The following is a 70754-nucleotide window of genomic DNA, read 5'->3' on the forward strand; positions in this document are numbered from 1 at the left end:
ACTGGACTCCTCTCTGAGACTAATGGACTAATCAGAGCTGCAACGCGACGCAGACCAGGACGAGGAGGAGGAGGAGGAGGACGAGGAAGAACAGACACAGAAGCAATTCAGTCAACCAGTTCAGGATGGAAAACTTAAACTGATAAATAAATAAGCAGCCGCTGACATCAACAGAACTGGAAATAGCCTATGAAAGATGAAAAGACCCCCAAAAAACAAAACAAAAAAAACATTAAAGGTCCAGTGAAGGGTTAAAATCAGCCGTCAGGACTTCCTGTCACTTTGTGATGTCACAACAAAGCCCCGCCCCCTCACCACCTGGACAACACCATCCAACGAATCGCAGGATTTGGTTTCTCCGAGTGTTTTATTTTGAAATCTGCTCCATTTTTATTGGATCGCTTTAGAAAACAGTCAGCCAATCAGAAGAGAGGCTCACACTGCAAAAACTCAAAATCTTTCCAAGAATATTTGTCTTATTTCTTGTCAAAATGTCTCATTTCTAGTCAAAACTAATCTCTTTCCACTTCAAATAAGACTCATCACCTAAAAATTAACTTGTTTTTAGATCATTTTCACTTGTTTCAAACAAATTTTCACTTGAAATAAGTAGAAAAATCTGCCAATGAAAGCAAGTTTTTTGTGCTTGTCATCAGAAAGAAAAACTTGCCCCACTTTCAGATTATTTCAAGTGAAAATCTGCTTGAAAGGCGTAAAAAGTGTCTAAAAACAAGCTGCTTTTTAATGTGATGAGTCTTATTTTAAGTAGAATGAGATTTGTTTTGACTAGAAATGACATTTTGACTAGAAATAAGACAGATATTCTTGGTAAGATTTTGAGTTTTTGCAGTGCAGAGTCCTCCTCCTCCTCTTCTCTGATTGGCTGACACCAACCTGTTGTTACTAGAGCTCCAGAGAGAAGCTGAGGAGAAAGAAGATGGAAAACTAAACAGGTTTACTATCAGCTCTGAATTAAATTAAATGAGTTTTATAGAAAAACAGATGAGGATCAAAGATGTAACTTCAGGAAAGATGCACCACTCAGAGAGAAAAAGATGTATTATATCAATACAAACTAATCACATGTGAAATTTTAATTTGTTTTCATGTGTTTTTATTTGGAGCCAGTTATTATTTTGTATTTCTGTGTTTGTGAAATTGAACCCTGTTAATAATGGAAGTTTCAAACAGCCCATAATGATGAAGCAGATCCAACTGAACTGTACAGGTTTGACAAGAACATTCTTGAACTAAAAAATATATGGATGGCATGTAATTGTTTTGTCTTTTGTCTTCTCCTATTTGTAGCTTCAATTTCTTTATTTGTGTATTTCTATGCTCATAATTGCCTGTTTCTATTTGTCCTTCTATTTTACCTTTGTTTTTTAACCAGGATTGAATTGTTGACATGTTTAGGTCTCACTGCAGCAATAAACAACAACATATAAACAGTAAATTATACAGCATGTGTTGTATTTCATGGTCAGTGAAGCTGCGGTTCGGCCCGCGGACTCTTCAGACCTGAACATCAGAACAAACACTGAACCCAACACTTCAATTAGCATTTTGTCTTTCAGGAGTTTTTCTATTTAAAGACAACGAGGCTTTAATGCAATTACACCAAACATCCCATAGACGCCTCATTGAACAGAAAACATGCAGCACAAGGTCTGCTTCACTGTCTGTGTGTGTGTGTGTGTGTGTGTATGCACCCAGTGATTTGTGAGTGGAGATGAAATGAAGCAGCTTCCTGCAGCGTATGAATTATTACAGAGTGTTTGTTTCAGTTTCAAGTCAAAGACGAAGGTTTAGAAAAAAATGACTGAAACAAACTTTGTTTAAAAAGACAAGAATGTTTGACAACCCTTTAATTTACAGGCCGCTAATTACATGATAATGTCTAGAAATAGCCTAGAAATAACATTTAATTGTGTCATGATGTCTAGAAATAGCCTAGAAATAACATTTAATTGTGTCATGATGTCTAGAAATAGCCTAGAAATAACATTTAATTGTGTCATAATATCTAGAAATAGCCTAGAAATAACATTTAATTGTGTCATGATGTCTAGAAATAGCCTAGAAATAACATTTAATTGTGTCATGATGTCTAGAAATAGCCGAGAAATAACATTTAATTGTGTCATGACGTCTAGAAATAGCCGAGAAATAACATTTAATTGTGTCATGATGTCTAGAAATAGCCGAGAAATAACATTTAATTGTGTCATAATGTCTAGAAATAGCCTAGAAATAACATTTAATTGTGTCATAACGTCTAGAAATAGCCTAGAAATAACATTTAATTGTGTCATAATGTCTAGAAATAGCCGAGAAATAACATTTAATTGTCATAATGTCTAGAAATAGCCGAGAAATAACATTTAATTGTGTCATAATGTCTAGAAATAGCCGAGAAATAACATTTAATTGTGTCATAATGTCTAGAAATAGCCTAGAAATAACGGTCAATTTCATATGTCGAGAAATATAGCCAAGAAATAACAATTGATTGAGTAGAAATATAATATCGGTCAATTCTAAAGGACTTGGTGGAGAAAAATTCAAATCATGAAAAGCTTTTATGAAAAACATGACATTAGTATAAAATTGGCCGTTATTTCTCGACATTATCACGTAATTAGCGTCCTGTAAATTAAAGGGTTACCTATTTTGTTTTGTTTTGTTTTAAGACCATGAGGAAATAAGAAGAAAACAATTGTTTTTCTGTTTTCTTTCTACAACTTTACTTTTCTAATAAACTCAACTTATTGGTTTTTAATTCAGCCAATCAATCAATCAAACTTTATATATCACAAAAGTCAAAAACAAAATCAAAACAAAGCAACATGAGCAACATTACTAATAACTACAGTGGCCCTGAAGGCTCAACTCTGTTCCTCTGCCTCGTTGTGTAGAAACCTCTCAGCTGATTATTGATTAGACCGATCTCCTCCTTCAGTCTAAGTTAATATTTTATTATCTCGTCACCGCGGAGACACTTTACGGCCACACTTCCTCACCAACGAGGCCGTCTCGTTATCGGCCATTAGCCGGCTGCGGTTCGTGTTCCCCGGAGGAACCGAACGATCCGACAGGACGAGATGCTGCTTTGGTTTATGACCAGATATGTGACTCATTTTCCCATGAGCCTTTGCTGCACTTTGTGTTTAGTGCTAATTAGCAATTATCATTATTCCAATGTTTTTTAGTTTTCCCTCCGTTTTTTGCTTTTTGTGTTAAAGGGATAGTTCAACATTTTGGCAGATTGACCCATTGCCATAATCCCTATAGTCATAGCAGTAGGTTCGTTACCTTTAATTGTCGGTGCAGGCTGTTTTTAGAACGGCGGAGCAGAGCCGTGAGCTGCTCAGAGCTACGCTACGGAGGCTCATTATGGGATTTCTTGGTTTCCCTCATCAAACTCATCAAATACACAATCCAACAACTCCACAACGCTCTGGTGGACAAGTTGTGACCTGCACATTCACCACGCTATGAGATAATAACACAACGTTACCACACAGAGTTGTTTTAGAAGGAAATGCAGAGACTGCTTGATGAAAAACTGTCCCTGAAGGCAACACACATCAGCAGTTTTGCATGAATTTCCCTCTAAAACAACTCTGTGTGGTAACGTTGTGTTATTATCTCATAGCGTGGTGAATGTGCAGGTCACAACTTGTCCACCAGAGCGTCGTGGAGTTGTTGGATTGTGTATTTGATGAGTTTGATGAGGGAACCAAGAAATCCCATGAGCCTCCGTAGCGTAGCTCTGAGCAACTCACGGCTCTGCTCCACCGTTCTAAAACTAGCTTGCACCGACAATTAAAGGTAACAAACCTACTGCTATGACAATGGGCCAATTTGCTAAAATGTTGAACTATCCCTTTAAGGACACAAAAATAGAAGCAGATGTGATGTTTCGTCACTGTAAAAAAACACTTTTCCTCGTGGTCATTAAATGCCTCGTTGGGGGTCTTATCTTACTGTAGCATGTTCCTTTAGCCCCGCCCACATGCAGCCTAGCCTGAACAACAAACATCTGTTTTTACAGCTGCATCTGGGACCACTGGGCTCTGATTGGTCAGCCTCAGAGCAGGGGGCGGGGCTTAACGAGCTCAAAACGGACAGGTGTATGGGACGAGGAACATGAGGTTTGTTTGTGGAACATTGAAGCACTGACATCTGAACAGCAGCCATCATTTTGTTCCTGTGTAAATAAAGCTTTAAAAAGAAAGAAAAAAAACAAAAAAACAAAATTGAATCTTCATTTAAATTTAAATTTAAACTTAAACGGTGTTTAAACCTTTACCTCTGTCTGTGGAAACTTTAACCCACCTGAGCAGAGCTGCTGTCGCTGTGTTTGCTGTTGCACATCTGACTCTGTCGTGTTGTTAGCGTGACGAGTGTGTGTGTGTGTGTGTGTGTGTGTGGGCAGCACCTGTCCTGTGTGTTTGGACAGTGTCTCTGTGTGTCTGTGTGTGTGTGTTTGCTCAGTGATAGATGAGGTTGGTAATGACACTTTAACAATGAGTGCATTAGCGTTACAGCAGCCGTCACATCAGCAGCCTGCAGCTATAGAGCGCTCCGAGAGACGACGGCACCTGAATGCACCAGCTGTGTTTTATCTACAGAGCTGCAGCTTCTGTTTCTCCACTTTCTCCATCAGAGTAAATGTTTCCTAAACATGGACGAGTTTAGTATGGAAGAGCATTAGGGTCACTCATGGGAAAAAAAAACATGAGAGGAGGAATATTTATTTTCATTATGCACTTTGAGAATAAAGTAGAAATGTAGAGAAAAAAGTCAAAATATTGTGGAAAAGGTTGAATTGTGAAAATTTTAACACATGTGATATGATATCAATTAAGTATCGCATACCTTCAGAAACCTAACTTCATTCTCGACCTTTATTCCCAAAAGAAAATCTCCCTTCTCTCTATTTTTTTCAGGAGAGAAACTGACTGTCTGCGTCCAAACTGCAAAAATAAAACTAGTTGTTGAACTACTACAACTACAAAGAACCTTTAAAAAGTCTCTTGTTTCTGCTGACGTCTCTGTTCGAGGCCGTCGGTGGGAAGTAGGGATGTCACAATTACTTGTTTTCACAATTAATCGCGGTATTAAACGCCACAATTAATTGATTGTAAAGATTCCTAAATACCGTCACTTTCCAAAAAAAGATTAAAAAGATAAAAGATTATGTCTATTCTGATCCATTTACTTAACGTAGCATTGAATTGGTAGGAATTTAAATGCAAGAGTGTCATTTGTAATTTAAAAAGATTTAAATTAACTTAAACATTTGGTATAGATGACAGTTAATGACTTGAATATTTCAAACACTTTTCCTGGCGGATTAATAATTGGTTATACATTAATAAATATTTAAAATATTTTATAATTAGTAATGTATATTTTAACTATATTTGATTTTACACATTAATAGTGTTGTGAAATTACTTAATGCATAATAATCATGATAATCGTAGTGCCGTGATTATTTCTCTGACAATAATCGTACCAAAGAAATCTATTATCGTGACATCCCATACTGGGAAGATAAGTTGTTTGTTAACAGCGTAACTCTTTAACCTTCAGGCGGCAGCGGTCGGGCCGGTCCACGACCACACGACGAATCGGATTACGACGTTCAGACCGGAGACAAATGCCGTCTTTATTCTGGTAAGACAATACCGCTTTTGTCCACAGGGGGCGCCAAAATCAACACAAAATTAAAGTTCTTTGCAAAATAAGTGCAAAATAAACAATGATGTCTCATAGATTTCGGAGCTGGGATCGATGTCGCTGCAGAGTCGACCGCAGTCAACGTCCCAGCGTCAAACATATGAAAGTGTCGTCTTTTTTTTTTACACTTCTGACGTGTCATCAGCCTCCAGATGTGTCGAAGCTACTGAGTCACAGGAAGTTCTGGTCCAGTGGGCGGAGCCAGCAGATGGTTTACTTGTTATGTGATGAATAAAATCTTTATCTTAAAGGTATAATGTGTAGGAATTCCCCCCATCTAGCGGTGCGGTTGCATATCGGAACGTATTCTTGATCTTGCATTCACGTGAAATTGGGCAGACGTCAGACAGACAACAGATGCGGGTGTGATTCGACTAAAGTGAAACACGTATTTGTGAAAGCAATATTTGAATTTTGCTAATAAAAAGCCAAATAAGTTACACACTGGGGCTGTAAGTAATTTTTTCCTTCTAAATTAATTCTCTGAAGATTACAGTTTTTTTAGACTGGAGGTGAAGCTGCTGAAGTTTGAGAATAAATTCAGTTCTTCATCTGAGCAGCTTCACAAACATTAATGTCTGATGTGTTTTACTGGATTTTCAATTTCTTTTACCTGCAAAGGATTTTGTTTTGTTTGTTATGTCTCCTGTTTATTTAAAGCCCCAGTATGTAACTTCTTTGGCTTTTTATTGGCAAAAATCAAATATGTCTTTCATAAATACATATTTCCCTGAAGTGGAATCACAGCCGCATACAAATAAAAGCTTTCTCGTACCTTAGAATGAGTTGTTCCAAGTCGTTACAAATTGTGGGCAATGCACCGAACCGAGGCGGCCATGTTGCATCTCCATTTTTTACGTTGAGTGGCAGCGTGACCGTAGGTAACCACGGAAACTGAGCGGAGCTGTGGGCTCGGCCTGTTAAAACTGTCACCACTGTGTAGTGTGAGGAAGGACGGAGGCACTGGTGTTGCATTCAGGTGCAGTCAGGCAGATGGCCGTCGGCAAACCAACCGGATGTCATTTTACTCCACCAGAGAAAGACGGTAAAACGTGGGTCAGGTAAACAATACAACATCACCATGACAACATATTGTCACGCCTGTATTGTTTTGTTTTGTGTTTGTCTGTCTGACGTCTGCCCGATTTCCCGTGAATGCAACATCAAGAATACGTTCAGATATGCAACCGCACCGCTAGATGGGGAGAATTCCTACATACTATACCTTTAAGTCATTTTTTCTTTCTAATTTAATTCTCTGTAGAGATTAGAGATTTTTTTTTTGGACTGGAAGTGAAGCTGTTAAAGTTTGAGAATAAATCCAGTTATTTCATCTGAGCAGCTTCAGAAACATTATAGTGTCTGATGTGTTTTACTGGATTTTCAGTTTCTTTTACCTGCAAAGGGTTTTTTTTGCTTCGTGTTGTCTCCTATTTATTTAAAAATTACCTTTATGTTTTCAAAAGTCACAAGTTCAGTGAGTGAAAACCCTGATTTTACACAAAATAGTAAATTAACGTCTCTGTTTCGCTGCTCTCTTGTTTCCTGTTGCTCCACCTGTTCCTCTCAGTTAAAGGTGATTTTTCTTTTTTGTTTGTTTTTTTGGCCCGTTCTCGTGACACCTCCACCTCACCTGCTGCTGCTGCAGGCTGCACGCGGACACATGCAGGCTGCGGCTGTTTGACTAACAGGTTTCATATTGAACCATCTCTCTCTCTCTCTCTCTCTCTCTCTCTTGTCGCCATATGCTCCATCCCTGCACGAGCGGAGGAGGCTGTGTTGAGTGAGGTAATAGTGCGCACGAGGAGGGGTGGCGGCGGTGGTGGTAGAGAGACAAAGAGAGAGAGAGAGAGAGGATATAGGACGGGCAGCGCGCGGAGCTCCGGCTGCAGACTGATCCGGATCCTTCGGCCGCTTCAGACGCATCAGCAGGTCAGTAGGAACCAGACTGACTGGGGTGTGTGTGTGTGTGTGTGTGTGTGTGTGAGGAAGGAGGAAGATGTGAGCTCGCTCGGTGTGAGGAAGAAGAGGAGGAAGAGGAGGATAGTGATGAAGGGCTTTTTAAGGCGTGAGCTGCTGGAGTGTGTGTGTGTGTGTGTTTGCATCCATCCATCCATCCATCCATCCATCCATCTGTCTGTTCGTCCGTCTGTTCCTCTGCAGACAGGTGTAGTCTGACTCTGGATCAGTCCGCTTCACCTGGCCGCGGTATTTAGAGCTGCACGCGGAAGCAGGAGCTCGTGCGTTCGTTCGTTCGCTCGCGCGCTGTGATGTGATGTGATGTGCAACAGAAATCTCTTGTTTTTTTGTTTTTTTTCTTTAATTTTACGTCTCAGTGTTTGGCGCCTGGAGCTCGTGCTGCTGCGGTGGTGATAGCCACACACACACACACACACACACACACACACACACACACACACACACTCCTCGGTGTTTGGACCAGGTGAAGGCGGGTCTGTCTGTTGGCGCCATGTCTCTGTAGGTGCGAGTAGAGTGGTGATGATGATGAAGAGGAGGTTTCATTGAAAAACAGTGTTGGGGATTTGTAGATTCTGAATGAGCCGAACCGAGCCGAGCCGAACCGAACCATCCCGAACCGAGCCGAACCGAACCGAGCCGAACCGAGCCCTGGTCCTCTGCAGTAGCTACTGACACCGGCACCGAGCAGCAGCAGCAGCAGCAGCTTCTCTGCTGGTGATGGATGGTGGAGACTGAATTATTTATAGCTGCCAGTGCATTGATTAGCTTTATGTAATGCACCAGTGTGTGTGTGTGTGTGTGTGTGTGTGTGTGTGTGTGGGAGGTGAGGGGGGTGTAATAGTGCAGGGTGGTGCTGCTGGTGTGTGTGTGTGTTTGTGTATCATGGAAATACAGTTTGAAATCAAAGGTGTGTGCACATACAGTAGCCTACATGTCAGATAGATGGTGTTTGAGAGCTGCTTGTGTGTGTGTTTGTGAATGGGTGTGATTGAGACGCATTCAGCCAATCACATGCACGGAGACGAGCCTGTGCAGCTTCACTCATTCATTTACAGCAGGAAACATGGAGGAGGTGGCTGACAGACAGACAGGTGGAGGTGGAGGTGAAGGGGGCGGAGCCACAGAGAGAGGAGGAAGAGGAGGAGGAGGAAGAGGAGGATGTTGTGAAGTGAGACTGAGGCCCAATCCCAAACCACCGCCCCTATCCCCTCACCCTATCCACTACCCCTCCGTTTGCGCGTTCACGCGGAGATCCGCCATATTAAGGGCCGTCCCAAACCAATTACCACTGAGTGGAAGTGGCTTGTCAAGCCCTTAAATAGCGAGTCTGCACAGGTGCAGGCTCGCTGGTGGTTGCAGCAGAAATTACGTCCGGACAATGGAGGAAACGTAATTCAAGTGTAGTTCCGTCTACTTCTTCCAAGTATTTTAGATCAAACACACCTTTATCCGTGGACGTCGGAACTCGGATATTTTCTGAGAGGGAGGGGGGATTTTTGTTGGGAGAGTTGGGGGAGAGACGCACGCTTATCAATGATTAAAGATCTGATTTTAAGTTATTTTATAATAACATACGGGATTCCCTCAAATAATAGCCAGTATTCAATTGTTTACACAGACAAATAAAGGCCGGCCCTAAATACAAGCTGGGTAAAAAAAAAAAATAATAATAACTCAGTCGCCTGGAACAAACTGACAACGATCAGAAACTCTTTCAACTTTCAACTTTGTGGACTGTCTGCATGTGAAGCTGGAGTGAAATTGCACGGACCTGGGTCTCTGCTCCGTCTCCGGTCCCGAACTGGCTCGCGCGCGGGGGGGGGGGGGGGGGGGGGGGGTGAAGCGCTACAGCGCAACAGTGACAGAGCTGCAGGTCCGACAGCGCAGTGAGGAGAACAGTAGCCTACGTGAGGATGAATATGAACTAATGAACGATGAGCTTGGTCACTAATGTGTAAAAATAAACTGAGGGATTTAGAAATTGAAGGCTGAGCTGTCACGCTGATGCAGGCTGCTGATGCAGGCTGCTGTATAGAGCCAGGCACCAGCAGGCTGCATATCACATCAAAAGCATAGATCTATGCATTAGATGAAATAAATGTTAGTCAGACAAATGTTTAAATTCAGATTCTTTTTCTTTTCTTTTTTTTTTAAGCGTAAGGCTGTGGGTATAGGGAGGCTGATTTTAGGTTTTATGTTATTATGTTATTCTTGAGTTAACCCATTCCAATTCCTATGTAAATATTTTGTCCTTCATATTGCACTGTTTTGCTTCTACCCTCTGTCCTCATGTCTGTTCTTAATTTATATAAAGCACTTTGAATTGTCTTGAGTTTAAACTGGTAAACGGCATGACAGCTGCAGCACAGGCAACGCGTCTCCATGATAACGGTTCTTTCCTGTTTCCGGTAAGGTAGCGAGGGCGTCTCACTTGTTTGGCTTTACGTTTATACCCTCCCCCTTAATCAGGAGTGCCCTCCGCAGCTGGGAGTGGAACTCCATTTGGAGTGACACTCGTAGTGAAGTGGTAGTGAGTAGGGACTAGTTTGGGATTGGGCCTGAAGCTCTGACAGTTTCATTCACAGTTCAGCAGCTGAATCTCACAGGTGTACGGTGGCTCTGCAGGGTCAAAACACAGCAGCTTCAAAACAGCTTCAACAGGAAGATGTCTGCATAACGTTTAAAGTCAAGAGGAAGAAGAAGGCTGTCTTGGAAACCGCACACTATACTGCTAATATGTACTGATTTGGTCAAAATGTAGTATGCAGTATCCAAAAAATTCCCTGATGTTGTACTGATTCGGAAAATATCTCCAGTATGCATCTGACCAGTCTATATTGCGTACTGTATCCCACAATGCAATGCGCCCCTGACGTCTAACCGTAACGAAAGATGGTAGTGAATTATCTTTGCCGTGGACCGTAACCGTGTTATATAGTTTAATAAAATAAAACTTAATGCAGACTGATCGGTTCATTGTAAAACATTTATTTATTTTTTTAAATGTGGTGATTCTGTCCGTAGGCTCCAGAGCCCCGAGGCAGCGCTGCTCTTCTGTCCAATACACACAAGAAGCTTCACTTTTCATTCAAACAAACTAATGCGACTGCCACAATTGTTAGATTTCATCAATGAGACCAATATTTGTCTACTAAAAATAATTTAACCGGCCAGCGGTAAACCTCTAAAAACCTGTGGGTAAGTTAATTAGTGATCGTTTTCTCCCCCGGGATGACGACGGAGGTTGGCCGGCCGAGCAGCTCTCCAGACCGGCTACTGTCTCTGTGATGTCGCAGTCGTTGCGGAGCTTCACTTCAACATCGGAGCAAACTTCTAAACAGCCGTCATTTGGATAAACTGGCCGTATATTTGGGATCTCAACAGTTACTTTCTCGCATGAAAAAATATTAAAACTTAATAAAGTTACATAATTACAGCACTAGAGTGGGAAATAAAACAGCTTTTAGCCTGTTTTACAGCTACCGCTACCGGTTGCTCCGAAATGCATTCTGGGAAACTTGTATACTGCATACTGCGGTGTGAACAGTGTTGGTCGGCTGAAATAGCAGACTGAATCCCACATTCAGTATGCAGTATACAGTACATACTAACGCAGTATGTAGTAGGCAGGACGGTAGTATGCGGTTTCGAAAACAGCCGAACTAAAGGCCCCGGACCGGTCCCTCGCTTTATCGTGTCCCCAGAAACACTTCCTGTTGTCTTGGGAGTGTGTTTGCATGTGTTTTCCTAAGATACAGAGAGTTGACCCTTCAGGGCCACCGTACTTCCCAGATAACTGAGATTTACAGCAGGACATGAACGAGTCATAGGTTTTAGTGACGGTTAAAAAATACAGGTGTGTAAATAAGACAAAAAAAAGAGACATTTTCAGAAGGTGGAGTGCCAACATATCGATCATTTCTGCTTCAAATGTGACAAAAATATTTCACAACAAATAATAAAATCAATTTTTAGAACAGCTGCTGGACCCATAAAAACTGCTAATAATTAAGCAATAATTAATAATCATTAGAATCATCAGAGGATCATAACATGAGAACGACAGGAGAAACCAGCTGAGTGCTTGTCACAGCTTCCTGTTTCTAACCTGGAGGGGGCGGGGCCTGATGCACTGCAAAAACTCAAACTCTTACCAAGAATATTTGTCTTATTTCTAGTCAAAACTAATCTCATTCTACTTAAAATAAGACTCATCACATAAAAAGTAGCTTGTTTTTAGACACTTTTTAGTTCTTTCAAGCTGATTTTCACTTAAAATAAGTAGAAAAATCTGATAGTGGAGCAAGTTTTTCTCTCTTATTACAAGCACAAAAACTTGCTTTCACTGGCAGATTTTTCTACTTATTTCAAGTGAAAATTTGTTTGAAACAAGTGAAAATTCTCTGAAAACAAGTACATTTTTAGGTGATGAGTCTTATTTAAGGTGGAAAGAGATTAGTTTTGACCAGAAATGAGACATTTTGACAGGAAATAAGAGAGATTTAGAGTTTTTGCAGTGTGAGGTTTGATTGACAGGAGCTCTGAAGGATTCACCTGCTGCTGTCTGATAAACAACACACCTGTATGTGTGTGTGTGTGTGTGTGTGTGTGTGTGTGCGTGTGTGCGTGTGTGATCTGATGTGTCCATCACTCACTCTGAGTCTCTGACACCTTCACTGTCATAGTATCATCTTCATCCTCCTCTTCCTCTTCCTCAGCTGCTGGAGACAGATGTGACTGGTTTGATTAAAAAAAGGGGGCGGGGTCAGTGAATGGCTGCCATCATGACTGACTGTAACAGGCTGAGACACCTGTCAATCAAACACAGTCAAACCCCAAAATATCCTCAGAGCCTCAGCGAGTGTCTGTGTTACTGCAGGACTGTTATAAATGGAGTTGACTTTAACGATGCTGCACTTGAACACAACACAGATAAGATCACATGACTGCGTTTTCTTTTTATGATTCAAGATTTGATTTATTGTCATTTCCTTCCGACTCTACTGCTCTGACAGCTGCTGATGAGAAACATGTAAACACAACAGAGGGTGTGTCGCTTTGACCAGATCAGTGCAAAGGCTCATGGGAGTGTTTGTGTGTGTGTGTGTGTGTGTGTGTGTGTGTGTTTAGTTGAGAAGGAGGTGTCTGTATCGATTAATGACCAGCAAATGTTTCTGTGGTTCAGGCCATGTTGGATAAACACTGATATAATCAAACTGTGTGTGTGTGTGTGTCTGTGTGTCTGTGTGTGGTCCTCGCTGCAGGAGCGACTGTACGTCAGTGAGAATTCATAAAAGCTGCATTATTTATAACCGACTGAGAAAAAGCTTCAATTAGACGCCTGCAGCTCTTGATTTAGACTGAAGCTGAGGGACTCACTCGTCACCACTGTTGTTGCTGTGTTGCTGCTGTTCACTACTGTTATGACAACTTGTCACCACTGTTCACTATTGTTGTCACCACTGTTCATTACTGTCGTCACTACTCTGCTGTTCATGGCTGCCGCCACTACTGTTCACTACTGTTCATCTCTGTTCACTACTGTTCATCTCTGTTCACTACTGTTCATCTCTGTTCACTACTGTTCATCACTGTTCACTACTGTTCACTACTGTCCATCACTGTTCATCACTGTTCATCTCTGTTCACTACTGTTCATCACTGTTCACTACTGTTCATCACTGTTCACTACTGTTCACTACTGTCCACCACTGTTCACTACTGTCCATCACTGTTCACTACTGTCCATCACTGTTCACTACTGTTCATCACTGTTCACTACTGTTCATCACTGTTCACTACTGTTCATCACTGTTCACTACTGTTCATCACTGTTCACTACTGTTCATCACTGTTCACTACTGGTTATCACTATTCACTACTGTTCACTACTGTTCATCACTGTTCACTACTGTTCATCACTGTTCACTACTGTTCATCACTGTTCACTACTGTTCACTACTGTCCATCACTGTTCACTACTGTTCATCACTGTTCACTACTGTCCATCACTGTTCACTACTGGTTATCACTATTCATTACTGTTCACTACTGTTCATCACTGTTCACTACTGTTCACTACTGTTTATCACTGTTCACTACTGTTCACTACTGTTCATCACTGTTCACTACTGTTCATCACTGTTCACTACTGTTCATCACTGTTCACTACTGTTCACTACTGTCCATCACTGTTCACTACTGTTCACTACTGTTCATCACTGTTCACTACTGTCCATCACTGTTCATCTCTGTTCACTACTGTTCATCACTGTTCACTATAGGGCTGCCACGATTAGTCGACTAGTCACGACTACGTCGACTATTAAAATCGTCGACAACTAATTTAATAGTCGATGCGTCGTTGTTTGTTTTTGTTTTTAATTTTGTTTTTCTCTCAAAACTGCTGCCGCACCTTCCACACACGCACCCGCCGCCGCAGCCGCGCACCACACATACACACATGCACGCACTCACTCAGTACACATAGGTGTTCTCTCTCTGTTCTCTCTCTACCTGTCTTGTCCCTCATCAAGCGGCACCGGTGTAACCCCCCGCCCGCCCCCCCGCCGCCGCCGCCGCCGCCGCCGCCGCCACCGCCACCGCCACCACCGCTCCTCTCCCCCTCTCTCTCTCTCTCGTCTGTCGTTTTAAATGAGAAGCGCTACTAGCAGCGGTACCGCCGCTCCACCGTTTTAAATCACGGACTGAAAAACAGCCGTTCGTCATTTAAAAATAAAATCGCGGACTTTGAGATCGGTGTTGGAGAACTAGAACGTTACCGCGTCTGGTCACAGCGGTCCTCGTCACGTAATGAGCGCTCATCTTAACGAGCAAGTCTTCTCTCCCGGCGTAAAACTACGTCAATATTTTCCGGTAGCTTCTCATCACAGTCCACACCTTGCAGAGTTTGAGCTGCACCTCAGTTTCACTTGTTTTCATTTGACAGAGTTTCACACAGAACTTTCTGGTGGAGTCTTTCCATGTTTCTCCCTCTGTGACAGTAAAAAGGGAACATTTAATTTTTTTCAGACAAGACGATTGTCTTATAAACTATTCGATTTTTTTTTAACAGAACGACTATTATTTACACTGAGCAAGTTATATTTGAATGACAAGCCTACCAAAACTTTATTATTGTGAATAATTCCTTAGTTTCAGGTGTCTACCTCATTTTATTTAAATGTAGCTATGTTTAATGCCAGAGACAAATGAAGGAAAGAAAAACCTAAAAAACCTTAAGTATTTATTTTTGGTGTTGTTTAGGCCAGTGCCTTATCCTTATTTTACTCAGCTGTTTGCACTTTATGCTACAGTTAAAGCTGCATATTTCATTAAATGTTAAATGAACTATCATCTTAATTGTCTTTATTTTTAGTTAGCATATACCAAACACTTCAAGCTGAAAGCTAATGATGGTATATAAGAGCAGCTGCATGCTGGTGCGATAATCTGTATGTTTTGCATTCAATTTACGTATGATCCGATTAGTCGACTAATCGAAAAAAATAGTCGGTGACTAGTCGACTATCAAAATAATCGTTTGTGGCAGCCCTAGTTCACTACTGTTCATCTCTGTTCACTACTGTTCATCTCTGTTCACTACTGTTCATCTCTGTTCACTACTGTTCATCTCTGTTCACTACTGTCCATCACTGTTCATCTCTGTTCACTACTGTTCATCTCTGTTCACTACTGTTCACTACTGTCCATCACTGTTCACTACTGTTCACCACTGTTCATCACTGTTCACTACTGTTCATCACTGTTCACTACTGTTCATCATTGTTCACCTCTGTTCACCACTGTCCATCACTGTTCACTACTGTCCATCACTGTTCACTACTGTTCACCTCTGTTCACTACTGTTTAGCACTGTTCACTACTGTTCACCTCTGTTCACTACTGTCCATCACTGTTCACTACTGTCCATCACTGTTCACTACTGTTCACCTCTGTTCACTACTGTCCATCACTGTTCACTACTGTCCATCACTGTTCACCTCTGTTCACCTCTGTACATCACTGTTCACTACTGTTCATCACTGTTCACTACTGTCCATCACTGTTCACTACTGTTCATCACTGTTCACTACTGTCCATCACTGTTCACTACTGTTCATCACTGTTCACTACTGTCCATCACTGTTCACTACTGTTTATCACTGTTCAATACTGTTCATCACTGTTCACTACTGTTCACTACTGTCCATCACAGTTCACTACTGTTTATCACTGTTCACTACTGTTCATCACTGTTCACTACTGTTTATCACTGTTCACTACTGTTCACTACTGTTTATCACTGTTCACTACTGTTCATCACTGTTCACTACTGTCCATCACTGTTCAATACTGTTCACTACTGTTCACTACTGTTTATCACTGTTCACTACTGTTCACTACTGTCCATCACAGTTTACTACTGTTTATCACTGTTCAATACTGTTCATCACTGTTCACTACTGTTCACTACTGTTCATCACTGTTCACTACTGTTTATCACTGTTCACTACTGTTCATCACTGTTCAATACTGTTCATCACTGTTCAATACTGTTCAATACTGTCCATCACTGTTCACTACTGTCCATCACTGTTCACTACTGTCCATCACTGTTCACTGCTGTCCATCTCTGTTCACTACTGTTCATCACTGTTCATTACTGTTCACTGCTGTCCATCACTGTTCACTACTATTCATCTCTGTTCACCACTGTTCATCACTGTTCACTACTGTTTATCACGGTTTCATTTCATTTATTGTTTATTTGTGACGGGACTTTGCATATTAATGAACATTATAAAAAATGTAAATACACCAGATTTAGCTCTGGGCTAATTTCCATCTGTAGTCCCGCGGCACACATAACGACAATTGTACAAAACATTAATAACAACATTAATAACATTTAGTATGGTACAAGTACCATATCACAATACCACAATACAATATCACTACAATACAATACAATACAATATCACTACTGTTTATCACGGTTCACTACTGTTCACTACTGTTTATCACTGTTCACTACTGTCATCATCACTGTTGTCGCAAACTTTTTGCTACTGTTGTCACCACTGTTCGCCACTCGTGTTCACTACTGTTATCACCATTGTTTACTACTGTCGTCACCATTGTTCACTACTGTTGACACCACTCTCCACCACTGTTCATTACTGCTCGACATGTTACTGTTTTATTTATCTGCCGTCTGGAAACATGAAAGATTTAAACGCTCATCTATTATCTACAAGTGATGCAGACCTACCTTTATACTGTATAGAGCTTCACGGCTCTGCGTGTTTGTGTGTGTGTGTGTGTGTGTGTGTGTGTGTGTGTGTTCATGGTGATGAGGGAACATGTGACCCAGTGACACTGTTCATCTCACTGACGTTTTAATTTGAAAGGACAGAACTTGTTGTTGGAGACGTTAATTGTTTTGTCCTTTAACCCTGAAACTTCACAGCACTGAACCCAGATCAGTGAACTCCACCCCCCCCCCGCCCCCCCTCCCTCCCCCTCCTCCTCCTCCTCCTCCTCCTCCCCCTCCCTCCCCTGCTGCTCTACAAGCTGCTCCCTCTCTCTCTCTCTCTCTCTCTCTCCGTCCTCAGTCATCTGGAACGTCAACGACTGGCAAACGCTATAACACGGTGATCCACGGCAACAGGTGCCAAAGGGTTGTTGCTGGGGCAACAGCGGGCAGCACTTTGCATCAGCTATAGGACGGAGTTAAAGACAAGGAGAGAGATAGAGAGAGAGAGAGGCCGACAAGTTCATCTGAGTTTACAGTAACAGGCAGAAACAGCTGCTGCTGTACAGCAACATGCACTGTCAATGTATTGATGAGATTATTGATTAAGAACATTTCATCTGCAGCAAGCACTCATTATTACATTTCTTTATGCGATCAATATCCAAGAAAAATAAGATGCAAAAAAACATAATAGAAGTTATAAAAAATATTTCATTTTTTGTTGTTAAAGGGGGAAATAAAGTCAAAACAGAGAATTTGAAACTGAACATAAATTAGGATTACTTTATTTGACACCTGAGGCCCTGAATGCATAACAGAGAAAAAGAGTAGTGCTCAAACTACAGTGGCTGGGATGGACCAATCCAGCCATCTTGGACTTTGAGGTCAAGGTTGTTGAGTTTCCTCCAGATTAAATTTTGTGACTCAGAATTTGAAAATCCAACTTCCCAGGTTGAACCTGAACGCACCAGCTCAAAGTGCTGCTGATTAAAATAATGTGTAATTTAAAGGGACAACGAGGAGTTTTGGCAAAGCGAAGTGTTTTCACACTACATTTATGAGCCTCCGCGCACACCGTAGAATTCTTTGACCAGCGCAAGACAGACTCATGTTTTCATTCATCAAGAATTAAAGTCAGAGGTTCGAAGACGATCAGATACCGTCGTAGTTCTGACCATAAACGGCAATACGGCGGTGTTATTCTCATGAGCGTCCGCGAAACCGAAAGTAAGGAAACGCTGGTCGGCTCGCCCAGCATTTCCACCATTAATTAAAATAACAAAATAACGATAGAGACAAAACGATATATTTATCGAAAATGGAGCCATTAACAAGTGTGGGTAACGTAGATTCATCCACATTAACATGAGACTTTTTTATAACCAAATAGAAACTCCTCGTTGTCCCTTTAAGAGTCTCTGATGATCCTGAATTAGCAGCAGAAACGAAACACAGAGAAAAGCGAGGAGTGTTTGTGTTTCATCAGGAGACACGAGGTCAGAGCGACGTCGCCTCGTTTTGACCTTCAGTCCATTAAACGTCTGAGAGCTCGTTAAAAACCAATAAACGTCAAAATAATTTCACTACGACTCATCTAATGGAAAACAGGAGAGAAATGTACGACAGGAAGAGACGATGGTGACTCAGACTCAGACTCAGACTCAGAGATTTAGGATGAGTCAGAGGAGCAGGTCATCAGCTGAGAGCCAGAGCAGGTGACGGACAGATATGATGAGGACACAATCAATAATCAAAGTTATTTATTGTTAAACGATAAAATGTTGAGAATTTGAGGGTTTATATATAAACGTTGAGTCCATCAGAAGTTTTTCTCTCTCCAGTTTCTGTCGTGTCATAGTGACTCTGTCCTCAGACCCGAGGCCTCGGTGGACGATGCTCCGTCACCCCTCAGAAAACACTCTGATTTATTGTTCAATCAGCCGTGTAATGAATCCCTCCGTCCTCCGTCCTCAGATAATTAACCACACAGCAGGTTCAGTTAAAGAACCTGTCGCTGCGACGACGCTTCGCTTCAGTCCAGATAAATATGTAAAAGTCTGCAGAGAGGACAAAACAAAGGGACCAGTCAGGTCTTTGTTTACGGTGTGAACTGTCGCTCTCTCTCTGACATCATGTAGAAACTGTGCAGTGAAGATGTTCAACACCGGATCAATACGGTTATTGACAGAATTATAGATCCAAATCCTGTTTAGATACCAGGAAACAAAGATGGACGTCTCCTCTGTGGCTCCGCCCCCTTTGGTTTCTGAAGCTGCTGCACCGAGTCTGACTCCAATCCAAATATGGTCAAAGAGGAGGAGGAGCCTGTGTGGAGCTGAGAGTGTTTGTAGCAGAGGCCATGCCCCATAAACAGTCGTCATGGAAACCAAATCTGTTTCTGTACCAGACCATAACAAAGACGGTTTAGAAACAAGACGCTCCACTACGAGTCAGTTTCCTGTCTCTGTGTCCCGTGGGTTTCTCCATGACTCCGCCCCCTTTAGGAGACCAGCAGACCGTGACTCCGCCCCCTTTAGGAGACCAGCAGACCGTGACCCCGCCCCCTTTAGGAGACCGGCAGACCTTGACTCCGCCCCCTTTAGGAGACCAGCAGACTCATTTTTCACACGACACATCTCTTCTGAACATTTTGACGCTAAAATGGACGAATCAGGAGAAAATGAACTTTGTTTCAGACCTGTCTCCATAGAAACTGACTCTAGTCTATAGAGACTGACTCTAGTGGTCAGGGGAGGAACTGCAGCTCCTCTGACCTCACCTTGGTATTTACTTGTCGCTGTCCGGACTTGAACGCACCATTAAACTGATACAGAAACAAACAGTCGTCTGATTTAGCGACTCTAAACGAAGGTGCTGTTCGCCGCCGCCAGCGTATTTTTAAACTCTGCACTTCCTCCTGTCGTCTCCTCTGCTCTGTGTTTAATGTTAATCATCCATTGTTCCAGCTTTGTTAAGGAGGAGGAGGAAGGGGAGCTGTATCCAGTGTAACTTGATTATAGACCCCCCCCCCCCACCCCCCCATCCACACACACCCGATGTTTACTGACTAAAACAAACGCTCCTCTGGACGACGTTCAGCTCCACAGACTTCAGATCTTCAGCAATTAGCAACCGAAAGGTCAAAGGTCGACGTCTGTGCTTCTATAGAAAGCCTTATCACAACACACACACACATGCACGCACAAATGTTTGGAGAAAAACCAGATTTCCTCCACAAAGCCAGAGATCAGTTAAATCAATCAGACGTATGACAGAACCTGATCAATAATAATCCTGATAATCACTTTAACATTTGTTACATTTTTGTGACACGTTCCAGATTCAACATTATTCATTCGCACTCATTCGTTAAATAATCAATCAGTTTATTGATAATAATCAGTTGCAGCTGCTCTCAGGAAATAAAGTTCAAATGTTTTTTATTTTATTTATTTTGAGTTGTTTTGTTTGCAGCAGCAGCAGCAGCAGCAGCAGCAGCAGCAGCAGCAGCAGCAGCAGCAGCAGCAGCAGTGTCATGTGGTCGAACAAACCTCTCGCCCACACATCATTGTCTCTGTCTCTGAGGACATTCAAAGAGAAGAAGAAACAGAGAAAAAACAGCAGCAGCTTCATGTTCACATCCTCAAACAGAACGAGATCATTTTGATTTCAGGCAAAAACTTTATTTAAACAAACAGGTTGATTCAGCTGATGGCAGGACCATTAAAGGGACAACGAGGAGTTTTAGAAAAGCGAAGTGTTTTCACACTACATTTATGAGCCTCCGCCCTCCGCACCGTGAAATTCTTTGACCGGCGCAAGACAGACTCATGTTTTCATTCATCAAGAATTAAAGTCAGAGGTTGGAAGACGATCACATACCGTCGTAGTTCCCACCATAAACGGCGATTCGGCTGCGTTATTCTCATGACTCGCCACAAAACCGAAAGTAAAGAAACGGTGGTTGGCTCGCCCAGCATTTCTACCACCACTAATAATAACAAAATAATGATAGAGACAAAACCATATATTTATCGAAAATGGAGCCATTAACAAGTGTGGGTAACGTAGATTCATCCACATTAACGTGAGACTTTCTTATAGAAACTCCTCGTTGTCCCTTTAACAAAGAGAAACATTCAGATACCTCAGTGTCAGATTTTCAGGAAGCACTCGTCAGGAATGGGCCATAACATCTGACAGTTGGTGAGGTGAAAGTTAAATTTCAGGTCCCAGTTTTAACGTTTAATTCTTCAGTTTAGATGTTTTCTCGTGGCTAAAGCTGTGTCGTCATGTGACCTGACGTCTCATCGTTGTTGTTGTGTTTTATTTATTAACTTCCTGTTTATTTATTAACTTCCTGTCTAATTCATGTTTGGAAACGGAGCTGGAATAATATAAGTCTCATACAGTAGTCAGGTTGACATACCCAGTGTGTTTACAGGTAGAATAAACAACAGTCAGATTTACTCTGACTGCTACGAAGACGTCGTGGCTCTGGGTTGATATCCCTTTGTTGATAAAACAAACAGGAGCTTCAGACGACCTATGAACATACTGAGCCTACAACGTGACTCTCACGCAAGGCTTTGTGTTCCTGTGCGTTCACACCAAAAGCTTCCAAAACTTCAAAAATGCCAGAAGTCATTCATTTTCAATGAGAGCCCAAAGTGTCAACTGCCATCACATTGAAAAAACTCAAAATCTGCTCAGTAATATTTGTCTTATTTCTTGTCAAGATGTCTCCTTTCCTAGTCAAAACTAATCTCTTTCCACTTAAAATAAGACTTGTCACCTAAAAATGATCTTGTTTTTAGATCTTTTTCACTTGTTTCAAACAAATGTCCACTTGAAATAAGTAAAAAAAATCAATTCAATCAAATCAAATCTGCTTGAAAGAAGTAAAAAGTGTCTAAAAACGAGCTACTTTTTATGTGATGAGTCTTATTTTAAGTAGGCTATAATGAGATTTGTTTTGACTAGAAATGAGACAAATATTATTAGTAAGAGTTTGAGTTTTTGCAGTGCAGCCGCGCTTCCAAAGCGTACAAAGCATCACCAGACAAGAAGTTGAGTCTCTGTTAACTTTATGGTAATTAGCGACAACCAGTCAGAATAGAGACGTCCCTCGGCTCCTTTAAATGACCAGCACCATCGAACTTGACGTGAAGAGCGACTAAAAGCACTTTTGGTGTGAAGGCACAGCTCACAGCTCCGTTTACAAACATGTTGTCTCTCTTGAAGTGAACAAACCCCTTGGTGTCTGTTTTATGGGATGTAAACAGCCGTCTGCTCCCATTCTACGCTGCTGTGGTGATGCAGGGACAAACAGAACTACTGCAGAACAGCTGAAATAGTAGAAACTAGAGCCCAGGTTGAATTTGAGTGGAATTGCCCTTTAAGTTAAATTCACTCAAAACAGCTTCTTCTCCTCTTTGACTTTCTCTCCATCATTTTCTCTCTCCTGTTTTCTGTCTACATCACATCCCCCCCTCTCTCTCCACCTTCATCTTCTTCACCCTTTCTCCCCCCCCCCTCTCCTCCTCCTCCTCCCCCCTCTGCCCTCATTTCTCCTCCTTATCCTTCCTTTCTCTTCACGTCCACCCCCCTCCTCCCTCCTCCCTCCCTCCACCTCCACCCCCTCCATCCCTTTATTCTTCTTCTTCAGCTACTCAACCACAAGACAAATGGACCGATGCCTCATTGGCGATATAGAGCTGCTTCCTCCCCCTCAGTCCTCCGCCGCCTGAGGGGAGGAAGATGTGGGAGGTGGGGGGTTGGGTTGGGGTGGGGGGGGTGGGGGGTTCTGTAGAGCCTATAGACCATGTACATGTGATCTTATTGGCTCCTGACCACAGATTCTGCCGTCGTGTTGAATCATTTTGTCTCATCTTTAAGTTTCAGTTTCAAAATAAAATCACAGCCTGACAAGAGCAATTTCAAAATAAAAGTCCTGGTCCCTCTAATAGTTGGTTGTTTATCAGTTCATTTATATTTAGATAGAGTCAATTCAGTTCATTTAGTTTTATTATTTATTTTGTTTATTCTCTTTTTGAAGAAATAGACTCATCACATCACGGTCGTATCCCTCCGCCTCAGTTTATATCCACCTTTTTCCAAACGTCAAAAACGTAAGTCGGTTTTGTTCTTCCGGTGGAATTGGTTGGTTGGTTGGTTGGTTGGTTGGTTTACTTTATTTATCCCTCTGAAGGGAAATTGATTGTCACTCTGTACGTACAACATCCAACACACAATACTACAACATGACAAGCATTGACAACTCAGGCAGTACAATAACTGCAATGCAATGCATTACTTAGCATAGCACACAACAGAAAACAACAATAATTTCGGTAGTCGCGGTAAATGCATGGATTTTTTTTTTTTCAATGAAAATCTGTAAAACACATGGATCATCACACCAGCTTTTAACAGTGGATATCACACAAATTGACATCCGTGTTAAAAGTCAGCGTTAATAGATCCATGCGTTTACCGCAACTATGACAACGACTGAAAACCATGGAAACGTAAACGTCCAATTCCACCGGAAATGCAAAACTGGCTTCTGGTTTTGACCACCGATGACGTTCGGAAACTTGTGGATAGAACCAGGTCTGGTTAGATTACTACATCCCTGAGTTCAACCGAGGGGTTTTACTGAATGTGGGTGGAGAACTCAAAATGAAGTGATGGGAAGGGAAAGAGGGATGGATGGATGGATGGATGGATGGATGGATGGATGGATGGATGGATGGATGGATGGATGGATGGATGGATGGATGGATGGATGGATGGATGGATGAAGGTAGAAATGGATGGATGGATGGATGGATGAAGGTAGAAATGGATGGATGGATGGATGAAGGTAGAGATGGATGGATGGATGGATGAAGGTAGAGATGGATGGATGGTTGGATGGATGGTTGGTTGGTTGGATGGATGAGGGTAGAAATGGATGGATGGATGGATGGATGAAGGTACAGATGGATGGATGGATGAAAGTAGAGATGGATAGATGGATGGATGGATGGATGGATGGATGGATGGATGGATGGATGGATGGATGGATGGATGAAGGTAGAGATGGATAGATGGATGGATGGATGGATGGATGGATGAAAGTAGAGATGGATGGATGGATGGATGGATGGATGAAGGTAGAGATGGATGGATGGATGGATGGATGGACGGATGGATGGATGAGGGTAGAAATGGATGGATGTATGGATGGATGGATGGATGGATGAAGGTAGAAATGGATGAAGGTAGAGATGGATGGATGGATGAAGGTAGAGATGGATGGATGGATGGATGGTTGGATGGATGAAGGTAGAGATGGATGGATGGATGGATGAGGGTAGAAATGGATGGATGGATGGAGGTAGAGATGGATGGGTGGATGGATGAAGGTAGAGATGGATGGATGGAGGTAGAGATGGATGGATGGATGATGACAGAGCATCAGACAGGCTGATGGAGGGATGGATGGAGAAGTGAAGGTTGAAAAAGGAAGGATGAACCAAATGATGAAGCGACTGGTTAATGAAGCCAAGATGAACCAGGAGGATGGAGGGATGAATGAACAGAGAGATGGATGGAGGGATGGAGGTAGAGATGGATGGTTGGATGGATGATGTAAGAGTATCAGACAGGCTGATGGAGGGATGGATGGAGAAGTGAAAGTTGAAAATTAATTAATTAATTAATGAAGCCCAGATGAACCAGGAGGATGGAGGGATGAATGAACAGAGAGAAGGGTGAAGGGATGGATGGATGGATGGATGGATGGTGACATTCTGAATGGATGTGAATAGTAAAACACCGGCGGATAATGAAATGTCAACAAACGAGTGCAGAGTGTTTGTTTCTCTTTTGTGTCGTTGCTTCTTTTGTCTTCGGGCTCCATGAGTTTGTTCTGAAAATGTCACCGACTCTTTGATTCATCTTCATCACCACGTTTCTCTTCTCCGCCTGTTTCTCCTCTTTCGTCCTCTCTCTTTGTTTTATTTGTTTGTTTGCGTCTTTGACTTTTTAATCTTCCACACATCATCACAGCAGCGACACGACACTCGTTCCTGTTGTCGTGTTGCTCCCTGTTGTTTTGTTTTAATCAGGAAATACAAGAGGGTTAATAAAACAAGGGAAACAAAAACCGTGTTAGTTTGTTGTTTTAGCTGAAACATCTGGAGGTTGTCATGGCGACCGGCGAGATTTAGAGTTTGTGGGATTGGCGTAAACATTTGAAAAACGGAATTAAACAAGATTTTTATTGGATACAAAAATGAGGAAACGAATGAATGAATGAATGAATGAATTTAACAGCTTGACAAACACAGAGAGTCGGTAACAAACCAGATGTCATTTTAGTCACAGAAGTCCAGAGAAAGCCGGTAAAACGTGGGTCAGGTCAACAATACCACATCGCCATGACAACATATTGTCATGTGTATTGTTTTGCCTCGTGCTGACGGACCACTTGTTTACATAGAGGCTTGTTTATGTCGTTACGTGCAGCAGCTGTCGTCCGTCTGCCGTCTGCCCAATTTCAGGTGAATGCAGCATGAAAAATACGACTGAGTTGCTTATGATATACAACCACAACGCTAGATGGGAGGAATTCCTACACAATGTACCTTTAAAACATCGATTTATCTTGTGTAAACGATCTGTCGTCTAGCTGCATTAAGCTCCGCCCACAGCGTTGCATCGATGTCATTGTTTGTGAACAGATGATGGAGTGAACACGACGGGTATTTATTTACATCTGTGATTACTGAACATGGTTCCATGCACTGCAAAAACCCCAAATCTTACCAAGAACATCTGTCTTATTTCTAGTCAAAACAATCTCATTCTACTTAAAATAAGACTCATCACATTAAAAAGCAGCTTGTTTTTAGACACTTTTTACTTCTTTCAAGCAGATTTTCACTTGAAATAAGTAAAAAAAATCTGATAGTGGAGCAAGTTTTTCTTTCTTATTACAAGCACAAAAAACTTACTTTCACTGGCAGATTTTTCTACTTATTTCAAGTGAAAATTAGTTTGAAACAAGTGAAAATTATCTAAAAACAAGTTAATTTTTAGGTGATGAGTCTCATTTTAAGTGAAAAGAGTTTATAGTATTGAGTAGAAATTAGACATTTTGACAAGAAATAAGACAAATATTCTTGGAAAGATTTTCGGTTTTTGCAGTGTGAAACTGCTCCAGCCTCTTATCAAACAGATGGAAGGAACTAAATAAAAATAACATGTATCGAGTGTAATGAATTAACCCTAACCCTCGTCAATATGAACCTTAGCCACAAAAAAAAAAAAAACGTTTAATTGAGTTTTAACCCTGTCATCATCTCTCACCTGCAGGAAGTCGCTGCTCTAATAAACTTTTTTTTCAACTGGGATTAAAATATTAAATATGCAAAGTTAAAATTAGCTTCCTCCTCGAGCTGCTTCAGCGTCGACGGGAAGAAAAATGAGCCAGTGGTGTTGCCGTCCTCTGCCTTCCAGTCTAAACCGAGGGAATAATCCATCACGGCCGAGTCGAGTCACATGAATAAATGATGTCATCAGTTCCTGCCGGCTGATCTCAGAGCAGCTCATCAATAATTCATCCAAACGGCCCAACGTCTGCCAAATGAACTTCACACCGGGAACGTCGTCCATGTTTCCTGTACGTACAGTACACGACCTGAACCTGAGACAACTTCCTGTTTCCTTAACCTTTATTTACAAAAACAACATCAACAAAGACAGCTTCAAGGTTTTATAAACGATAATATGAATTAGTCGCGTTATTCTTGTCAGTGTGTAGCCTACTGATGTAAACAGTAGAGTCCAAAAGAAATTACTTAAGTTGAAAACTAATAAAAAATTGATGAGGAAATCATTAATAAACATATAGACTGATTAAATAAACACATTTAGCTTCATATAAACTTATATATCTTCATGATATCAAATCCTCTTATAATTAACATATGGCACTCATGCACTATGCACTTTATGCACATTTCAGGTTTGTGATTGTGTGATTGTTGAAGTGATTGTTCTTTCTTAGCGCAAATATGTTTTTATTTTTAGTTTCTTCTATTTATTTTTTACACCTTTCATACCATCTTTTTGTAATGTAATGAAGGGAGGCAGTGCACTGCAAAAACTCAAAATCTTTCCAAGAATATTTGTCTTATTTCTTGTCAAAATGTCTCAATTTTAGTCAAAACTAATCTCTTTCCACTTAAAAATAAGACTCATCACCTACAAATTAACTTGTTTTTAGATCATTTTCACTTGTTTCAAACTAATTTTCAATTGAAATAAACAGAAAAATCTGCCAGTGAAAGCAAGTTTTTTGTGCTAGTAATAAGAAAGAAAAACTTGCTCCACTATCAGATTAAAAAATAAATAAATAAATAAATGTGATGAGTCTTATTTTAAATACAATTAGATTTATTTTGACTAGAAATGACATTTTGACTAGAAATAAGACAAATATTCTTGGTAAGATTTTGAGTTTTTGCAGGTAAGAATTTCATTGCATGGTTTTTACAGTAATCTGTGTATATGACAATAAGCATCTTGAAACTTGAATCTCAAAAGCATCACTGTTGAGATATAGAGATATAATGGTATATCGTGTGTTTGTGTGTGTGTTTGTGTGTGTGTGTGTGTGTGTGTGGCCTGAGAGCTTTGTCCTCAGGTGGACTCGTCCTCACTTGGTCTGGACGCTGCACCTGTCACGACCCGTCTCCACGGTCACGGTATTGATCTGTTCATTCAGGTCTGACTGAGCGTCTCCAGGGTCGAGTCATCAAGCACCGGGTGAAAGGCTGCTGTGTGTGTGTGTGTGTGTGTGTGTGTGTGTGTGTGTGTCCTGGTGTTTAACATCTGTCCTTGAACGCTGGTTGAAGGCGACAGCAGCGTTTTACCTCTGATTTATGTGGCTCAGTGTCTCAGCAGACGGATACTCTTCCTCCTGCTGTCGGAGCTCGTTAGTCCATCAGTTACTTTCACTTTGATCTGTGTGACCAACCAGAACCAGAACCAGAACCTGTGCTCAGGTCCTGCAGGTTAGGGTCAGACTCCTGGACTCATGTGTTGACTTGTTGTTTCGTCTCACACAGAAGAGATTGTTGTGTTTAATGATTATTTTCATTATCAATTAATCTGTCGATTATTTAAAGGGACAACGAGGAGTTTCTATTTAGTTATAAAAAAGTCTCACGTTAATGTGGATGAATCTACGTTACCACTTGTTAATGGGCCCATTTTCGATAAATATATTGTTTTGTCTCTATGGTTATTTTGTTATTATTAGTGGTGGTGGAAATGCTGGGCGAGCCGACCAGCGTTTCTTTACTTTCGGTTTCGTGGCGAGTCATGAGAATAACACCGCCGAATCTCCGTTTATGGTGGGAACTACGACGGTATCTGATCGTCTTCCAACCTCTGACTTTAATTCTTGATGAATGAAAACATGAATCTGTCTTGCGCCTGTCAAAGAATTTCACGGTGCGGAGGCTCATAAATGTAGTGTGAAAACGCTTTGCTTCTCCAAAACTCCTCGTTGTCCCTTTAAAACCGCCATTAATTGTGCAAACCAGTCATCGTGACATTCCTCTGTCACACACTTGTTGTTGTTGTTGTTGTTTTGCTGACGATGATAAATGTGCAGCATCTTTACAGTTTGAAGCTGAAAGCAGAAACTCAGCAGAATGGTAGTGAAGGAGTTTCCCTGACGACAGCAGCAGCAGCAGCAGCAGCAGCCGTGGTAATGGAGCTGTCATCATCATCTCTGAGCTGCAGCGACACATCCACAGTGTCTTTCCCTCTGCAGCACGTTTCATTAACATGTTACTCTGACAGACTAATGTTCGCCTTCCCGAGCCGAGCTGCTCCCGTCCTCGTCTCCATCCTCGTCCTCGTCTCCGGCCCCCAACCGAAACAACTCGGAAACAACTTCCAATTAAGTGGATAGGATCAGCGCGGCGTCCTGCCCGGCCCTGATAACATTATCCCACATCACGCACCACCGCTGCTGCTGCCAGTGCTGGGATTATGAAATTAAAAAAGAAAGGAGAAGAAGGAGAAGAAGAAGTGGAGGAGGAGGAGGAGGAGAGGATGGAGGAGAAGTGTTTTGGTGCTGGGGGAGGGGAGAGGATGGATGGATGGATGGATGGATGGAGGATGGAGGATGGAGGATGGAGGATGGATGGATGGATGGAGGATGGATGGATGGTGTTTGCCCTGCAGTGCTGTTGTCAGTGATTGTATGGTGCAGCAGCAGCTCGTCCCTGTGTAAAAGGCACCAGGGTTACATAAGGTTTGAAAGCTTCAGTCTGTTGTTTATCGTTGCTTCAGCTTCCAGTCCAACGACGACGACGCCCACTGATCAGCTGATTACGTAACGAGGCGCCGCCGCCGACGTGCAGGAGTCGACTTCCTGATGTAGGCTACGTAGGTGCAGACAGGTGGAGACGATCTGAAAACAAACAGCTGAGAGGAGATAAAAGGTTTAAAGGACATGAACACATAAATGTACGGAGGAGCAGCCGCGTCACAGGAAAAATCATAAAGTTAAAATACAGTCATTTAAAAATATATATTGTTTAAAGGGACAACGAGGAGTTTTGGAAAAGCAAAGTGTTTTCTCACTACATTTATGAGCCTCCGCGCACCGTGAAATTCTTTGACCGGCACAAGACAGACTCATCAAGAATTAAAGTCAGAGGTTGGAAGACGATCACATACCGTCGTAGTTCCCACCATAAACGGCGATTCAGCTACGTTATTCTCATGAGTGTCCGCGAAACCGAAAGTAAAGAAATGCTGGTCGGCTCGACCAGCATTTCCGCCACCACTAATAATAACAAAATAACGATAGAGACAAAACAATATATTTATCGAAAATGGGCCCATTAACAAGTGGGTAACGTAGATTCATCCACATTAACGTGAGACTTTTTTATAACCAAATAGAAACTCCTCGTTGTCCCTTTAACCATAAATTGATTGTTTTATTTAATGAGTTTTCTGCTGTTTTTGTTAAAACCATTTTTAAATATCATCAATGTTTATTGATGGATTCATAGTTGATTTATAAATTATTTTCACAGTTCCTATTTTAATCCTTTGTGTATAATATGAAACTAAGGAAATGCTTTTTCCTCTTTTCCTTTAAAGGGATAGTTCAACAGTCATAGCAGTAGGTTCGTTACTTTTAATTGTCGGTGCAAGCTATTTTTAGAACGGCGGAGCAGAGCCGCGAGCTGCTCAGAGCTACGCTACGGAGGGTCATGGGATTTCTTGGTTTCCCTCGTCAAACTCATCAAATACACAATCCAACAACTCCACAACGCTCTGGTGGACAAGTTGTGACCTGCACATTCACCACGCTATGAGATAATAACGCAACGTTACCACACAGAGTTGTTTTAGAGGGAAATTCATGCAAAACTGCTGATGCGCGTTGCGTTCAGGGACAGTTTTTCATCAAGCAGTCTCTGCATTTTCGTCTGAAACAACTCTGCCATTCTAAAAATAGCTTGCACCGATAATTAAAGGTAACTCAAGGGAGGTTAAATCGAAAGCAACTGGACAAACAAGGTAACAAACTTGCTCCTAAAACTATAGGGATGTATAGCAATGGGCCAATTTGCCCAAAATGTTGAACTATCCCTTTAATATATAAATATCAACTTAAAAGTTTTCCATTTAAATTTCATGAATTGAAATAAAAAAGACAGGAGTTTATTGTGTTGGAGATGCTATAACCATAATCTATATGTAGCCTAAGAAAATACATATATGGTAAAATAAAAATAATTTAAAAACAATATTAAAGAGACAACGAGGAGTTTTGGAAAGCAAAGTGTTTTCACTACATGTTATGAGCACACATGAATTTAACACTAAAGGCCTTTACACACTGACAAATAAAAGAAACAAAAATGTGAAATATAACTGTTCATACCAGTGGCGATGGGAAATGTGACGTACCTCTTTTCCACGCAACATGATTGGTTGATGCGTTTAGTCGCCGGACGAAAGTTCAGAAATATTGACCGTAGAAATTATGTCGCATTTTGGCTGCGTAACGTTCACTGTCTGTGTGAAAACCAGAGTTTCAGAAAAAATAAATGAACGTGCAAATTACCCGCATGAAATATAGCCTATGTCCTCAGTGTGTAAAAAGGGTCTTAAGTCATAAATTAGATGGAGGGGTGTGTGTTTTTGTTGTGTATGTGTAGGAGAACAGGAGATAAAGCAGCAATAAAAGGAGGGAGGGTGAAGACAAACAAATGAATGAGATGATTAGTGACGGAGAGAGAGAATGAGCAGAGATAAAGAGATGAGCAGATAACCAGAGCAGAATCAGAAGAAACGAGTGACGTCTTCTGTTTGTTCCAACATTAACTGGAAACATTGAACTCATCACGTACTTTTTTTTAACCTGCAGAGAAAAAACAAGCAGCGCAATTTAACTGGATGTAAGTGAAGGCATCGTCCAGTCTGAGCTGATCAATGACCAGAATTCAATGTTTTATTGTCACGGATTCTGACTTTCATGTCAAGGTTAGCAACCTGTGTGTGTGTGTGTGTGTGTGTGTGTGTAGGTGTGTGTGTGTGTGTGTGTGTGTGTGTGTGTCCTCTTCTTCCAGATGTCCTTGTCAGAGCAGATCTTTCCTTTATTCCATTAACGTGTCCTTGAGTCTGTTTCTGTGACGATAACAGAAAATGTTCTGCTGCCAGAATCCCTGGAGGCCACACACACAAGAACACACACACACACACTCGAAACCACAGCAACAAAATACAAAAAATATAGAAAATAAAATAAACATCTGTTTTAAACCAGAAAGTGAAAATATCTCATTGTTCTTTCTGAGTGAACGTTTAGACAAACAGAGCCCACTGCAAAAACTCAAAATCTTTACAAGAATATTTGGAGTATTTCTTTTCAAAATGTCTCATTTCTAGTCAAAACTAAACTATTTTCTCTTCTCATCGCCTAAAAACGAACTTGTTTTTGGATGGTTTTCATTTGTTTCAAACTAGGCCTGGGACGATAATCAATAAATCAATTAATCGCACGATAAATGAAAATGAATTCGATAGTTTTTCCAGCCTCGATAAATCGCCATGTGCATGCGCAGTGCGCACGTATTTGTTTTCCTCCAACCAGGCTGGATGACAAGAGGCTTCACTCTGCATCGGTCTCAGCACCTGGGCCGTTTGTTTTGCAGAATGAAAGGAGTGAACCCTCTTTTCAGTCATCCAGGATCTTTGTTTCCCAGAATGCATTTGGCAGCAACCGGCAGCGCTAGCTGTTAAGCTAAGCAGCTAAAAGCTATTTTATCGTAATTCTTGCTGCAGCGCTGTTAACACGTCACTTTATATATTTTTTCATGCCAGAAAGTCACAGTTTAGATCCCCAGTCTGTGGTCAGTTCATCCACATATCGCCTGTTAGGAGATTTCCTCCGACGTTTTTGGAGCTAATGTGGTAGCAGTGAGCAGGAGGAGCGGGGCTTCCCACAGTCTGCAGCAGCTCACGGGCCGGTCAACCTCCGTCATTGGGGGAGAAAACGACTAAGAAAACTTATCAGCAGGTTTTTAGAGGTTTACCACCAGCTGGTTTAATACTTTTTAGGGGATAAATGCTGGTCTCATTGATGAAATCTTACATCTGTGGAAGTCACATTAGTTTGTTTGAATCAGAGCGATAGCTCTGGTTTGAATGAAAAGTGGAGCCAGGTGGACATTATTATCCCACGTTATTGGACAGAAGAGCTGCACTGCACTGTTTATTATTTTTTGTTTATTTTATTTATTTAGGATAGTAGCTATATAAGTTATTGTCATTCCAATTACAATGGTTAAAAAAAAATACTCATGAGAAATAAAAGTTTATCGCATTTAAAAGGGTCTACTTGCATTATTATGAAATATTATTATGTTAGTGGTTAATTTGTTCTCAAAAAAATGTGTCAATAATATCGTTTATCGTCAATAATTTGTGGGACAATATATCGTCCAGCAAAATTTATTATCGTCCCAGGCCTATTTCAAACACATTTTCACTTGAAATAAGTAGAAAAATCTGCCAGTGAAAGCAAGTTTTTGTGCTTGTAATAAGAAAGAAAAACCTGTTCCACTATCAGATTTTTCTACTTATTTCAAGTGAAAATCTGCTTGAAAAAAGTAAAAAGTGTCTAAAACAAGCTGCTTTTTAATGTGATGAGTCTTATTTTAAGTATAATGAGATTTGTTTTGACTAGAAATAAGACAAATATTCTTGGTAAGATTTTGAGTTTTTGAACGACCGATTTAATTAACCAGGACGACAGTGAACATCACACGTTGAGGGAGCGACTCACGCTTACGTAAAGCGTCCGTGACCTTCCTCTTAATTGACATTTTTTACAATCTGGACCTCATTTCTAGCATAAAATCCGATCATTTCCTCCCCCAGATAACTTTGGTGTCATTACAAGTGGTTGTGATGAAATGAGCTCCAGCCGAGAGCCGCGTATATCCGTATAATGGAGTCTACAGGGCAGCAGAACGCAGCCTCTAAATAACACATTATCTGCAGAGAAACTCCTTCATTTCACCAATATTTAGTTCTGATAGGCTAGTGCTGTTCCCCTCTGAGTCCGGGGTTAGCTGTTATCAACATCCGGGGTCTGTAGGTTGACCTACTGACCTCTGACCTGGATGATGTCATCTCTGAGCTTGTTGCTACCGCTAATGCTACGGTTCGTTTCTGTGTGTTTCCGACTTGTCAGAACAAAATGAGCAGCTGGATGAAGTTCAGCTTCCACAGGCTTCCTCTCCTCAACCTGGACTCACTAAAGCTCCGGCTGTGATTTTGTGATTCATGTTTAAAAGTTGCAGCTGCAGCCGAGTGTTTGGTTTTGATTGGAAACACCACACACAGGCCTGGAGGACATACACTATAAAAACTCAATATTTGTCCTATTTTTAGTCAAAATGTCATTTCTAGTCAAAACTAATCTAATTCTACTTAAAATAAGATGCATCAAATTAAAAAGTAGCTTGTTTTTAGACACTTTTTACTTCTTTCAAGCAGATTTTCACTTGAAATAAGTAGAAAAATCTGATAGTAGAGCAGGTTTTTCTTCCTTATTACAAGCACAAAAAACTTACTTTCACTGGCAGATTTTTCTACTTATTTCAAGTGAAAATTAGTTTGAAACAAATGAAAATTATTTAAAAACAAGTTAATTTTTAGGCAAGGAGTCTTATTTGAATTGGAAAGAGATTGGTTTTGACCAGAAATGAGACATTTTGACAAGAAATAACACAAATATTATAGGAAAGATTTTGAGTTTTTGCAGTGTAGCTCTGCAGCGTTTAGAGTCGTTTTCAGTGAATCCATGTGGACGCAGATATTTCTGGAAATGAGGACGTGTTTACGGAGAAACTTTTTCAAAACGAACAAAGAAAAAGATGGTTTTGGGTGAAGCCTCGTTTCTGTGTGGACGAGGACTGAGACTAATATCTTACCACGAATATTTGTCTTATTTTTAGTCAAAATGCCATTTCTAGTCAAAACAAATCTCATTCTACTTAAAATAAGACTCATCACATTAAAAAGCAGCTTGTTTTTAGACACTTTTTTACTTCTTTCAAGCATATATTATTTTTACTTAAAATAATCTGATAGTGAGGCAAGTTTTTCTTTCTTATTACAAGCACAACAAACCTGCTTTCACTGGCAGATTTTTCTACTTATTTCAAGTGAAAATGTGTTTGAAACAAGTGAAAATTATCTAAAAACAAGTACATTTTTAGGTAATGAGTCTTATTTTAAGTGGAAAGAGATTAGTTTTGACTAGAAATGAGACATTTTGACAAGAAATAAGACAAATATTCTTGGAAAGATTTTGAGTTTTTGCAGTGTGGAGCGGGTTCATGTTTCAGGACACGGTGATACATCTATATCTGTGTGTGTGTGACACTTGTGAGAAATGGAGGAAGGGACAGGAAATGAATTCATTATGATCACCCCTCGTCCTCCTCTTCCTCCTCCTCCTCCTCCCTGAGCTGGATGAAGGAGATAAATACGTGCGAGTCCCACTTCAGGAAACGTCGCTGTGAGGTTTTTTCTCATCAGTGTGAAATGAAGAGAGCTCAGTAATTCGCTCGTCCAGCGACAGAAACACAGACGGACTCTTTCTCCAGGACGTCAGAGATCTGGACACGTTTTCTTTTCATATATGAACAGAGATAAATGTTCACAACAACAACAACAACCCACATGCTGTAGCTACAGTACACCTGCTGCTGGGAGGAGGAGGGTTCGATTCCCTCAGGTGAACGCTGCTGCTGCTGACCGCTGACCGCTGTGAAGCCATTCACATCAGCTAATGTATATGCACGACCACACATCTTCTTCTCAACCTCACAAGGTTAAGTGTAGCATTTGTGTTTCATATTTTGCATTAGCATACATTTGCGGCCCTATTATTGAAACCCTGAGTATGTGTGTGTGTCTGAGTGTGTGTGTGTTGCGTGCCCGTGTGTGTGTGTGTGTGTGTGTTCTTGTACATGCTACGTTGTGAGGACCGGAACAAGTTTTTAACCCACAGAGTGAGGACATTTTTGGAAAGTGAGGACATTTTGGCTGGTCCTCACTTTTTCCGAGGGCTGTTTGAGGGTTAAGACGTTAGATTATAATTCAATTAAATTCAATTCAATTCAATTTATTTGAGGTGGGACAGTGCATGTTCATGAACGAAACATAAAATCGTAAACAAGCCGGATTGTAGCCACAGGCTAATTTCCATCCGTTGTCCCATACATAGATGTTACCTGGTACAAAAATACAATAAATAAAAACAAAAGCATGTTATAAAATAGCAGCATTCAGTTTACAGTACAATAGATAATAATAATAATACAGATTCGGTGCCGTAGTACGACAGTAGTACAAAAGTGCAACCGTGTCATAATTAGGTTTAAGTTAGGTTCAGAGTAATGGTTAGGTTTAGGCATTTGTTTTGGATGGTTAAGGTTAGGGTAAGGGTCTAGGGAATACATTATGTCAATGACATGTCCTCACAAAGATAGATTTACAAGGATGTGTGTGTGTGTGTGTGTGTGTGTGTGTGTGTGTGTGTGTGTGTGTGTGTGTGTGTGTGTGTGTGTGTGTGTGTGTCTATGGAAATGAGGCTCTTCTTCCCCTGAAGCGCTCGGTCACGGTTACAAATGGATTGTCTTCCCCTCGGCCTCGTCTCCCCTGTTGCATCCCAGAATAAGCTGCTGCTGCTCTCCATCCGCTGTCGCCATCGCCATCGTCGCCGTCGCTGCTGCTGCTGCTGCTGCTGCGTCCCGTCTCGTCTCATCCCGCCTTCGCTCAGCGCCGGCAAATATTGGCGAAGCAAAACGACACCAAAAAATGGAAATGCTGCTCTGTTCTGGTTCAGCAGCCGCAATAAATGTGGAAGATTTCATCTGAGCTGACGGAGGCGAAGACGAAGACGAAGAAGAGTTTATCAGATGGAAACAGAGACGAGTCAGCATCGATCGACCAATCAGGAGCCAGGATCAAGCGGCCCACACCAACTAAACGTCCAACTTTATTAAACATAACTCAAACTCAAACTGAAAACTCAGAGACTTTAGAGCAGCAACAACAACTTCCTGGACGAGTTCGCACAAATAAAAAAAATATACACGTAGGAATCATGAAGTCATGCGTTTCCATGGCAACGCTTTATAAATCTAACATCATGTAGTGTAACTAACTGATTGGTCACCTGACTTGGTGGGCGTGGCCACAACACGACTAGCCCCACACACACACTGACGGAGCGTTCAGGGTCCGGTTTACTGTGTTGGAAATCCGGACGTTTTCTTAAAGGGATAGTTCAACATTTTTGGCAATTTGGCCCATTGCCATAATCCCTATAGTCATAGCAGTAGGTTTGTTACCTTTAATTGTCGGTGCCAGCTATTTTTAGAACGGCGGAGCAGAGCCGTGAGCTGCTCAGAGCTACGCTACGGAGGCTCTTGGGATTTCTTGGTTTCCCTCATCAAACTCATCAAATACACAATCCAACAACTCCACAACGCTCTGGTGGACAAGTTGTGACCTGCACATTCACCACGCTATGAGATAATAACACAACGTTACCAGACAGAGTTGTTTTAGAGGGAACTACAGAGACTGCTTGATGAAAAACTGTCCCTGAAAGCAACACGCATCAGCAGTTTTGCATGGATTTACCTCTAAGTGATACAAATACAGTGAATAATACAATGAATTAATAACTTGTAAACTTGTAAATTACAGATTAAAAGTTAAATTTAACATTAAACATGAGTAAAATGCTGTTGTATTGACAGTGACTTGTGAGAAATTCATGTTCACATTTCTGCTGCTGCTTGAGCCGATGTTTAACTTTGATTTGAGTTGATAAAATGGAAACTACATTACATCTTCATCATATTACTATTATTTAATTACTGAATCCAGAGGTTTTTAAATCCTGAGGTTTCAGCTGCAGAGCCACAGACAGAGGGATTGGAGCTTCAGAAAGTGGACCATCATGGTTTATGAAATATTAATGACCAAATATGGACGTGACTGTCTTTTATTATGAAGTCGACTCCCTGTTTCCTTGTGTGTATATTATATATTTCTGTATATTTGTGTGTGTATCGACACTGCAGGTGGATGTCAGGCAGCTGATTCTCTGTGTGTTGAGTGTGTTTGTCTCAGACCTGAACAGTGAAACCTTTACTGATCCTCTGGTGTGGAGTTAACAGGCAGATGAGCCTCAGTTATTGATCGGTTGATCGGGATTCCTGTCACTGGGCTAAAGAGTGTTAAGAAGATTCAATTGTCTGTTGTTTGAACCTCAGCCTCCTCCTCCTCCTCCTCCTCCTCCTCGGTGTCTGTATTGACAGGTCGAAGAGGAAGCAGCTCGGGTTTCTGTCGACCAGATGTGTAGTAACATGATTTCTACTTCCTCCTCCTCCTCCTCAGGTCCAGCAGAGCGAAGACGTTCGACGCCTCGACAGACGAAGGAGGACGGAGAGACGGACAGACAGAGACAGAGACAGAGACAGAGACCTGCTCAGACCTCAGACCTCGGCGGCTTCATGCTCACATCTCTTCAGCTTTGAGAAGAACCACAGCACCGATCAGCAAGAAACATGGATTTTGTAATGAAACAAGCCTTAGGAGGTGAGTACGACTGGACGCACGACAGCTCATGTCTGTTCTGATGATACTGATGTTACTGCTGCAGCGACGATTGGTCGGAAAGAGAAACAGCTTCAGTTTGATCGAATTTAATCTAATTTATTGTATTTGTGCAGCTCCAATTCCTAACACACACTGCAAAAACTCAAAATCTTACCAAGAATATTTGTCTTATTTCTAGTCAAAACAAACCTCATTCTACTTAAAATAAGACTCATCACATTAAGAAGCAGCTTGTTTTTAGACATTTTTTAATTCTTTCAAGCAGATTTTCACTTGAAATAAGTAGAAAAATCTGATAGTGGAGCAAGTTTTTCTTTCTTATTACAAGCACAAAAAACCTGCTTTCACTGGCAGATTTTTCTACTTATTTCAAGTTAAAATTAGTTTAAAACAAGTGAAATGATCTAAAAACAAGTAGATTTTTAGGTGATTAGTCTAATTTTACATGGAAAGAGATTAGTTTTGACTAGAAATTTGACATTTTGACAAGAAATAAGACAAATATTCTTGGAAAGATTTTGAGTTTTTGCAGTGAACATATTAAGACTCACTGATGGTTCTCGATGACCCGGTTATGATACGTACACAACTCAACCTGTGGATTATTCATGTTTTTTTTTGGTGTTTTTAATTTATTTTGGGGCATTTTTGCCTTTAATTGACAAGAAAGTTGGGGAATGACATGCAGCACAGATTGGCACACTTGGGAATCGATCCAGCGATCACTGCATTGGGCATTGCGATCATGGGATGTGCTCTTAACCGGCTCGACCACATGATTCATGTTGTAAATATTAGATATTTATACTACATTTACTGTGTCTGTTGCTCATATTACTGGAGTAACATAACAAAACAATGCTCCTCATTAATACTATTAAAGGACAATTCCGGGTGAATTCACCTCAGGGCTGTATGTTCCAAACATTTTAGGTGTAAAAAGAAGGAATCTGAAAATTTTCAGTTTAATTGCTCCTGTTTTGCGGTAGTTGTGTCTGTCCCTGCATCGCCACGGCAACGATGAATGGGAGTGGATTGAAGTTCTGCTGCTTAGGCTGTTTACATCCCTCAAAGCCACAGACAGCGTCAGATGGCGACTCAAACATGCACCCAGAAGTTTATTCACTTCAAGCAAGTCAAGAGTTGATATTCCTGTGTTTATGACACAAACGCACTGCAAAAACTCAAAATCTTTCCAAGGATATTTATCTTATTTCTTGTCAAAATGTCTCATTTCTAGTCAAAACTAATCTCTTTCCACTTAAAATAAGACTCATCACCTAAAAATTAACTTGTTTTTCGATAGTTTTCACTTGTTTCAAACTAATTTTCACTTTAAATAAGTAGAAAAATCTGCCAGTGAAAGCAGGTTTTTTGTGCTTGTAATAAGAAAGAAAAACTTGCTCCACTATCAGATTTTTCTACTTATTTCAAGTGAAAATCTGCTTGAAAGAAGTTAAAAGTGTCTAAAAACAAGCTACTTTTTAATGTGATGAGTCTTATTTTAAGTATAATGAGGTTTGTTTTGACTAGAAATAAGACAAATATTCTTGGTAAGATTTTGAGTTTTTGCAGTGCACGTGAACACACCGAGCATCAACTTGCAAGACTTTGAATTAGATCTAGTTTTACAAACATGTCGGCTTGCTTGAAGTAAATAAACTTCTGGGTGCATGTTTGAGTCGCCATCTGACGCTGTCTGTGGCTTTGAGGGATGTAAACAGCCTAAGCAGCGGAAGTTCAATCCGCTCCCATTCATCGTTGCCGTGGTGATGCGGGGACAGACACAACTACCGCAAAACAGGAGCAATTAAACTGAAAACCAATCAGATTCCTTCTTTTAGACCTAAAATGTTAGGAAAATACAGCCCCCGAGTTGAATTTGCGCAGAATTGTCCTTTAATCCGACCTCAGCAGAGACTCTTTTCTCTTCGTAGAGTCCTGATTATTGATTATTGATTATTGATCTGACTTGGGTCACAGGATAAAAGCTGATCAGGTTTAGTTTCTAACATCTGTCAGGAGGAAACAGAGATACTGTTTTGTTTTTTTGTTTTTTTTTCCCCGTTCGACTCATTTAGAACCAGAGCGACATAATAAAGCAGAGGCGGCTCCAGTGGGTGAGGGGCCCCGGGGGGGTGAGAAATGAGATTTACTCCTTTACAGCTCACTCTCACTCTCCCTCTTCTCTCATCCCCCATCATTCCTTCGTTTCCTCCTCCTCCTCCTCCTCCTCTCCCTCTTTCATCTCCCTCCCCCCACTTGTTCATTTCCACCCCACACCTCTAATTCTGTCCTTCTCTTAAATCATCTCCTTCGTTTCATGTCTGCTGTGTTCCTCAGGCCGGCTTCAACTCGTTTTCTTTCTTATTGTTTTGATTGTTTTAAAGAATTGATTACAGCTGTTTTTAAACACTGACTACGTTTACATGCAGTCATTAACCCTTTCATAATATTAACAATAACCCAGTTGCATACGGCCATGTAAACACCAATAACCCTTTTGAAAAACCCGAAAATGACCCCTGGGTTTCTCCTTCTCTACCCCCAATATTTGGTTATGTATAGGCTATTATATGTACATTGATGGGGATATCCCAGTTGATTACAGTTACCATGTATACAGGAATAATCCTGTTTGCTCACGCATGTAAACGGGTTATTCTGAATGTTTCAGAAACAGGAATATTGACCTTAACTCGAATATTGACTGCATGTAAACGTAGTCAGTGTTTGAGCAGATTTTCACTCTTGGTCTTTGGGAACGGTTCAGGATAAAAATACATCTAAACTCCACTACAGATCTTCTGTGTTTAAAACCAAAAAATCTGACCCTGTAACAATATAGAGATACGTAATCTGGGCTGGTTTGGAAGATTCAGGACCGAAATGAGGATTTCTTGATTCATCTTCTGTCTCCTAACTCGTTCCTTTTAATTCTTCCTGTTGCTCAAGTTTTTGCTATGGACGTGTAGCCTGGCTCGGCCCGCCTACGTACCTCCACTACATTTTCATTTCCCTACGGGGAAATTGAAATGCTTTCTCAGCTTTCCTACTGCTGAGGATCTATCGGATCTACCAGAGAACAATGACGTTGAGGTTCTGTGCTAAGTGTGAAGTTGTAGTTGAGTAATGGCAGCTGAGAGACGGATCTTTGCGAAGCCGTTCGCTCCATTGTGGCAACTTAAACTTGTCAAACAAAACCTGCACACTGCAAAAACTCAAAATCTTACCAAGAATATTTGTCGTATTTCTAGTCAAAATGTCATTTCTAGTCAAAACAAATCTCATTACACTTAAAATAAGACTTATCACATTAAAAAGTAGCTTGTTTTTAGACACTTTTTACTTTTTTCAAGCAGATTTTCACTTGAAATAAGTAGCAAACCTGACAGTGGAGCAAGTTTTTCTTTCTTATTACAAGCACAAAAAACCTCCTTTCACTGGCAGATTTTTCTACTTATTTCAATTGAAAATTAGTTTGAAACAAGTAAAAAATATCTAAAAACAAGTTAATCCTTAGGTGATGAGTCTTATTTTAAGTGGAAAGAGATTAGTTTTGACTAAAATTGAGACATTTTGACAATAAATAAGACAAATATTCTTGGAAAGACTTTTGAGTTTTTGCAGTGCAGCTGTGTTTGACGGACATCTTGCATGGTCGTTGTTTACAGCGCCCAGCAGCTTCATCATCGCGCTCCTGCTGGACGTCGTACATCATTACCAAAACATTAGCGACAGGGTAAAGGCAGATCATCAGTGATTTTAAACTTCAACAGAGAATCCACTTAGCAGGAAGTAAACGTGGCTCAGTGGAGAGTGGCCCGTCTCTTTGCACAGACCTGCAGGCTAATGGACATGAGGCAGCAACAAACACACAGAGTGGTTCAGCAGGAACGTTGGTGACGACTAAAGTTCCTATCACTGTCTCATGAGCTTTAAAGGGGACATGTTATGGAAATATCATGTTTTGAAGGATCTTTAACATTTATTTGGGTGTTTGTCTTCCCTCCTTCTCCCCAAAATGTGAGAATTGACCAGAAGAATCTGTAGTTTTCAGGCTCCTGGGGTTGAAATCCATGTGGTTTTACCAGATGTTCCCTCAGTTGTCTGACAATGATGTAACTAGTTTTTGAATTTGCATAATCCCACTCCTACCTGGGACCGTTGGAAAGGGGCGGGGCAAGCAGTGGTTCATTTGCATTTAAAGGGACAGGCACTGAAACCAGCCGTTGTGAACAGGGCTGTTTAGAGAGGATGAAAAGAGCTGTGATGTTTGATCCTTGGAGTATTTAGACCGAAGCATGTCACAGACACCTGGGAACTATTTTAACTTGGAAAAGGACTTTGTAGCGTTCCAGGCAACCTGTAACTCGTGTTTTTCCAACCTGTTGCCTGTGAAAGTCACTATAACGGCCACTCGTAACTTCCGACCCGTGAACTCGTACCAGATCGAACTGGTGCGACTTCACAGGTCGGAAAAACACGAGTTACGGGTTGCCTTGAACGCACCATAACTTCTTGTCAGCCGATGGAGTTAGCAGTCCCCGCCCTCGTCATGGATCTATTGGTCCTCGTCCCTACGTCACCACATTCAGGCGCATCCCTTGGCTGCACACACAGCCCTTCATGATAAATATATCGTTTTGTCTCTATCGTTATTTTGTTATTATTAGTGGTGGTGGAAATGCTGGTTGAGCCGACCAGCGTTTCTTTACTTTCGGTTTCGTGGCGAGTCATGAGAATAACGCCGCCGTATTGCCGTTTATGGTCGGAACTACGACGGTATGTGATCGTCTTTGAACCTCTGACTTTAATTCTTGATGAATGAAAACATGAGTCTGTCTTGCGCCGGTCAAAGAATTTCACGGTGCGGAGGCTCATAAATGTAGAGTGAAAACACTTCGCTTTTCCAAAACTCCTCGTTGTCCCTTTAAAAACACTAATAATCATATTTTTTGTAATTGCACCTTTTCACCAAAATTGTGCTGTTTTTAAAAAAAGATTTGTAACAATTAGACATTTTAACATGTTGGGCCCTAGTTTCGTCGACCAGGTGAAGTCTAGCATCAGCGCAGCTTCGCCACGCCAACGGGGTGTGGCCCAGGTCCATTTCGCAAGTTTGCTGGGCCGCGCAGTCAGACTTAGACCAGCGCAGCCCCTCCCCTCGTCCCTCCCACCGGCGCAAACGGTGAAGAGGGAGGAGAGAGGGCGGGAGGGAGACAGGAGGAGGAGAGAAAGGCGTGGAGTGGGTTTGACACAGCCGAGTCAGATCTTCACCAATCAAAGGAGCTCCTCTCCTCTCCTTTAACTGCGCGGCGGGTGATGCGCGCTGCAAGTTTGTCATTTTATACTTGGACATGGACGGAGGAAACAGCGACGCCAGAGGCCGAACCTCTCCCAGGAGGAAACAGCTGTTTTGGTCCGGAGGTCCGAGCTCAGAGTGACCAATAATGAGTTTACTAATATACTTAACCAGGTTTGATCTGATATACTGAGAACCCCTACCCAATCTAAGAAACAACTAATACACTAATAAAGAAACTCACATTTATTCAAACCCTATGTAAGCAAGATGACAGGTGTACACTAATCACAACATAAACACAGACCATGTGGATTAAATCAGCGTAAAGGACTCGCGCTCTCTCTCTCTCTCTCTCTCTCTCTCTCTCTCTGTCCGTCTCTTTTTTTCTCTTTTTTTTCTGTGATAGAGATGCTGAGTATACTGTAGTAGGCTATATACTGACTATCTGATACCGAGGCTGTTGTGGTGGACTAACGGGGTGTTCCCACCAAACGCGATGACGCTTCATCGCGCGTCGAGATTACATGTAAAGTCAATGCAAACACGCGATTAGTCGCGTCATCGCGCCGGGCGATGCGATGGACGCGATAGCGCGGCGCGATGGACGCGTTGGCCGCGAAAAATCGCCTCCATCGCGTCGCCCGGCGCGATGACGCTTCATCGCTCGAGTTGAAATAATTGAACTTTTGCGGCGAATTCGCGTGAAGACGCGCCGCGACAGCCAATCAGCTTTGAGATCGTCACCGACGTGCTGACGTACGGACGTACTGGTGTTCCCTTGGCAGTTTAGTCAGAGCGAGTCTATTGACAATATTAGAAGTTTTCTGGTTTAGTTTAGTTTATTATTCAGATCCCCATTAGCTGCTGCAAAGCCACAGCTCTTCACTGTTGCTTTTCCGGTGCTGTTACAAACGTTTCTGATTTGGAGATTCGGACCTGAAAGCCCGTTATCACTGCTGTTTTCAACCAGCGGGCGCTGCGAGCCGGCCGCCCCGTCCCAAAGCACTCAACAGGCGGTCAGTCACACAGTAGTTCACGGAGCCGTCTCCTCCTCCTCCTGCAGCCAGAGACCCGCACCGCTGTTCCTCTCCCATCTACAGGGACAGGAACAGTGCAGCAATAGTGGTTATCTCTGCCAGAGAATGAAATAGTGGGAGAAATGTTGTTGTTTGGGCGGGCTCGTCGCGCGACGCGATGCCGCGACGAGGCGTTTTTTGCATATTGGACCAGCGTCAAAACTGGAGCGTCTAGCGCGACGCGATTTCATTTGACGCGCGATTCAATCGCGTTCATCGCGTTTGGTGGGAACACGCCGTAAGAGAGATGATGATTTGTGTTTTGTTTTTCATTACGGCTGCGTGACGACGCGGTCGCTCTCCGCTAATGAATTAATAAGTAAATAAATAAATAAATAAATAAATAAAGCGATCATCACAAGGGCAGAGTGGTATCTCAACACGGCAGCGACATGCAGTCATCCACCCTCAGTCCTGCTTTTGGGACATCCACAGCTGCTTTTCAGTGCCAGTTCGTCCCTGCTGTGTTAATTCAGGTGGAGTTTCCATTGCGCGTGCCACAGCCTTTGATCTCTGCTTTGATCTGACGTCAGATGTGACGGGACAATCTATATAGATATAAATTCACGTGTTGATTCCGTTAGTTGCATTAAATAGTGGTTATTGTGGATATTTATTGCATTGAAATGTGTCTGGAACTGTGGAGATCTGCCTGTGAGGTCTTGGTGACGTGTGTGCACTGCAGGTCAGTCAGCCAAACTTCCACTGCACCTGCTGCGCTTCGCGCTGCGCTGAGACTAGACCTGGTTGGAGGTGGCGAGCTTTCAGCGCAACCTCGGCGGGACATTTTCGGACAAAACTTCCACTGCGCCAAGCAGAATCTGTGACGCCTCCCCCTGCTGCGCGGCCACGCCTATCTCAGCGCAGCGCGATCTGCCAATCTTCCAATCTGACTTTGCGCTAGGCTGCGCTGGTCGAAACTTGCATTAGACCGGCTGCGCTACCTTGCGCCACCTGCGCTGCGCCAGCAAACTAGGGCCCGTTGAGTCTATGGAGGCCGACTCTAGTGGTCAGGAGAGGAACTGCAGCTGCTGCTTCATTTTCACGTTTCAGCCTCAGACAGTGATTGATGCTTGGTTGAAGAAGCTGAGAGGTCACATGACCTGAGGTGCAGCAGACTGGAGTCATGTGATGTCTGCTGCGCCAGGTGAAGTGAAAACCATGAGATAGCGGTTGAAAGCCCGGGAACCAGCCTTGGTCAGTGAACACACCACCACCACCAGCACCACAGCAGCAGCAGCCGGTTAATAAACCTGAAACATTCACATCACATTCAGTTTGGTCTCACTACATCACTTCTGCTTCTGTCTTCATCCATCAGCCCCCCCCCCCCCTCATCCCCTGAGCCTGGCGTTGCCCCCCCACCCCCCTCCATCCTTAATGGACTCCTCCATCTCTCTCCATTCAGGTCCTACTCCTTTTCCTTTAACTCTATCAAACCTCTGCTCTCCCTCCATCCATCCCTCCATCAGTGTGTCAGTGTGTGTTACAGACCATAGACCCCCCCCCCCACACACACACACACACACACACCCCACACCCCCTCACACCCCCCCCTCGTCCGTCCAGACCAGGTTGAAGTGTTGTAATTTACCTCCTGCAGAGGTGCGCTCTAGTGCTGTGACCTTTTCTGCTGGAACAGACTGGCATTTATTTCATTGGGACACAGCTGGTCATCCATGAATATATACAAGCAGCTGCAAACACACACACACACACACACACAGCCAAAAACACATGCATTGTGTAAAGAACAAACACACACACACACACTCAGACAGATGAGGTTTCATCTGTGCTACAGTCCCGGGGGAGAACGAGGCCGTTGTGAGATGAAGTGCTGCAGCCAATGGACTGTTGTGTTGAGGTGGGCGTGTCAGCACATCAATCTAACAACAACCCTGCAGTGTTTCTCATGCATAGAAATGACTTTGGAGCCACAAACCAAATAGATTTTCCACCCCCCACAAAGATTTCCACATCTCTTCATTTTACGGACTCACAATATGAACCTGCTAGAAACTTATGAAAAAGCTAAAAGCGTATGGAGGCACATTTGTGTCTGTATTATTCAATCAAAAACAAAGTTGGTTCAAACAAAAGAGATATTTTCAATCAAAACAAACTTCACTTAAATCAAAAAAATTTCAACCGAAAAAATGTTTGATTGCAAAAAAATATTTGAGTCCCTAAAAATTGCTTGTGACCCCTTTTTTTCTTTGATTGAAAAGGTTTTTTTTTATTTAAGTAAGTTATTATGTGATTGAAAATAATTTTTTGTTTAAATACATTTTTTTGATTGAATAATAAAGACATACATATCCTACCCATAATATGGCCCAAATACAAAAAGATGACTTTAATCCCAAAAATATATTTTCAATGAAATAATAACTCACCTCAATAAAAATAAAAAAATAAAAACATTTTCAACCAAAGGAAAAAATGTGCTTGAAAGCAACTTTTTGGGTCTCAAATATTTTTTGGAATTTAAATTTTTTTCTTTGATTGAAATGTTTTTTTGTTTGTTTGTCTGTTTGTTTTTTTTGATTGATTTGAGTGAAGTTTGTTTTGATTGAAAATATTTTTTTTGTTTAAATCAACTTTTTTTATTGAATAATAAAGACACAAATGTACCTCCATAAAAGTGTCCATTCAGTCCACGTCCACACAAACACCGTCCTCTCTGTCCGGTTCAGCTGCACCCAAACTTTTATCTAATTTAGCCCGACACACACACACACACACACACAGAGCCGAGCCAGGCCTTCGCTAATGTCATTAGATGCTCGTCACCTCCTGATGCTCTGATTGGTCCAGACTGAAGTATAGATCTCAGCCGCCGGCCACAGATTGTATTCACTGGTTGTTTAATTAGAAATCAGATGAATCAGAGTTTCCACGTTGTGTTAGATTAATCAGCTCAGGACAGAGCGGTCGATACCACGGACCGGGACCGGGTCAGATATACTGCATCAGTCTTAAAGGACAATTCCAGGCAAATTCAACTCGGGGGTGTATTTTCATATCATTTTAGGTCTAAAAGAATGAATCTGAAGATTTTCAGTTTAATCGCTCCTGTTTTGCGGTAGTTGTGTCTGTCCCCGCATCGCCACGGCAGCAATGAATGGGAGTGGATGTAAGTTCCGCTGTTTAGGCTGTTTACAGCCCTCAAAGCCACAGACAGCGTCAGGTGGAGACTCAAAGATGCACCGAGAAGTTTATTTACTTGAAGCAAGTCAAGAGTTGATATTCCTGTGTTTATGACACAAACGGTAGCTTTCCCACTGCTCCTGAACACACCGCGCAAGGCAACTTGGGTCTCGCGCGAGACTCCGGGAGACTTTGAATTAGATCTAGTTTTACAAACATGTCGGCTTGCTTGAAGTAAATAAACTTCTGGGTGCATGTTTGAGTCTCCATCTGATGCTGTCTGCGGCTTTGAGGGATGGAAACAGCCTAAGTAGCAGAACTTACATCCACTCCCATTCATTGCTGCCGTGGCGACGCGGGGACAGACACAACTACCGCAAAACAGGAGCAATTAAACTGAAAATCTTCAGATTCCTTCTTTTAGACCTACAATGTTAGGAACATACAGCCCCAAGTTGAATTCGCCTGGAATTGTCCTTTAATGCCTTATTTTAGAGTGAACTTTTTTGAGCTAAGATGGTGAATGTAGGAGTTGTGTCTTGAGAGATCCAATCACAAGTGGACACAAGTGATTAACCCTAAATACAAGTGTACCAAAAAACATTTTGTCAAACCATCACGATGATGATCTGAGATGCATTTATTCACTCTCCTTCTGTAGTGTAAACGTTAAAACGTCCTGATGCATCTCAGACGAGGACGAAGCAGGAAATACATCATTAATGCAGGACACAGATGACCAGGCACCAACGCTGGAAGAAGCGGTCCAAAATTGTTAAAGGGATAGTTCAACATTTTGGCAATTTGGCCCATTGCCATAATTCCTATAGGTTCATTACCTTTAATCGTCGGTGCAAGCTATTTTTAGAACGGCGGAGCAGAGCCGTGAGCTGCTCAGAGCTACGCTACGGAGGCTCATTATGGGATTTCTTGGTCTCCCTCATCAAACTCATCAAATACACAATCCAACAACTCCACAACGCTCTGGTGGACAAGTTGTGACCTGCACATTCACCACGCTATGAGATAATAACACAACGTTACCACACAGAGTTGTTTTAGAGGTAAATGCAGAGACTGCTTGATGAAAAAGTGTCCCTGAAGGCAACACGCATCAGCGGTTTTGCATGAATTTCCCTCTAAAACAACTCTGTGTGGTAACGTTGTGTTATTATCTCATAGCGTGGTGAATGTGCAGGTCACAACTTGTCCACCAGAGCGTTGTGGAGTTGTTGGATTGTGTATTTGATGAGTTTGATGAGGGAAACCAAGAAATCCCATGAACCTCCGTAGCGTAGCTCTGAGCAGCTCGCTGCTCTGCTCCGCCGTTCTAAAAATAGCTTGCACTGACAATTAAAGGTAACAAACCTACTGCTATGACCATAGGGATTATGGCAATGGGCCAATTTACCAAAATGTTGAATTATCCCTTTACTTGATTCACTCAACCTGAAATCTTCCTCATGTTGTTGTAAGATGAAATGAGCCTCAAGAAACTTTCTTTACAAACACACCAGACTGTGTATCACATCTGAAACGAGGTCTTTCCGTATAATAGAAGATGCAGGATCTCTTCGTCTCATGAAAGATGCTATCAGAGCACCGAGCCTGTTCCCGGTCTCTTCTTCCTTCCCTCTCTGACCTCTTCAGGATATCAATCACATGAACGTCGCCTTTTTCTCATAAAGAGGCTGAAATAAAAGACGATGTGCAGATAATCAGTCACAGATCAGCGTGGACCGGTCCCGACCGGGCGGCGGCTGCAGGACGCCGTTTCATTTCCTGTGCAGGCGGCATGGGAGGACGAGCGACGGGCGAGGTCGGTAGCAATAACAGGAAGAGCCGGCGGCCGAGCAGACACCAGAACCACACGGTTTCTTTACCGCTCAAGAGCACTTCAGCAGAACATGTGGGTTCGTCATGAGTGGGCTCAGTCCGGTCGGTGACGTCACCACACTGCAAAAACTCACAATCTTACCAAGAATATTTGTCTTATTTCTAGTTAAAATGTCATTTCTAGTCAAAACTAATCTAATTATACTAAAAATAAGATTCATCACGTAAAAAGTTGCTTGTTTTTTAGACACTTTTTACTTTTTTCAAGCATATTTTCACTTGAAATGAGTAGAAAAATCTATAATATACGGGGGTTGTGTCCACACACCCGTACTGGTTTTATGTAACTTAAGGTGACATGTCGGCTCAGGAGGGAGTGGGAGCGTGGATGTGAGCCAGTCTCCTTCAACCATGCATGGAAAAGGGGAATGATAGAAAAGGTTTTTCTAATTTATTGAGAAACGATGCCCTCGTCAGCAATGCATGACAAAAAACATGTGGTTCATTTGTCCCCTCAAGTCACATAAACCAACACAGCGTGGACACACACAACTCCGGTGACGCCGGTGACGTGTAGAAAAGCGAAAACAGTGTTTCCATTACACTTTTGCGATACACGTTTGTATCGATACGTCTCAAAAACCACCTCATGAGAGCGTAAAAATGTTTTTTTAAGCGATATTTGAGAGTTTTTTACAAAATGTAGGTTTTTCCATTACCAGTTTTTCATTTTGATATTTAGGTTTTGCGCATTTCAAGGGGTAATGGAAACGCACCTATAGTGGAGCAAGTTTTTCTTCCTTATTACAAGTGTAACAGGGGTTATAATGTAATAATAATAAGTAATATAATTACACAAAATTGTTAGTTTTTATCTTCATCTAGTTTTATTTATCTACCGATCTACTGTATTATCTACCTGACCTGTCTTCCTTCTCAGCCTGTGTTCTTTCTTGGGCTGTCTGCCCCTGCATTTCTTCTTGAGCGACCCCGCATCGATATAAAATGGCGATGTTCCATTGTTTTAGTTGTTTTTCCGTTTTTTCTTATTACAAGCACAAAAAACTTGCTTTCACTGGCAGATTTTTCTACTTATTTCAAGTGAAAATTAGTTGTAAACAAGTGAAAATGATCTAAAAACAAGTTAATTTTTAGGTGATGAGTCTTATTTTAAGTGGAAAGAGATTAGTTTTGACTAAAATTGAAATATTTTGAGAAGAAATAAGACAAATATTCTTGGAAAGATTTTGAGTTTTTACAGTGCACGAGGCCGAACAAACGTCTGACGGATGCTGCAGTCGGTCCGGGCGCTCATGTGACTTATGAGGGCGTAACTTTGCAGTGGAGGTCATTCATTATTTAAATGAGCTCCATTTTTCAAACCCCTCCACCCCGAACAAATTACCCAGCAGCCCTGCTTCTCCGTCTGACTGGCTGAGGGAGGGGGGAGTAAATGGTGCATGGCTCGTCTCTCCGACTTCCTCTGCCTGGTGTCCTCCTCCTCCTAACCAGCCTCATTTTCTCTGTCATTCCAGCTCAGACCTCCTCCCTCCTGTTCCTGCCATTTTACTTTCTCTCCACACTTTATCCTCCCTGTTCTGTTCCACTGTTCTCCCCCCAGTAAGACAACATGAGCTCATTTCGCAGCCAGTTTTGTTTTATTTTTTCCGATTCGTTTTTGTGATTCCAAACCAATAGCTTGTTCTCCTCCTGTCTCTGTCCATCTCGTCCCGTCCCTGCTCAGTGGACAGCAGTAATCAGCCGTCCAGCCGTGAGGACGTGTCACAGCCCAGTTTGCAGAGATGCCGTCTTCGCTCTGAGGCCTCGGCTCGAGAGGATCGTTTCTCTAACCTCGTATCCAGGGAGCCTTTGCTTCCATGACACCAACGTGATTCACTAACAAATAGAAATATATCTTCAGAGACTTTATCTCATGAGCTTTTTTGTATTCAAGCGAAGCAGAAGAAAAGCAGAAGAAAAAGCAGAAGAAAGCGATCCAGTCGTTCTTGTCAGCCGATGGAGTTAGCAGCCCCCGCCCTCGTCATGGATCAATTGGTCCTCGTCCCTACGTCACCACATTCACGTGCATCCCTTGGCTGCACACACAGCCCTTCATGCCGTTCTCTCTCCTCATTGGATAAAGCTTGTAGGATACAAGGAAGTATACAAGAAGTTTTCTCCTCGGCTTACAGCAGAGCAGAGTGACTGACAGACCCGTGTTTCAGACCAAACACTCTATGTAAGTGATTGCTGTCGGAAGATATAACTATTTAAGACTTATATTAGCACAAATATTCCGCTTACTTCTGCTTTAAGCTCCTCTGAAGCCTCTGCTGGCTGTGCAGGCTCTCAGATGGTCATGTCCTATCTTCAGAGAACCATAATTAATGTGAATGGAGGAGAAGAAGATGCACTTTCACATTTTGTGTGGATGTTTTACACTTCATTCCTTAATCAGCTTCAAACGAAATCCACTTGATCAATCACATCTGATCCACCGAGGCTCTCCACTCCCAGTGTTTGTCAGTTCAGGCGTCCGCCGGAGCGTTGGAGGAGCTGCACTGTACCCATAATGCATTGCCACCAGATCTCCGCCTCTTCAAACCGAGAGCTTTTGTGCCTGAAAACCCCTTCGGCACAAAGACGTGGTCCATGGAAAGGCTGAATGAAGTAATGAGCAATTGAAAGCACAACAAGAGGACCGGGGTCGTTTGAGCACTTAGCCTTGAATCGGCCACCTTTGTCTGCAGAGAGAATCTGTCAGCTGGTCGGTAACGGACGGATGGAGGAGGTGGAGGAGAAGCAAAGGAACGGAAAGAGGAGGAATTAACCAGTACTGACTGAAGCAATGCAACAACATCAAGATGGATGGATGGTTAGATGGATGGATGGATGGATGGATGGATGGATGGATGGATGGATGGATGGATGGAGAGATGGATGAATGGTTGGATGGATGGATGGATGGATGGATGGATGGATGGATGGATGGATGGATGGATGGATGGATGGATGGAAAGATTGATCGATGGATAGATAGATGGATGGATGTGTGGATGGATAGATGGAGGGATGGATGGATGGAGAGAGGATGAATGGTTGGATGGATGGATGGATGTGTGGATGGATAGATGGAGAGATGGATGGATGGATGGATGATGGATAGATGTATGTATGGATGTTTCGATGGAAAGATGGATGGATGGATATAGATGGATGGATGGATGGATGGATAAATGGAGAGATAAATGGAGAGATGGATGGATGGGTGGATAGAGAGATTGATGGATGGTTGGATGGATGAATAGAGAGATGGATGGATGGATGGATGGATGGATGGATGGATGGATGGATGGATGGATGGATGGATGGATGGATGGATGGAGAGATGGATGGATTTCACCCCCAACTTCACCCCCGGTCAATGTGAAGAGTGGGGTGAAGAGTCTTCACATGATAGATAGATAGATAGATAGATAGATAGATAGATAGATAGATAGATAGATAGATAGATAGATAGATAGATAGATAGATAGATAGATAGATAGATAGATAGATACTTTATTAATCCCCAAGGGGAAATGAATTTATTCTTCCAACCTCTCATGGATCCAAACCTAAACGGTCTCTTTCTGTGGGAAACTGACATTTATGATCCAGAGAAAATCCCAGGACTGTGAACAGATCTGGACTTCCATGCGTCCACTTGCCCTTTAGGTGTTTGCTCACACACACAAACACACAGTTCCAGTACATATGGTGTGTGTTGACTGTTTTAACACAATGGCGCAACGGACAGTCTGACCTTAACCTGGCTCCCCAGTGAGTCCCTGGGAACATGTCATTGCCCCCCCGTCCCTCATCAGCCAACCCACCGTCTGTGAGCTAATTTGTCATCCTTAGGTTTTCTGCCACCACACGGTGCTGCAGGGCAATTAGTACCAGTGCATGGGGCTGCTGCAGAGCGATGGGGCCGACCACCCCGGGTCCATACACCCGGGAGGGAACCACACAGTCCTCAAAGCCACGTTCCTTCACAGCTATCCACCCAGAAATGTTCTCTCTGTGTGCTTAAAGAGGCAGTAACTCAGCCTTTTACTGCCACATATATAACACCAAACGACCGAGAGTCGATGCGCTGGTGATCAATAACGCTGTCTGAAACATTAATGTTTAATGAACTCTCTGCCTCCCAAATTTCTCTGTCAATCATAAACTGAACAACCCCTTCCCCCCCACACACATACACTCAAAATAACCTTAGCCCTCCGTTTCCAGTTTCCTTATGTCATTTTCCAGGAAACAGTTAACAGGAAAAATGATATTGGATATTGAATATTAAATGTCTGTGTTTTAAATTAAAGTTATATGTTATTTTAAAGATAGACCAGATCAGACTCAGCTCAATATAGCAGCTGCAACATTAACCATTTAGCCTCATTAGCTGAGGGTAACCGAGTGCTGTCATTCATTTTAGAGGGAACTTGAAGGTGTCTTATACATTGGACCCATTTTAAAAGGCACTGATACCATGGATATGTTTGCAATATTTTGTAATATTAAAAATATATATACTAGAAAAGGACCTTTGTGATAGTCTCCAATGTGTCCTTAACATGTGCCCTACTGGAAATCAGATACAGATCCTACAGCAGGATTTCCAAGTCAATTCATCTTCGGTGCAGAAAATACAGCTTTCCATTGTTTCGACTTCCACCTCTCCTCAGTGATGAGATATATTTAGCCCTGATTCTGGCTTTGGCTAAAAAAAGGCACTGGATGGCAAACTAGGCCGCCAGAGGCAGATCAATACCCAGATGAAGTTTTCTCTCCGCTGGAGGATCCATAATTCATACACTCTCAGGTGGTCCTGTATTTACTATCGATCAGAGGGAGGCAACAACAGCATTATCGATGTGCTGGGGGGAGTCGCTTCCACACAGAGGAGGCGGCTTCTGTCACAGATAAAGAGATGAGCCGAGGCAGAATAAAAGGAGGTGGCGAAGGGACCACGGTGGAGGTGGCGCCGTACAAGAGCCTCAGTCACCCTGCCATCAGCAGCTAGTTTTAATTATCAATCAACATGTCTATGACTCTGCTAGTTGTGGAACGAGGGGAATGATGCATACTATTATGCACTTGCACTTTCCACTGCAATCCTGCATTTTTATTTCCATGGGCTATTTATTTATTGTTTTTTACTTATTCTATTCTCAATGCACTAATTTTTGCTATTTTATGTCTTGCTGTTGAATGATGTTGTTTATTGTGCAGCTGAGAAACTGAATTTCCTTCGGGATAAATAAAGTATATATCTATCTATCTATCTATCTATCTATCTATCTATCTAGAAAATAGTGAAAAATCCCAGAATCCAATTTGATGTCATCATACTGCTTGTTTTAAAACCCAAAGAGATGTTGTTTGGCAAAGAAATTACTTGAAATTATTTACAAAATAGCAAAATCTTCATTTTCTACCAATCGATCAATTCATTAATTGAGGCCCCACTAGCTCAGATAACCCTGAATCACCATGATTCCACAATTTGCAGTGACCAGACACTTTAAAAGCTCCAGCTCTCCTTCTGTGGAGGTACAGCACCCTCTACCTGTGGTGAACACTCATCGCTTGTACTGATCTATGTTGAACAACTCTGGTACAACCCAGAGTGAGTGTGTTGCTGTGATGCTGCAGTAACAGGTAGGCTAAAGGGCCGACAGATGGTCGACACCGGATAAAGGAAAGTGTCTTCCTCTGTCTCAGTGGTTCTCAGTGATGCTTTCCAGCTGGCTCCTCTTCTTCCGTCTTGTTTTCCAAGACGCTTCGAGGATCCTCAGGGAACCCTGTTGCCATATAATCCCCTGAACTGCTGATGCTCAGTGTTTTCATAGTGCAGAGTGACAGAGTGAGAGTCGGTGTATATGTGGTCTGTTGTTGGATGGCTTCATTTGTAGAGCGCGTATGAATTTAGCAAATCCTTTGTACCAGATTAGTTTGTTTGTTCTGTCCATGTGGTTTTACTCTCTGGCACTTGATGTCTTCATTTCCAAGTACAACAAGTATCGAAGCTACAAAGTTACACGAAGATACAGTTTGGTGAAACCTACACTGGAACGTCGTGAGAAACATTTCAGATTGTCAGTTTGCTGAACTGTTATATCCGTGTTTTTCTTTGTCCAGGTGCCACCAAAGACATGGGCAAGATGCTGGGTGGGGAGGAGGAGAAGGATCCGGATGCAGCCAAGAAGGAGGAGGAGCGGCAGGAGGCGCTGAGGCAGCAGGAGGAGGAGAGGAAGGCCAAGCACGCCCGCATGGAGGCAGAGAGGGAAAAAGTACGGCAGACCATCAGGGACAAGGTAAGTAATACCTCCACTTCCTGCTACCTACACCTCACATTGCTTCCTGTTGGCTTTTACAATGCAGGGCCTTAGGAACCAATAGGACCCAAAGGTCTGAGGCCACGATCACATTGAAGAACCATGCAAGGTTTTGGTCAAAGAATCATCTTGTGTTTTCACTGAGGACTTTGGATAGACATAATTTAGTGTCAGCTTTCTGCTGCCATCTCTTGTGTTGGGTTGGTTCTGATCCGAGTTTTAAAACAGCTGTAAAACACTAAAAACAATTAGTGCTCCTTATCCATGAAAAGGTTGGTTTAGCACTTATGATTTCAGTTTTAACTCTCATTATTGTTCTTATCGTTAATCGGGTCAAAATTGACCCTAACACCACAAATTTTAATATTAACTAGAGCATTTTAGACTTTTGTGAAAAAAAAAAAAAGTTTCATTTTGGGGACAACGAGGAGTTTGTATTTGGTTCTAAAAGTGTCTCATATTAAAGCAGAAGTAAGTGGTCCGGTCGTTTTCGCAAATGCTGCGTTCCAGGCAGGCTTTTGAAATCGTAAATTACACCTTCAAGTCACAACTTACGACTTTGTAGCGTTCCAGGCAACCCACTCGTGTTTTTCCGACCTGTTTTACCGGTGAAAGTCACTATAACGGCCACTCGTAACTTCTGACCGGTGAACTCGTACCAGATCGAACTGGTACCACTTCACGGTCGGAAAAATACGAGTTTCCTTGAACGCACCATAACAGTCCTCGTCCCTACGTCGCCACATTCACGGCGTTCCTTGGCTGCACACACAGCCCTGCATGCCGTTCTCTCTCCTCATTGGATAAAAACTGTAGGATACGATAAATGTTTTCTCCTCGGCTCAGAGCAGAGCAGAGTGACTGACAGACCCGTGTTTCAGACCAAACACTCTATGTAAGTGATTGCTGTCGGAAGATATAACTATTTAAGACTTATATTAACACAAATATATCACTTACTTCTGCTTTAATGTGGATGAATCTACGTTTCCCATTTGTTAATGGGTTCATTTTCTATAAATATATCGTTTTGTCTTTATCGTTATTTTGTTATTATTATTTAGTGGTCGGCTCACCCAGCATTTCCTACTATCAGTTTCCCGGACGCTACGCGGCGGGTCATGGGAATAACGCCGCCAGATTGCTAGTTGGCATCTTTTATGGTCGGAACTACGACGGTATCTGATCATCTTCCAACCTCCGACTTTCATTCTTGATCAATGAAAACATTCTTAGTAAATGTTTTCGCTTTCGTCCGTCTTGCACCGGTCCAACAATTTCACCGTGCACGTGAAGGCTCATGGGAAATGTAGTGAAAACACTTTGCTTTCCAAAACTCCTTGTTGTCCCTTTAAATGGAGGTTCCTGACAAAGTCAAAAAGCCTTGATGCTATAAACAAATTTATGTGGTAGCTACTTTTATGCATTTAAAACCTGAAAACAGGTCAGTGGTGACCCGAACACAAGAGGAAGGCTAGAAAGCTCCAACAATGTTAACCTTGTCCTCACTACATAAGAGGACTGGAGAGGTGAAGTGGCACTGTGATAACAAGAGAGTGTTATGCTGAAGGTCTGTGGTCCAGGTCAAACCAGTCAACACCCTGTAACTCCTGATTACCGTAAAACACCAAATAAGGGCCCGGGCGTTTATTTGCTTAAATCGCTCAAATCAACAGGCGTTTATTAGGGACCTGCATTTATTTGGGACCTGCGTTTATTAATAGTGTTCAACCTGGACCTCTTTCTGGGGAAAGAGGCTTCACTCTGTGGCGGCAGGCGGCGGTGGAATGATACGTGCGTTTCTCAAGGCATTACTGTAAATACGGCCAGGGCGGACTTGTTCTCTCTCTCGCTGACCTCCGTGGTCCTGGCCCGCACAGGTACCAGGAGACCGAGACCCCCCCTCATGTCGGTCCTCCGCCCTTCTTGATCCGCCGCAAGTTGCAAAAACCCTGCGGACGCCCAGTCTCTCCACTCCTCTCCCACACTTCAGCACCTGTGTTGGCTCGCACCACCGTCCTTTTTTTTTTGATTGAATGAAGTAGGCTTATAACTAATAATAATGCAACGTATAGCCTAACTAAATACGCGTATGAGTAATCAGAGAACAGTAGGCTGTTTACGCTACTTTTAAAAGTCATTTAAAACGAGGAGCGAGCCGAGCCGAGCCGACACTGTGCAGCCCAGGACAGGTGCTGAAGTGCGGATGAGAGGAGTGGACAGACCGGGCAGGAGCAACCAGCTGACGTCTCGTCGGTCCTCGGCCGACTTTAATGTCTAGAGACACCCGCTATATTTGCATAGAATATTTTTTGGCAACCAGAAAAACAACGTTTGACCCGGCGTTTATATGGGATGGGCGTTTAATATAAAAAATATTTTGCTACACCCGGCGGTTAATTGGGACCGGCGGCAATTTGGGACTCGGCCATTATTTGAAGTTTTACGGTACTTCACGTTCACCATGATTTTCTTTCCTTGCACATCATCTCTTGTCCTGTCTTCACTCAGTATGGGCTGAAGAAGAAGGAGGAGAAGGAGGCGGAGGAGAAGGCCGCCATGGAGCAGGCCTGCGAGGGCTCGCTGACGCGTCCAAAGAAGGCCATCCCGAGGGGCTGCGGGGACGACGAGGAGGAGGATGAGGAGAGCATCCTCGACACCGTCCTCAAGTTTCTGCCCGGACCTCTACAGGACATGTTCAAGAAGTAAAAGAGAAACAAATCAAACGAACCCTAGATTGAGGGTCCGGTCTAGCCTGGGCTAGGCTGCGGGGCAAAGGGAGGAGGGATCTTTGAGTCAGGGATGATGGGTTGAGCGAACTTTGAAGGTTTGGGGATAAGAGAACCTGGGGGACTCGAACTGGTTGGGGTACTTGTAAACAGAAAAGGTTTGAGCGTAGATCTGGGGCATGTAGAAGTCTGTGGGATCTGGGGAGGGTTCTTGCCAAACTGTTAGAGGCTACTCACTGCCTTTCTAGAAATCTTTTAATTTCTTCTTTTCTACTCTAAGACGATTGCGTCATTCTACCCTTTTTATTTGCCACGATTGCTGTACAACCTTTCAACTGCCACTTAGCACATTTCTTACACTTTAAATGTGTTTTTTCCTTCTCTTGTTGTTATTTTTTTACACCCATAAAGATCAGGCATTGGTTGGCCACCACCTGTTGCCAAGCAATGCTGACCAATGGAGAACAGTATTTCCTTAAACAAAAGGCCAGTTGACACTTCTGTCCTTTTGCCTCTGTGGTTTTTCAAATGGCACTGCCACCATGTTTTCCAGTAGATGGAGCATGTTTTGTTTATTTCGGTGGGTGTTTTCTACTTTTATGAACCTGGTGTAGGTCTTTATATTAAAAAGATAAAAAAAAATAAAATCAGCATTTGCGTTTTTAGGACATGTGCCTTCATATCATCTCCTCCTCCAGCAGAGGAATTGTAAATGAGGGTTTCATTTAGAGTCAAACAGGTGTACAGTTGTTGGTAGCATGTAGGCACGTGTTCAAAGATACAAAGATCACTTTTGGAATAATGTATTTGATGATTTATGGGTTGGCTGGTTGGCATATTTGGGGGTTTCCAAAAGTTAAAAGAAGGGAGCTCTTGGAATTGCAAAGTTTTGAAGGTTAAAGAGTCGACAAAACTACTTAAAAGATTAAATCCACTGGCTACGAGCTTCCAAAGATCTGATTGCTGAGGAAGAAGTTTTTATTTCCCTGCTACTTCCACCTCTAGTTTTACAAAAGCTAGACTTTCTAGGCCTGTCAGCTAGATAGACTGCCACCGTGTGAGAAAAAGAAACTTACAATGTTGTTTAGAGCTCATGTTAATACATGAATTTCAAATCAAAAGAAGAGTTATCATTCATTCAAGAAAACAAGATTCTTTGTACCTTTTTTTAAAATTCCATTTTCAAAAAACAAATCACTGCAGTTTTGTCCAAATGTACAGATTTAAACACAACTCAAAGTAAAGGTCAAACCAAGTCCTCATGATTTTATGTTTTGTGGTCCCCATAGACAATCAAAGCATTAACCATTGGGAACATATGGGGTAGCTGTTACTGGTCATGTTGTCATTTCCTGTCACACCATCCAAGGATTGGTTTAAAGTGGGCTCTACATTAAGCACTTGACTAACTATTGTTATAAAGTGACTCACAATTTAGACTATCCATACTTTCTATTTTTCCCCTCCTTATGAAAGCGCAAGACATTGTCTGGGTTTTTTTTCCATTTATTTATTTATTTTATCTTTTATGAATGTGTTAAAGTGCAACTGAAAATGTGATTTAAATCACATTTAAGCTGAGCTAATGTTCGTCCTCATCTTTAAATGGATGAGTTTACCATGACCGAAGTTCATCAACATCGAGACCAAAGAAATACTGGCGAGACCTTACTATTTCTTTTGTCACCACCAAACTTGGTTTTTATTTTCTTATGTGCAAAGGCCTGTGGGAGAAACGATCCATCCCAAAGACCACCGCGAAACTAAAACAGTACTCTGCTGTTTCCACTGAGGCTGAATAAGACTAGATAACTGAACTAACTGTAGACTGAGCCCAGGAAAAACTGCCTGAAAAGAGCTCTTTTAGAGTCGAGTATATTCTGCATCCTGCATCTCTTAATCCAACAAAATATCATAGTGATTTGTCATATAGCATTTAAGTAGACGTGCTGTAAATGGAAACAATCTCTACTTAGTGAAACTACCTGAATATATAGACATTTATCGAGAAAACAAAGCATGTTGGTTATTCCTAAATGATCCGGTGGCTTTTCAGTGGTTAGTTATGCGGCGGTGTATGAGTAATACATTGTTCCATGAGTTTGTAACTTAGAGTAACTTAAAGGTTTAATAAGACTAATGATGAAGTTGTCATAATCACTATAAGAACATTTTCCTTCTTTTCATTTTCTAGCTCAGATAGGACTTTTCACTAGACAAAGCCATATTGTTTAGATTGCAATAATTACTTAAAATTATAAAAAAAAAGAAGAGATTTCAGCATTGAACGTCAAATGTCTCATGTTTGTTTTCTTTAGAAAAAAAAAGAAAAGAAAAAACTTCAGAAAGAAATTTGCATATCTGTTTGTAAAACTTCACCATTCTTGTATCTTTCAACATGTATACTAATGTATACGCAAGGAAAATGTTCGTAGAAAAGAGAAGCCATTGTTATAATTGTCTCAGTGTGTACTACATGTACTCTAAGTGTGTGTGTGTTTCTGTGTGTGTGTCTTTCTACGTGTCTGTGACGTCTTTGATTCATATAGTCCTGGTTTATACTACGTAAATGTGTCTTTGAACTATTTTGTGCACAGGCAGGAACAGGGACGCCTCCCTAGTTGTGCCATGTCTAAAAAATATATAATACTTAACACATTCCTTTCAAATGTCGAGCATGCAAATGTTTGGTAGAGAAGAGAATAGAGACCAAATGTCAATAGACAAAAGAAAAAAAAATATAGACAATTTCCTGTTTCTGTAGGAGTCTCCAGGCAACAGAATCTGTGTGTTGGATCCAGGAAGTTCGGCGGTGCGATGGGCTTGTTGAGTGTTTGATGTTCTTTGTTGTCTGAGTGGAGGTTTGAGGAGGTTTAAAAGGCCGCGATCACACAGGAGATTGGTTATTCAGCTGAGACCCAGAGCTTATCTGTTGGCGTGGCTACAACAAACAGGCTGCAGCTGAGGACAGCACCGTGAACACAGATATAACAACTACTGGTTTGTCACTTTGAGTTTCAGTATCTTTCCGTGGCCTTTAATTCCAGTTTCTTTTGCAAAAACCACAAATGTCTTACAAAAGGTGACACTTTTGATTTTCAGCCACTACAGATTTGCAGGTGCGGTGATTACCAGCAGCTGTCGACACTGCTGTGTATGTTTGGGGGGCGGTTGTGCATACAGATGTTTCCAGTTGCAGTGAGCGTAAAATCATCCTGTGTGATCGCAGCCTGTAGGCATCGACTGACGGCTTTTAAAAGGAAAACGGGGGACGTGCAATTTGAAAAAACAGATATTGTTATTAAAGTAGATTTTTTCTTAAAGGGATAGTAGCATTTTTTTAAAGTGGGGTTGTATGATCTACAAATAGCCCCTAAGTACTTTAATTGCAGTAGAAGACTCTGCACGCCTCCCGTTAGCAACGCCAGCCCATAATAGCCCTGCCCAGAGATTTACAACATACATTGTTGTGAACAGACCCAAAGAAACGGCCTATTTTCGTGGCCTAAAAGAGGTTTTACCTGAAAAAAAAAATCTTACTAACCAACTGCTGATCGGCGGGCGCTAACCCTGGGCGGAGGGATACGTGAGTTGGTTAGGTCCAAATAAAAACTGTGTTTTTCCTGCACTTTGAAGGGCTGGAAAAATTATATTATAGTGAACAATGGAACTGTGTATTTTTTTTCAGGTAAAACCTCTTTTAGGCCACGAAAATAGGCCGTTTCTTTGGGTCTGTTCACAACACTGTATGTTGTAAATCTCTGGACAGGGCTATTATGGGCTGGCGTTGCTAACGGGAGGAGTGCAGAGAGTCTTCTACTGCAATTAAAGTACTTAGGGGCTATTTGTAGATCATACAACCCCACTTTAAAAAAATGCTACTATCCCTTTAACCTTGGTGTGGTATTAAAAACTTCTCTCCATTTTTATTTCAATGTACCTTGTCTCTGTGTAGGAGACCAACCTGCAGAGAGATTTATTTTAATGCAGTTGCACTGCTCATCGTCATAGGTACACAGTAGGAATAATACATGAGATCAGATAAACTGGTTGCATCGAGTGTGCAGAGCTTTGTCTGATCCGTCTGAGGAGAGACGTCTCGATTTATTGGAGTTATTACATCGACACAGGGATTTACACTATTCCCCTTCCACCCAAGCACAGGACGGGTTCACCTACAGCAAGTGGAGTAAGCGCTTTCAAGTCTTATATGGATAGGGAAAACCATGGAGGGGCATAAATCCTGGACTAGGCTTAATTCATGGGCCCTGCATGGAAACTACAGCCATACATCCTCTTGTATGTAAAATAGTCTCTCAGCGGGACTCGTCTTGAGGCGTCACAGCATGTGAACTGCCTTTGAAAAGGGCTATTACCATGTCATCTGTATGTGAGGTTAGTGCTAACTCATCTGTCGCATCCGTGCTTGTCCCGATGTGACGTGTTGTCGTTTTGCTCACTCTGGTTGCATGAGATACTTCAAGTGTGGGAAAACTGTGTTTGTAGAGTGACATGTTGTTTTAAGAGCCGCTGAGACTCCTCAGTTTAGATCCAATCCTTTGTTTGAAAAAAAGTAGAGGATTATGAAGAGTAAGGATTAGTTTACATGAAGTGTATAATCTGTATATTTTCCTAAGAGAGACGTAGATGTGGGTAAATGAGAGTGAATTTGAACTGAAAGGCCTCAAAGACATGAAACAGCTACATCGGCTCTTGGCAGGTGTCGCCTCCGAAACGTCTCATCTCATGGTCGCACCATTGATGGGATGTTTTTATTTTGGCGAGAGACTCGAGCTAAAGAGACTGCAACTGAAAAACTGGATTATCAAAGCATCTTCTGTTGTCAGGAGCCCAGAAACATTCAGAGATCTGAGAAACAGGATTAGCTCAGAACTGCCATCCGAAACCACAATTCATCCTCCCTCAAACAAAAAACAGAGAAAAAAGTAAAAAGTAAAATAAAAGCAAAGATTCTCCATTTGGTTTGGTGATTTTCTCATGACTATTACACAAAAAAAATCCACTGCCATTGTGCTAAAGATACACCATGGATGTTTACTTATTATATAACTTTATGAAATGCAACGACTGAGGTGGAGAGAATATTTTAGGATAAAAACTTCCCTTTAAACTTTATCGTCCTAACGATGCCATAACTTTTGCCTTTTTCTTAACATTTCACGTAAACGTATATTATTGTGACTGCCCTGCTGGTGATCACTGCCATTACATAGAGAAACAAACATTAACGTGTCTTACTCAGCAAATGTTTTACAAAGACGAAACGCTAAGAAGTTTGTCTTCATAACCACGTTTACATTTCCGTCCAGTGGACATTGAGATTACGGTCGGCTCCTGTTGTCAGCACAACTGTTACTGTGAAGAGAAACTCTTTCAATACATTCCAGTCTTTTTTGGCATTTGCACTAGATTACGTTGAAATGTTAACTGACATCGTTATGGCATCCATGGAGTCACTGCGATCTCACTCAGCTGTGTTACTTACTGCCTGCTCGCTATTAAAACGGTAAAGTTAGAAGGCATGAGATGTAAAAAAAAAACAAACAACAAAAAAAAAACCTTTCCCACCACCACAGTGACTGAGGTTTAGTACCTTGCAGACTTCCTTTAAGTTTGGCCACATGTGCCAACAACCAACACGTTTGCTGATGTTCACTGGTTTGCTGATGATGTGACCGTGTTCGCTGACGACGTGGACGTAGACCGACGATGACAACACAATTGTGAAGGAAATGAGGGAAACAGTTAACAGTAGAATAAGTATAAATAAAAAGGGACAAACTGAAAAAGGGAATGGATTTTTATTCAGCTTCCTACAACAGAATCAAGAGGGTCTTTCTTTTTAATTCAGGGTGAAAATAATTTCAGGGTGCAGAGGTTAAGAATGTAAAATATAAGTTCTTTTGCTATTTTTTCCTTAATTGCATGTCATATACTGTACGTGGAACCCAATCACTGTAAAACTGTCTCATCAATGGAAATGAATCATTCTTTTTGGAAATTAAATGCATAACACTAATAAAAAGATTTATTAAAAAAAATAAAAACGTATCTATGTTTTATTGCCAGTTGTGACTGTCTTTGCCTTTTTTTTAAAAAAACAAACCACTGGTTTTTAACAAAACGTATTTCATTCATAGGAAAAAACAAAACAAAAAAACTCCAGTTTAGCGTTCAGCTGCTTTCAAGATCACACGCATTTCCTGCAGGAAATGCTTTCTTTTACCAGTCACATACATAACACTGACAAACATACAGTGTCTATAGAAAGTCATCATACCCCTTTGATTTCAGTCTGTATGACCAATAACGTTGATTTTTACAACTCATTAAAAATGAACTAAATGTTATTTTCACTTTGATAAGGAGGGTCATATTGTGTATATGCAGCTCAATAGTGTTAGATTGGATTTATTTTCATTTCCAGTCTGTAATGTGACAAGAGATCAAGATTTTGGAAAGGTATGAGGACTTTCTAAAGCTAGGTATGTCTATTGATTGGTTCACACATCTACAAAATCAGTTTGAATTGAAAAATGTTCCATCTTGTGTCAAATAATAATATGCAGTTAAAATGTGGTTAATTAATTAGAAAATGCCTCTAATAAATTAGATTATTATTTTAATCGAGTCCCACCACTAATTTGATCTGATGTATTTGTGACTCTTCTACTGAGACATGATGCAGATTGATTTACAGCAAGCCTGTGAAATGTTCTGACAAATACTGAAACGCTGCTGTTTCACAATAAAAGCACAGACACACAGAGCTACAGAGGGAGAAGGAGGAGCAACACAGGAAACAAGCAGAGGCTCAACGTCACAGAAGTGAAACCTAAAGTGTGAGGGATCGAGGACTGAGACGAGACAGAAAGTCAAAGTGAGTCCACCAGGAGTTTGTCAGCAACACAGCAGAGTCTCTACCAAACACTGGTGAGTACAGCTCATCATATTCACTGTGTGAGCAGCAGCTTTAACACTGAGCTTCATCGCTACTCAGCTGAAGCTTCACTCTCTTCATGTCACACTGACTCTAGTCAACTGGCTCACAACAGACCTGAGGCTGTTTGTCCACAGAGACACTATAGTCCACTTAAACCTGTCTCTGTGTCTCTGCTCAGGACTTTTATAACTCTCAGCTTCTCTCTACACTTCACCTCATTTCCTGGTTTTAGAGCCGTCAAGTTATCAACCTGCTACAGCTGCATTACTCTCTATTTCCTGCTGCTCTTTCACAGTAAGAGCTTAAAACTTTTATTGTGAAGCAGCCAGAGGAAATACAGTGTCCTTGTCACTAAGTGCAGCTTTCGAAACAGGAAATATCAGATTATCAGGTGTTTAATAGACAGAGCAGGTGTTTCAAAACAAAAAAAGGTTCTTTCTGCAGAGTTATTAAAAATAAATATAAATTTGAGATATCAGAGAGTGATTTTTACATGATAAATGTCTGTGTGAATATACCAACACATAATACATATGCACACAGAAACAGTAGGATTTTACATTATATTATCTACACAGAACATTTTTAGTTTGAAGTGAGAATCATGTTAAATAATTGTAATGACAATCTTGATCAAATGATAATATTGAAGCAGCTCTAGTCTGCCAATTCTTCTTCTTAATTAACAGCTCGGGAGGTCAGTGATTGGTTAGTTTGGTCTTAACTTCCTCTTCTCTGATTGGTCTTTTATACTTCAAATGTATTAGATTGGAAAAGCACAAGGTGGTGTTAAATGACAAAACAAATCACCAGGTGTTTAATAATCTAATTTTAGAACAGCACAACCAAAAGTTTCAGACTCTATGTTAAAGCAGAACTATGCAGGATTTGGGCTGTAATTATTGTGGCTCAGAGTCACTGTGATGGTAGAGCGACCTCTTATGAGGTGAATGGGGTCTAGGCCAATGCGCTCACCCCCCCCACTGGCTGAAAACCGCACTTGCAAGATCAGTCGTCCGTCTCGGTGTCACAAATCTCGTCAATGGATAGAAGTATCGCGAGAAACTGCCTTACGGCAGTACGAGATAAGAACGCATATGACGTCATGCATGTCATGAATCGTGATTGGTTTGAGTTCGGAAAGTCGGAGGAAACCATGGAAACATGAAATGTTTGTACTGAGGAAGTTCAGCTTGTGGCTAACGGGGAGCTAATGCTAACACAGACACACACACCATGGGTCTTTTAGAAGATAATGTAATACATCATGACACACACACACATCTTCGCGTTTTGGAACATTTATTCATCTGTGTGTATGTCTGTGTCTTTGTGCCTGTGTGTGGCTGTATTAGCGTTAGCTCTGTGCTAGCGTTAGCTCCGTGTTAGCATTAGCTCCGTTAGCTCCGTGTTAGCATTAGCTCGGTGTTAGCAGGGCTTAGCAAACAGCAGTAAACACAAGCACGTGTAGGGGGCGGAGGTGGTGGCGGCGAGTTTTTTTTTTTTTTTTACGACAGTGACATGTGCCTCCCAGAACTGTGGGGGAGCTCCGGAGAGGGAAAAAAAGAGAAACCAACGAAGGAGCGAGCTATTTCCGGCCGACTTGCATTGTTCTGCTTTAAGGATAAATGTTTATACGAGTCAGCCCCGCCCCCAAGATAGAGAACCAAGGTAGGCTAGGAGATCCTAGAAAGTTTTTGAGCAGGCCACATTTTGAAAATAGAGAACTCAAAAGTCCAAGCCCCTTTCCGCAGACTTCTCTCCAAAGCCACGCCTCAAGAGCACAGAAACAGGAAATGCTTGTTCAGCGTTGGGTTGACATCAAGGTGAAGCCCCACTACACCAGACAGTATCGGGTCGCTCTGCAAAGGCAATACCTTGTGGAGTGACCCAATGTAATCCCAATGTGAGCAATGTGGCTTTCCATGATACTGCCGTGTGTATTGGGGCTTCAATGCGCAGCATCATTATCATTCTGCCAACTTTTTCTTATTGCTCATATATGGGTCAGAAAAAAACTGACATCATAATAAACCAAACAGCATCCAGCTTAGAGGTACACTGCCACCTACCTGGTGTTGTCTTTCCTACAGTGTAACATGTCGAATACTCTGAGAATGTGTGAAATTAGTGCACGAAAAGCAAAGATCGGATGTTGTTTTTACAGGATTGTCCGTTCCACAGTTGACTGAGTTTTTTCATTTTTGTGAAAAAGTTTTTAATTAATCGATTGCAATCAGGTTGTGAAGAAGATTTCAAGCAAATCAGTCAAAAATATCTCCAACCCTACCTTCACATTATTTTAAACTCATGTGTTTGTTTTCTCTCCCTCAGTGTGTAGACATGTCTGCTGCTGGTCACCTGAGGTCTGAAGATCAGTTCCTGTGCTCCATCTGTCTGGATGTCTTCACTGATCCAGTCACCACATCATGTGGACACAACTTCTGTCAGAGCTGCATCACTCAGCACTGGGACGTTAGTGACAGGTGTCAGTGTCCCATCTGTAAGAGGGTTTTTGAAACAAGGCCTCAGCTTGAGATCAACAGGTTCATCTCTGAGGTTGTTGCTCAGTTCAGACGTGAAGCTCAACAGAAAACCAGCAGCAGCAGCTCAGAGCAACAAGTTTCCAAACCAGGAGAAGTTCCCTGTGACGTCTGCACTGGAACCAGACTGAAGGCCCTGAAGTCCTGCCTGGTGTGTCTGGCCTCCTACTGTGAGACTCACCTGGAGCCTCATCTGACACTGTCACGTCTGAGGAGACATCAGCTGATGGAGCCTGTGGAGAACCTGGAGGACAGGATGTGTAGGAAGCACGATAAACCTCTGGAGCTGTTCTGTCAGACCGACCAGACATGTGTCTGCATGCTCTGCTCTGTTTTAGACCACAAGACTCATGAGTTTGTTCCTCTGAGAGAAGAATATGAAGCAAAGAAGGCAGAGCTGCAGAAGACAGGGGCTGAAACTCAGCTGATGATCCAGAAGAGACGACTGAAGATTGAGGAGATGAAACAGTCAGTGAAGATCAGTAAAGCTGCTGCAGACAGAGAGAAAGCAGAAGGTGTTGAGGTCTTCACTGCTCTGAAGGAGTCTGTTGACAGAGGCCTGAAGCAGCTCATCAAGGAGATCGAAGAGAAACAGAAAAGCTCAGAGAAACAGGCTGAAGACTTCATCACAGAGCTGGAACAGGAAATCTCTGAGCTGGAGAAGAGAAGCACTGAGGTGGAGCAGCTCTCACTCTCTGAAGACCACCTCCACCTCCTCCAAAGCTTCCCATCCCTGAAAGCTGCTGCACCCACCAAGGACTGGACTCAGGTCAGAATCCGTCCACCATCATATGAGGGGACTGTGGGGAGAGCTGTGTCCCAGCTGCAGGAGACACTCCGAGGACAGATGGAGGAGATGATGAAGGCTGAGATGAAGAGGGTCCAGCAGTTTGCAGTGGATGTGACTCTGGATCCTGATACAGCTCAATGTAAACTCATCCTGTCTGATGGTGGAAAACAAGTTCACTGTGGTGATGTGAAGAAGAAACTCCCAAACAACCCAGAGAGATTTTCTAATCGGTTTAATGTCTTAGGAAAACAGAGTTTCTCTTCAGGCAGATTTTACTTTGAGGTTCAGGTCAAAGGAAAAACTGAGTGGGATGTGGGAGTGGCCAGAGAATCGGTTGACAGGAAGAGAGGCATCTCATGGAGTCCTCAGAGTGGTTACTGGATGTTATGGCTGAGAAATGGAAGTGAGTACTTAGCTGGTGTTGACCCCGCAGTCGATCTCAGTCTGAGATCTGGTCCTGAGAAGGTGGGGGTGTTTGTGGATTATGAGGAGGATCTGGTCTCCTTTTTTGACGTAGATGCTGCAGCTCTCATCTACTCCTTCACTGGCTGCTGCTTCACTGACAAACTACACCCACTCCTCAATCCCTTTCCTAATCATGGAGGTAAAAACTCCGCCCCTCTGATCATCTGTCCTGTCAATCAAACTAAGTAGACCAATTAAATGACTAGTTTTTTTTTTATTATTCTGTCTCATGTTTAATGAAAATCAAACTTTTTGTTTATAAAGAAAACACCTGATTGTGTTATTGTGTTGTATGTAAATATTTTTTGTTGAAGCTGCACTGAAGAGTGAAACCTGATACGCTGAGTCACTTATGTAAGTATGTTGTGAAACACTGTAAAAATGATAATAATCATTCAAACAAAATTCTTTCTGCTTACATAGAATGTATTTTCCCACACATTTTACCACATAAATGTCCCAATATAAAGAGTGGTGTTGCAATTTGCTTAGTTTTGATAATTTCCTAAAATTTTCCTCTGTTAAACTGGTTTTTAAGTGTTTGCAGAACTTGCCACCAGATGTTTTGTGCAGTCATTTTATCAGACAAAATAGTGATAGGATCACCAGGGATACAGCGAGTGGTAACTGTAAAATCTTGCGCCGTAAAACATCCTTTGGGCAATCAGCCTTCTCTATAAAGGATTCTCAGATGTGAAATTCACTACTGACTAAAACCCGAGACATTGGGATTTTTAATACAAATGTTACTGTACGTCTGGCTGAAAGAAAATCAGAGCTGTACTGTATGCATTTTTAATGGGTCATTTTAGATGTATTGTACATTTTATTGTATTGGTATGTAATTTTGATTGGAATGTAATTTTGATGTATTTTTTGATGATGGTCAGTGAAGAAATGTTCCATTTTTAATTGTGTCTTTATTAAGAATCACATGTTTCCCTTTTCCTTCATGATTATTATGTGTGAGTTAGAGTTAAGTTAAGTTGTGTTAAGTTAAGTTAAGATTCCTTTATTTGTCCCACAGTGGGGAAATTTAGTCTAAAGGGATGTTTTCCTCATCATACTGTATTAGAGGTTTTTCCCTTTAGTTAGATAGTGTATAGTTAGACGGGTAAGTCTTTTACCCCCTCCTTTGCCAAACGGGGGGAGATTTTTGGCTTGTGGCCAGTGACTTCTGCCTGGGTTTCTTTAACTCTCTGGGATACTGGCGTTTGGCTGGTACGGGCAGAACTTGCGGGGCATGAGGTAGTAAGATGTGCAAATTTTCCATAAATTGT

At 41.9% G+C, this 70754-nt stretch overlaps 2 protein-coding genes across 2 annotated transcripts; both read left to right on the forward strand.

The window, feature by feature from the left end:
• Positions 1-7569: 7569 nt before the first annotated feature.
• Positions 7570-59359, forward strand: cplx2b (complexin 2b). The gene is made up of 4 exons (XM_085788976.1): positions 7570-7683; positions 38009-38209; positions 55787-55962; positions 58495-59359. Exons 2-4 carry the CDS (start codon positions 38179-38181, stop codon positions 58690-58692), a joined length of 405 nt encoding a protein of 134 aa, XP_085645102.1. The 5' UTR covers positions 7570-7683; positions 38009-38178; the 3' UTR covers positions 58693-59359.
• A 6193-nt stretch (positions 59360-65552) lies between these two features.
• On the forward strand, positions 65553-70130 carry LOC146979266 (E3 ubiquitin-protein ligase TRIM21-like). Its single transcript, XM_085788977.1, has 2 exons — positions 65553-65666; positions 68011-70130. The coding sequence occupies exon 2, from the start codon at positions 68020-68022 to the stop codon at positions 69661-69663; it is 1644 nt and encodes a 547-aa protein (XP_085645103.1). The 5' UTR covers positions 65553-65666; positions 68011-68019; the 3' UTR covers positions 69664-70130.
• The last annotated feature ends 624 nt before the right edge of the window (positions 70131-70754 follow it).

The sequence above is a fragment of the Trachurus japonicus genome, chromosome 10 (genome assembly GCF_045865225.1).
Source record: "Trachurus japonicus isolate A0001 chromosome 10, Traja_1.0".
In the NCBI taxonomy this organism is placed as follows: domain Eukaryota; kingdom Metazoa; phylum Chordata; class Actinopteri; order Carangiformes; family Carangidae; genus Trachurus; species Trachurus japonicus.

Excerpts from the sequence above, each read along its gene's own strand:
- cplx2b (XM_085788976.1), top strand. The coding sequence starts at position 38,179 with ATGGATTTTGTAATGAAACAAGCCTTAGGAG. Across the intron at positions 38,210-55,786 it reads AATGAAACAAGCCTTAGGAG|GTGCCACCAAAGACATGGGC; the intron begins GTGAGTACGACT and ends TTCTTTGTCCAG. Across the intron at positions 55,963-58,494 it reads GGCAGACCATCAGGGACAAG|TATGGGCTGAAGAAGAAGGA; the intron begins GTAAGTAATACC and ends GTCTTCACTCAG.
- LOC146979266 (XM_085788977.1), top strand. The coding sequence starts at position 68,020 with ATGTCTGCTGCTGGTCACCTGAGGTCTGAAGATCAGTTCCTGTGCTCC.